This window comes from Ovis aries, chromosome 3 (genome assembly GCF_016772045.2).
Source record: "Ovis aries strain OAR_USU_Benz2616 breed Rambouillet chromosome 3, ARS-UI_Ramb_v3.0, whole genome shotgun sequence".
NCBI lineage: Eukaryota > Metazoa > Chordata > Mammalia > Artiodactyla > Bovidae > Ovis > Ovis aries.
In genome coordinates, this window is record NC_056056.1 from 2058168 (window position 1) to 2117844 (window position 59677).

The window sequence follows — 59677 nt, forward strand, 5'->3', positions numbered from 1 at the left end:
GCATTGCAGGCAGACTGTTTACCACTGAGCCACCTGGGAAGCCCAGTCCTGATCTTAGGGCACCATGAACTTCATTAACTTTCTTCACGACCATTTCTTCATTAACTATTCAGTATTTTACCACTAATGATGACATTAACTACAGGTTTTTTGTAGACACCTTTTATGAGGTTGAGAAAATTCCCTTCTCTTTCCGATGTGCTAAAAGTTTTTTTATGAATAGATGCTGAATTTAGCAAATGTGGTTTTTTGTATCTATGGAAGTGATATGGTTTTTCTTCTTTAATCTGTTGGTATGATGAATTATATTGATTAATGTTTTGAATGTGGAAACAGATTTGCATTCCCAGGACACGTGTCATTGGTCAGGGTGGATTTTCCCTTTGGGATACTGCTGGGTTTAATTTGCTAATATTTCACTAGAATTTTTATGTTCAAGCTCATGAGGGATATGGGCCTGTTTTATAGTTTTCTTGTAATGTTTTGTCAAGTTTTGGTATCAGGGTAGCGCTGACCTCATAGAAAGAGCGGATAATTGTTCCTTCCTCTTCTGTTTTCTGGAAGAGAAAATGTTATTGGTCTTATTTGTCTTAAGTGTTTGTTAGAATTCGCCAGAAAAGTCCTCTAACTCTAGAGGTTGTTGTTGTTGTCGGATGTTTTAACAGCTAACTCTTTAGTATATATGGGACTTTTATATATATATATATATATACGCTTTTATATATATATATACACGCTTCCCAGGTGGCATTAGTGGTAAAGAACCCGCCTGTCAATGCAGGAGACGTAGAGATGCTGGTTCAGTCCTTGGGTCGGGAAGATCCCCTGGGGGAGGAAATGACAACCCACTCCAGTGTTCTTGACTGAGGAATCCCTTGGGCAGAGGAGCCTAGCGGGCTACAGTCCATAGGGTTGCAAAGAGTCAGACATAACTGAAGTGCCTTAGCATGTACTCATATGTATGAGACTTTTTCTTGTGTGAGCTCTGATCGCTTATGTCTTTCCAGGAATGTGTCTACTCTGTCTGAGCTGCAGAATGCAGGGCATAAAATTGCTTGCAGCGTTCTTTGTTGCCCCTTTAACGTCTGTAGAGGCTGTAGTGAGGCCCCCTCTTCTGTTCCTGGTATTGGTCATCTGTGCCTTCTCTCTCTCTTTCTCTTGGTCAGTCTATCTGACTGGAGATTCGTCACTTACGCATAATCCTTTTTGTGGCGGCAACTTTGGTTTCATGAATTATTTCTCCCATTTCCTGTCTTCTGTCCTGTTGATTTCTTCTTCCTGATTTCTGCTCATTATTATTTACTTCCTTCTCTTTGCTTTGACTCTGCCTCTTCTTCTAGTTTCTTAGGGTGAAAGCTTAGATCACTGTTTTGTTTTTTTTTTTTTTTTCCAATGTAAGCATTTAGCTCTAAAATTTCCTTTAAGAAAGTTTGTTCTATCTAAATTTTCCTTAAGTAAACTCAAGCTGTAAACTTTTCCCTTAAATATAATTTTGCCCACATCACACAAAGCTGCTATGTTGGGTTTTCATTTTCATTTGATCCAAAATGATTGGTCCTTCCCCTCCGGACTGGCTGTGTGGCCCTGGGCAGATGGGATGACCAGGAGTTTGGGTGGGGGTGTGGGGGGCGACACCTAAGCATAGTAGCCCCGTCTAGGACTCTGGGATCCCACGTCCAGTGTCCAGGCTAAGACTCTATGCTGCCCCAGGCCCATCCCCAAAGTGCTGTTCACTGGGGAGAAAATGAGTCGGATTCCTTGGGCCATCTCGGACACCCGGCTTCTGCGCTTTCCTTCTCAGGTACCCCCATCCGTGCGCATTACGGCCACAGCCTTCTTGACGCGCTTGCAGCACGTGGCACCCAAGGGCCACTTGACCCGTGCCCCAGGGGGCTTCTCACCTCTGTGGCTTCTCCACCAGCTCGGGCAAACCCAATGCCAGCAGCCAATAAGCCCTCCCCTTACCCCAGGATGGTGGGCGGGCCATCCCTGAGTCTGCGGTGTTCCTTTCGGGTAGAGTAACTGCGGTTCCTGCTACTCCGCAGTCCCTGTGGTCCGCAGGCCAGCAGGGCCCTGGGCTAGAGCAGCAGCTGCAGGCGTACGGCTCCTGGAGACCTCCCGAGACCGTCTAGTTTGTTCCCCAACACGGCTCACAAGCACCCTGCCCACCAGCACCCTATTTCTTTCCTTCCAGTCTAGAGCCTGGGTGGGTGTTGAAGTTGGATTCAAAGGCATGGACGTTTTTGAGCAGAAAGGCCAAGCCCTGAATGGGCAGCTTCACCCTGCAGCCAGCTGGGGCCTGAGCACAGACGCAGACGCCCACCTGGGGGGCCAGCCCCTCCGGGGGGTGGGGTGGTCACACACCAGGCTCAGCTCCAGGGCCCCAGGGTTGCTCCTCGTGCAAGGCAGGTGTTAGCATACAGGGCTCTTGACCTCCTCTAACCTACAGAAGTTGACTAGAGGTCAGACAAGAAATTCAGGCGAGGCTTTCCTGGGGCCCCTGCTGCAACCGGGGTTGGGGTGGGGGGAAAGAACAAATGAGAGGAGGAGGAGGAGGGGGCTCCTGCGGGGTGAGGCTGAGGGTGGGCCCCGCGGTCGGCGGGAGGTGCCCTGGCTCTGCGGCTGTCATTGCCGGGGGCGGGCGCCGCTCCCTGCTTTGGCTCCTGGGTGTTCAGAAGTGGGCACCGGGCACGGGGTCTCTCTGTATTTGTCCTCTGCACTCTACTCCAGCTGTGCCTGCACGCAGTTATTTTTAGTTCCTTGTAGTTTCTTTGTATTTTGTTGCTGGAAGAGATGTTTTTCCCGGCGCAAGCACTGTAGCAAAGGGTCCCAGGGACCCTCAGAGGGAAGAGTGGGAGAGAGAAGCAGAGTGGGTGAGCACGCGGGGCCCGCCCCGGGCACGGGGCCGCGGGCAGACACTGCCTCTTGCACTGCAGCCCAGCCCAGCTCCCCGGGGGGACGTGGCTGAGGAGGCCCGGGCCCTTCATCCGCCAGCACGCAGAGCAGGCCTCCTGCACAGCAGCCCCTCCGCCCGCCGCCCCCTTCTCGCTGTGCCTGAGCAGCCCTCACGACGCTCCCTGCTTCTCCAAGATGCAGAGGCCGCAAGCAGCGTCCGTGTTCTCGAACCAAATTAGCCACACTTAACACAAGTGCCCGCCTACCGCTCGCCCGCCTGCCGACCCACGCACTGTGCCCGCGGCAGGCCTGACTCCCTCGCCTGCACCCCTGCAAGTTCACAAGCAGCGGTGGCCCTCGCCCCCACCCACACTCGAGACAACCAGGCCCGGCCCAGCTAAGCTGCCGTGTGACTCGGGGACAGCGTGCGTCCCCTCCTGGTCCGGCTCCTGCTCAGTGAAGCTGGGGTTTGGGGCAAACCAGACCTCTTGAGCACAGATGTGATGCAGCCCCCCTGCCCATCGTCTCCCCAGCCCCCCTCGCAGCGAGACCCCGGCCAGCCTGGCCAGCAGGTCCTCCGTCTGCAGAGCGGCTGTCCTCACCCCGATGGCACTGAGCTGGTGGCAGGAGTCTCGCTGCTTGAGGCCAAGCCATAGAGAGAGGGTGGATGTTTAAGGCAACAGGTTTGGGGGTTTGGGGACAAGACCTGCCCAAGCTCAATTACCCTCCCCATCCCGCTGGCTGTTTGTCCGGGAGCAAGTCCCTTGCCCTCTCTGAGCTTCGGCTTCCTCTTCTACCGCAGGGGCACATAACCCCACACCGCTGGGTATTGAAGAGTCTCTGCGTCTCACGGAGGCGGCACAGGGCCTGGCACCATCCAGGCTCCGGGCGTTTGTTGAATGACTGAATGAAGGGAAGGACTTGAGCGGGCTGACAGGGCTCTGCAAGCCCCGGGCAACGGGGCTGACGGCCGCGGTCACCAGGGCGCCTCCCGGGGAAGGGACCCGAGACCCAGAGCCCTGGCTCAGAGAGCACTGGACTGCGAGTCCAGAGCCCGAGTCTGGTCTCCTCCCACCCGTGACTCCAGCTCCTCTGAGCCTGCCCCTCACCTGTTCACCCCGATTCTCACTGGCGGTAAGGACAGCCGGGCGGGGACGGGGGCCAAGTTCTCAGCCAAGGGGGGCTAGTCCGGAGCGTCCCTGCCTTCCTACCTGGCACAGCGGAGATGACTCAGACAGGCTTTTCTAAAATCTGTTTGAAAAATTATTCTAGAAAACGTGTAAAGTCTCACAGAGCTTAGCATTTGTGCCCACTGGACAAAAGTCCATCCCTACAGGAACAAATAAACCTTTCTCTTCGTTGGATTTCCATTCCCCGGGCAGGAACTAGCGTCCGAGGGCCTCGAGGCAGGTTTAGAACTGGTGGCTCGCAGGGGGCTGGGAACAGGTACACCCTGGGTCACCTTGGGTCGTTCCCACCGTGGGATGCCAGGGACTTAGAGGTGCTGCTCTGGCAGGAAGCTCAGCGCTTCCAGGACCCAGAAAGCCCCGGGGACAGGCGCGGGCAGGCAGGGCCGGGGGGCAGGGTGGGCAGGGGAGCGCCAGCTCAGGAAGGAGCCAGATGGCGGCCCTGGGAGCCTTCCCTCTGCTCGCGGCAGCTCTTCACCGTTGTGAGCGTGTTCTTTGTCTGTTAAGCCAAGGGAGGACTTCCCTGGTAGCACAGTGGATTAGAAGCCTCCTGCCAATGCAGGGGACACAGGTTTGATCCCCGGTCCAGGAAGATTCCAAGAGAAGCCGCCACAATGAGAAGCCCACACACTGCAACTAGAGGGAATCCCACACAGCAGCAGAGACCCGGCACAACCAAAAACTTAGAGAAAAACGGAAAGCATCCTCTGCTCAGGCAGCTCCTCAGGGCCAAGGGGACGTAACAGGGACCCTCAGGTTCTTGGGCCACAGGCCCCCTGATTCCAGGAAGCCCCCAGAAGCCCCCGAAGAGCAACGGCGCATCACCCGAGGTTCCGGGCTCGCCTCCCGCTGGGGACTCTCAGGAGCCCGCTGACCGCGATTGTAACGGGAAAACCCAGCAGCCCAAGCCGCCCTGGGCCCTCAGGGGCCAGGCGCCGAGGACTCGAGTCCTCCTGGTCCCTGGCCCTTCTCCTCAGCTAAGAGCAGAGTGGGGGCGGGGGGCAAGGGAAAAGAGAGACAGGGAGACGGCCAGAAGTTTTCCCTCGGGAGGGTCGGCCCGCGGGGTGCACAATGAGAGACTCCACAAGGGGCAGAGGAGGCACTGGCCCCCTCCCGCCGTTCCCCGTGCGGGCTAGCCCCCTGCCTCTGGTTCCTGCAGCTCGCCCGCCTCCTACCTCCTGCTCCCCATGGTCCAGGCCATGGCACTCTTGGGTGGCGCCACTGTGGCCTCCAGTCCCGCATCCGCCGCGCCACTTGGGAAGTATGAGGTGCCCTAGGTCACATACAGCATATTATTGAAGCTAACGGCACCAGCTTTTATTTTTGTCCCTCATGCCGGTGCTGGAAACCTAAAATCACGTTTGCAGCTCTCATGCTGGGCCCCGAGGCGTCTCCACCGCAGGGACAAGGAGCCCAGAGGCTCGGAGCAGACTGGGGGGCCGGGCTGGAGCAAGAGGGCCTGCCCGGGGGCAGGGCACCAAACAGTGGGAAGCAGCTTCCCAGGCTCTGGGTCTTCAACCCCAGAGCCCGGGCCCCGTGCCTGGGCTCCCGCTCCCAGGCTCCCTGCTGCGACGGAGGCCTCCTGGCTCCTAAGGCTCAGGCTAAGCCTGGCCAGGCCTTAGGGCCCTGTGCCCCTGGGACCCAGCCCACGGTTCCAAAGGCCTGCTTTGCGGGGGTGCAGGAAGCAGGGAGGGCGCGGGAGCCTGGTGCCAGGGTCCAGGCCACCCCACCAGTGACCGCAAGGCCAGAGCGCCCCTTGGGGCTGCCACCTCCCTGCAGGGCAGACTGCCAGAAGCCAACAAACGGCACTTCCCGCCCGACCCACGACCCACAACCCACGACCCCGACCCACGACCCCAACGCAAGACCCCGACGCGCCTCCTGGCTTTTGCCCGCTCCTGAGCGCCCCTCCCCCTTCCCTCCCTCCCCCCCCCCTCCCCCTCCCCCCGCACCCCCTCCAACCTGCAGTAACAGCCACCCGCGAGGGCGCAGCGGCGGGGGCAGCCACAAATCCTCCACTCTACGCCCTCTCCTCTATTTACACCGGCACACAGTAGCAATTCAATCTGAAAAAGTGCCGTGTTTTCGGAGGCGTGCAGCCCGAGAAATTGATGTTTGTGTTAATCAATCTTGCAGGAGCCTGCGGGGCTCAGAGAGGTGCGACAGCAGAGAATTCTTCTATTGATTAATTGGCCTCCGAGCAGGGAGGGGAGGGGAGCAGGGGAATCGAGTACTCCAAGCACCTGAGAGCTTTGCAGACGGGCGGGGTCCTATCCTCCCCATCCCTGCCCAGCCCGAGGAGCATCTGGGGGGCCTGGGCTCAGGGCCCCTCTCACTGCCTCCAGCACCAGCTGGGGGCCAGGACACCTGACTCCCTGGAGGACTTTGGGGTGACCCCCTCTGAGGAGGCTGGACCAGAGCACACCTCTGCCACACACTGCCCCCTCCACTGCCCACCTGGGTGGGCCTGGCCCCCTGGAGGTCCAGGCCGCCACGCCAAAGGGTTGGCACGTGGTCCCATGGCCGGTGCCGACAGGGCCTCCGCCCAGCACCCTCACCAGAAAGCCTCTCGGCTGGCCTGGAGCTGCCTGTCTGCTGTCTGGGCTGGAAGGAATGAGGCGGGCACTCAGGTCTCAGAGCCAGTCCACGCCCATTTGAGATGGCTAGCCGTAAATCCGGAAGGCATACCTTCTGGGTCCAGCGATCCAAGGCCCAGGCCCTCTGATGTTCCAGAAGCATCAGCTGACCGCTGGGGCATGGGAGAACCAGGAAGCTGCAGGCGGGATGTGCAGGGGAATGACCGGACACTCTGCATCTGTAGGGCTGATGCAGACACCGAGTCTGCCTGCCTCTCAATGGTCGGGAGGGCCGCAGACCCATCTTACAGAAGAGAAGACTGAGGCTGGAGAAGGCGCGCCAGGACCGGAAACCGGTCTCAGGACCCCAGAGCCAGGGCTCTGTTCTGAGGCCGCTGGTCCCCAGGAGTCCAGGGCCATGATGTCCTCCTCATCACGCAGGGAAACCGTGGAGACACGCCAGGCAGGCCCACTCCCGGGCCTCCTGGGGAGGTCGGCCATCTGACCTTCCCGGGTGGCTGAAGGTTTGTTCGGGAGGCAGGGTATGTGTCCCTGCAGGCCCATCACGAGAGCATGACTTCATCCCCTCCTGCCCAGGCCGGGCCTCGTGGGCACCACTCACATGCAAACAGCAAGTGGAAAGCGCACTCGCCCTGCTCCTCTGTCGTCACGAGCACCTACTGCGCGCCAGCTGCTCTCTTCTCGCCTCTGCCGGGACCTTTGCGAACAAGGCCTCGCCTGGAGGCATCTGCCCCGTGTCTCCCGGAGGCAAAACCACAGCTGAGCAGCAAGAGGCTGTCTGCCTCCTGAACAGTCAGGACTCAGCTTCCCCATCTGTGAAGTGGGCGTGGAGAGAAACCCAGGCAGTGGCCACCACCCAGGGCACTGTGCTGGGAAGCCTGTCGGCCAGGAGAGGCTTTGTCTGGAGCAAATGCGACCTCTACCCTACTTGATGCCATGTGCTGGAAAGGGCTCAAGGACTCCTGTCCTCGCCTGCCTTTGGGGAGCCCCCGGGTGCTGGGGGAAGCCTGGATGCCTTAGGTGACCATGTGCTGCGCTCAGTCAACCCTCCCGGGCTGGCTGCCTCCCCCTCCAGGCGCTCTCCCATGACTCGGGAGGGCTCAGGGCTAGGGGAAGAGCCAGGCCATGCTCTGTGCTGAAAAGGAAGCGGATTTTTAAGGCTGGTCAAAGGGCTTTTTTTCAAAACTTGCTAATTGGGTAAGTCTTGCCCCATTTCCCTACACAGGCTCGCACGCACACACCCATTCACATATCTCTGATTTTCCCACAAACAAACAAAGTGTAATCTCTGTTACTGCACAGAATGTCCTGTTTAGGTTGACGTGAGCCAAGAGGGATGACCCCAGACTGTCCCACCACGAAATGCACTTCCAGGAAGAGCTTGATGACACGGGGGCGTCCTCCCACTCGCTGAAAGCCCCCAGTAACCCTATTGAGGAGAGAGCCACTTGAGTGGGTCCAGAAACATTAACGTTCAAATGCAAAGGACAAGTTATAGACAAACCCAAAGGACCAAAGGAAAACAAAATTGGAGAACTACTTGCGCATGTACAGCCGGAAAGGATTCTCTATTATTAGTACAGAAGAGGTCCTAGGGACGTCCCTGGTGGTCCAGCGGTTAAGACTCTGCGCTTCCAACGTAGAGGGCACAGGTTCAATCCCTGGTCAGGGAACTAAGATCCCACATGCCTCCCGGCACAGCCGAAAAATAAGTAAATACAAGAACAAAATGCACACTCCAGTTCATTTTAAAAAATTGAAAGAAAAAAAAAAAAGGGTCCTACAAGCACACAATGAAGACAGTTATCCCATCAGGGAAAAATGGGCAAAGGACCAGAATACCTATCCACCTACAGCCAACAAGCATTTCAAACTGTTTAAGGTCACCAAATGAAATGCTAAAAAAGACATCTCTTTACCCTTCCCAAATCAGCATGACTGTTTTGTTAACACCTAACAATAAGATGGGGGAAAAGGCACTCCGCTTTCCTATTTATTGTCCTGGAAGGAAACAGGGCAATTTTCACACACACACACCCCATCTCACTGACACACACACGCATCCACACACACCATCACACACACGCACACCGTCTCACACTCACATCGTCACACACGTGCTCACGGTCACGTGAGGGCACCTGCTAACTCACTTCTGGCTCGCTTCACTGGAGTGGGCTCTCAGGCAAAAACAGTCAAACCAAGGGCTGGGGCAGGGGTAGATGAATCGTGGTGTTTTTATATAATGCGACAGTGATGATGCTTTAGTCGCTCAGGCGTGTCCGTCTCTTTGCGACCCCGTGGACTGTAGCCCGCCAGGCTCCTCTGTCCATGGGGTTCTCCAGGCTGGAATACTGGAGTGGGTTGCCGTGCCCTCCAGCGATCTTCCCGACCCAGGGATCGATCCCACATCGCCTGCACTGGCAGGATTCTCTACCGCAAAGCCACCAGGGAAGCCCGTACAATGTGACACCTCACGGTTGTTCAAAGGCCTGCGGTAGAGCTCATCACGGACACGAGGAACACAAGACGGACCTCGTAGAGAGGCACGATCCGGACAGCAGTGCAGTGCGGATACGACACACACACACCCACACACCATACACACACACAAACCATACACACACACCACACACCACACACACCACACACCACACACACACACACCACACACACACACACACACACACACCACCCACACACACACCCACACACCACAAACACACACTAACTGCCCCCACACACACACAGGAAAGGCAGGTCCTAACGACACTTGAGCAGGATTCATCACACACACGCACACACGCACACGGGAAAGGCACAGACACCTGCCCCACAGGCCGTGTTCTCTGGGTGGCAAAATCGATTTTCTCTCCTCACTTTTCTGTTCTTTTGGTTCTGTCTCTTGCACACTGAACTTGAGTTTTTTCCCACAACCAAACTCCAAAGCTTGCCTCTCGTTAAAGCTCTCCGCGGAACCCAGGAAGGAGCCGCGGAAGGTCCCCGGGCCTGCAGCTGGCCGCTTGAACTCCAGCCGGCCGCTGGCCTCGGAGCACCTGGGACGGGGGTGACACCTGACCCACTGCTTGGGGTCTCTGAGGGCGAAACTGAGCATGGCTTGGTCTCCCGGAGCAGAGGCCGCGGCGCCGGCTCAGTTACAGGCGGCGGACTCTGAAACCTCACGGTGATCGAGCGGCTTCTCCACGCCTGAACAGGCCGCCAGCGAGGGCCTGGGGCTGGGCCGCACGCGCCACCCCGCCACGCGGCCGGCCCTGCGGGCAGCGGGGCAGGGCTTCCTGGGCGCGCGGGTCCGGGCCGAGGGCGGCAAGAGGACCCCGGCTACGCGGAACAGAGGGGCAGCGTGACCGGCAGAGCGGCGGGAGGACAGCTCGGCTGTGACCGAGCCGTGAAGCGGGGACGCCGCGGGGGGAGGCGGCCTGACGGGGCGGCCGTCAGCAGGCGGACCCCGCAGGAGCGACCCGGGCAGGGCGCGGGGCAGGGCCACCGGGTCCATCCAACCTTCACTCTGGACTGAGAAGCTGAGCGGGGGACGTGAGGGCCGGTGAGACGGACGGACTCAGGGCCACACGGCAGACATCAGACTCCCGGGGTGGGGGTCAGGGCCCGGGAGGCCCGCCCGGGGACAGCAGCTCCCGACTCCCCGATCCAGCCTCAGCCTCTGTCCGTCCGGCAAGCTCACCCCACCGCAGGGCCTTGGCACGTGCCGGCCGGGGCCTGGATTCGCTTTCTCCAGGGCCCTGATGTCTGGCTCCGCCCTCACTTCTAGATGGAAGCTGAACCCCGAGATGCCTTCCCTGACCTCCTGGCTGAAGTCGGCCCCCGACACCGCCTCTGACCCCGTGTTATGACAGGCCTCCTCCTTTGGGAGCACCCACCCGTGCCAGACATCCTCTCACCCCGAGAGCTGCCAGCTGAGGGCCCACTCGTGCCCCAGATCCCAAGGTGCACCCTCACTCCCACAGAAGTGCCTGCCACGCTCAGGATCACGCCTCCTGTGCACACATCCGGTGGGGTCACTCCCTCTTACAGAGGAGTACCCAGCCACGCTCAGTCCATGCTCTGCTGGCGGCTGCGGTCAGCCCAGGGCCGCGTGTTCGGGTCCCTCGGGCCCACTCTGGCCACCAGCCCGGAATGAAAGGAGAGAACTGGGCCCAGCATCCCAAGGTCACGGGCCAAGTGCGGAGGACGCTGCTCCCCAGTTGAGCACAGGCAACACCAAGGTTACTCCAGGCTAAATAAACAAGAGGACAGGGCGGGAGGGATGCGTGGACACAGCACGTCAGCCGGCTGACCAGCGGGCGCAGCAGCCGGGCCTGCAGGGACGTGGGCAGAGCCGTGGGGTTCGCCCTGGCCAAAGGGCTGCAGGCTGGGGGAGCTGCCCGCCTGCAAGGACAAGGCCCACGGTAACCCCCTCGGGGCCAAGGGGCCCTGGGGGAGGCCTGCCTGGCCCCGGTCCCTCCCGTCCTGTCCTCAGACCAGAAGACGGACCCTCCAGTGACGTCTGCCCTCTTCTCCAGGCGCGGCCTTTCGGAGGGGCTGCAGGGCCGTTCTGCCCCCCAGCTGGCCTGAGGGAGGTGGGGCTGGGGGGCCAGCTGCCCACACAGCCCCTCCAGCCTCCACGTGTCCTTCTGGGCCCTACGGAAAACACAAAATGAACCCAGATTCTGCAGAGCTTTGCGCCCCTGGAACCAGAAACAAAGCTGCATTCTTCTGGGAAACAGGCTCGTCTCAGAGTCTGAAAGGCCTATGACACCAACACCCAGCAGGAACCTTGCGGTTTCAAAGATGCAGGAGCCGCTTCCCCAAGGTCTAGAGGGGATAGAGGAGGGCCGAAGCCCAGGTCCAGACCCCTGCAGAGGAGCTGCTTCCCTGGAGGGTCCGGGCTCTGCTCAGCTCTACCCGGCCTCCAAGAGGGGCCCATTCACAGACGCGGAAACTGAGGCTGGAGAGGGCAGTGGTCTGACTGACGGCCCCACAGAGATGTGTCCCTGGAATCCTAGGGATATAGGCGATCTTATGGGGGAAAGGGTCTTGGCAGATGTAACTACGTTAAGGATCTCAAAATGAATTGTCGTGGATTTCCGGGGGGATGAGGGGAGGGAGGGGGGCTACAACCAGTGACCGGTATCCTTATGAGAGACAAGAGGAGGGGCCACGTGGAGACGGAGGAGGAGGTGCGGCCACAAGCCAAGGACACCTGCAGCCGCCAGATGCTGGAGGAGGTGGGAAGGACCCTGCCCAGGAGCCCCCGGAGGAGCGATGCCCCACGACACCTGGATCTCAGGCCTCAGGCCTCCAGGACCAGTAGTGGTGTTCAGGCCCCTGGTCTGTGCGGCCTTGTTACAGCAGCTGCTGGAGCCCAGGCAGGCAGCTTCGCTTGCCTCCAAGGACTAAATGGAGATTCAGGCCGGTGGGTGGGACCCCAGAGTCTGAGCTGAAGGCAGCCATGTGCCGCCCTGGACAGACAGTCCCAGAGAGAAGGACCGGGCCTGCCTGCCTTTACTTAGGTTCTGAACACCCTCCAGCATCTGACCCAGCTAAGCAGGAGGTACCCAGGGACCACCTCCCTGGCTTTGCAGTGAGCCCAGGGGCCCAGTGTGGCTCTTGTAGTCTCTGCGGGCAGCAGGCTGAGTGTGGAGCCTGCAGGGAACCAGGGACGTGACCGGGCCGAGGCTCAGAGAGGCCGGAAATAGCAGAGGCTGCTGGGGCAAGGGCGGGGTCGTTGGGTCAGGGCAGGAGGCTTCAGGGAGCCAGGCTGGGGCTAGCAGCATCGGGGTGCCCCCCCCCACCGCCCCCCACCCCAGCCCCCATGGGACCTTCTCAGTCACGCCTGCCTCCGGGGCTGAGCCCTCACTGTGCACACGAAGGCCAGACTGGGGCACGTGACCCCAAGGATGACACCCACCCCTGCTCTACCGTGACCCCCCCCCGGTGCTTGCTTCCTCATCCTCAAAGGGGAGGACACCCCAACCTCGGGGTTCTGGGGAGGCCCGAGATGGCGCAGAGCCGGCCCCGTGTGTGAACACTGCCATTTCCACCCCAGGCTGGGCGGAGATGCCGGAAGTGGGGCGAGGCGACGGCAGTGACCCTCCCCACCTCCGTCACCCGGGGCAGCCCCAGGGAGACACCTTGTGCTCATCACCCCCAGGGGACCCCCCCAGCCCCCTCTAAGCCAGGCACAGTGGTGGCCCAAGCCTGGGCCCCGCCATCCAGCGCGCGTACCCAGAGCCGCGAGCCCAAATTTTCAACGTACGCTCCTCTCCAGCGCAGCTTCTCCCACATCTGGGGCCAGCGGGCTCCACTGGGAGGAGCGGGCTCTGGGCCGGCCTTTCCCCTGGAGACACACAGGCAGGGCTCCCGCCAGCCTCCTTAAGTGCAGCACCAAGGATGGACGGATAGACAGGGCAGGGGCCGTGAGGGGACGGGCACTGAGGTGGAGAGGCCACTCCTTCCCGTGCAGGCCAGCCCCGCACCCCTCCTGATGACCGCGGTGACCCACGGGGCCATGCCCTGCACGCTGCCCACTAATGCCCTGAGAATCCAACCCAGCCCCCGGCCCCCCGCAATGCCTCTGCAGCTGCCCAGACTCCATCTCTGGGTCTTCCTGAACATCTCCTCCCTCCCGGTCCTGCCAGGCCCTACTCCTCCCCGCCCCAGGGCCTTTGCAGACCGTGTCTTCTTCCTAGAGCCCTCTCCTTTCCTGGGCAAACTCTGACCCCAACTCCAGGTCTTGTCCTGCCCTGCCCACTCCCTAGACAAGCTCCCTCAGCCCCTGAGGCTCTCCTGAACCTAACCCAGGAATCATTTCTCACTGCCGGCTCCCTGGCCCCCAACCAGGCCTGGAGCTCCAAGAGTGTAGGGCCACATGTCTTTGAGGAATGGCTTCTTGCGGGGCTGGGTCAGGGAAGACACACAGCAGATCTGCAGCAAGCACTGACCCCCTGAATGAAGGGTGAGGTCTTCCCCTGTGTTTCCACCTACAGCTGAGAAGAGAGGTTAGCGAGGGGATGGTCTCGCCCTGAACCGCCTACAGGACAGGGCTGGACGTTCCGAGGCAACGCCCCTGGGGTCCCAGCGCGACACCCGTCCTCGCTGGCCTGCCCAGGGATGAACCTGCGGGTAGGAGAGGCCGGTCCCCTCACGCCGCTGGAGCCCTTGACCTTTCTCCCCTACCAGGCAGTACTTCTCAAAGCACGTGTGTGTGCAGCTGTAGGCCCACGGGCGCTGCGGGCGCCGCACCAGGGCGTGGGGGTCTGGGAAGTGCCGGGTGGGTGAAAGTGTTAGTCGCTCAGTCGTGTCCAACTCTCTGCAACCCCATGACCTGCAGCCCACCAGGCTCCGCTGTCCATGGAGTTCTCCAGGCAAGAATACTGGAGTGGGTTGCCATGCCCTTCTCCAGGGAGACCCGGGTTCGACCCCTGGGTTGGGAAGATCCACTGCACTCCACTCCAGTACTGCTGCCTGGAAAATCCCATGGACAGAGGAGCCTGGTAGGCCACTGTCCATGGGGTCGCAAAGAGTCGGACACGGCTGAGCGACTTCACGTTCACGTTCTCCAGGGAAACCTCCCGAACCAGGGATTGAACCTGGGCCTGCTGCATTGCAGGCAGAGTCTCTCCTGGGTGGGTGAAGGGGCAGCAGAATTCTCTCCCGCAGGACTTAGAGCTTTTAGGCCTTCTGCCCACCAGCCCGGGGAGAGAACCGTAAGCAGAGCTTCACACGGGGGTTTCTGAACCCCCATTGAGGGCCACCTCGGTTCCCTGGCAGACGGCAGAGGCTAACCTGGGCTGTGCAGTTACCCAAGCGTGTTAGCGTCGTGCCCGGCTCTGCGACCCCCTGGCCTGTATGCAGTCCACCAGGCTCCGCTACCCATGGCATTCTCCAGGCAAGAATACTGCGGTGAGTAGGCACGCCCTTTTCCAGGGGATCTTCCCGACTCAGGGGCTGAACCCGGGTCTCCTGCACTGCCAGAGGACCCTCTACCATCTGGGTCACCAGGGAAGCCCAAAGCTGCCTTCAGACCCCGAATCTCAGCTTTCTCCTCTACCACCTGGGGAGAGCGAGGCCCAGGTCCCAGGGCAGAAATCCTCCGTGTAGCCCCTGGTCACAGCTGCACGAAGAGGCGAGGGCGACTCCGATGGGCCTAAGAAGGAGAGCAGCAGGGAGCAGGTGCCCACCCCCCACCCCATGCCTGGCTCAGCCTTGCTCTGTCTGGCAGCCATTTTTTAAAAACTAAATTCTTTCCAGTCTCACTTATAGGGTGAATTTCAGTGCCCCCACGCAAAGGGTGTGCAGATGTTTCATCATTTTGAGTCCCCCCAAATCCCTGCCAAACTGGACCCGCCAGGGCCAAGAACGAGGAGGGCTGTGTTCCCTCCCAGGCTCCGGGCCACACCCCTGCAGCCTTTGGGGAGGAGCCGGGTGCCGAGCAGGGTGCCCAGCCGGGGCCGCGGGGCCCGGGGGGCACAGAGGCAGCAGGGCGGTGCGTGGACCCGTGAGAAGACAAGGAGCAGCGCCCAACGCAGCGGGAACCGGACGAGGGTGCCCACACGGCCGCTCGCTGGACGGGCCGGCCGGGCAGCGACTCGCCTGAACGCTTGTCTCCCCTTCTGGAGCCCGAGGGCTCGGGCCCGGATGCAGAGGCCGCAAGACACACAGACACCCCCGTCACACCCTCCCCGTCCCCCCAGCCTAGGGCAGGACTCCTGGGAGGTGCGCACCGGCCCCGCTTCTGTCCCACAGGTGACTGAGGAGAAGCGAGGCACGACCCTCTGCCCGGCTGCTTCTGCGGCCTAAGAGCAGAGCTGGCAGCAGCCTGGGAAAGTTCTGGGCGGCCGTCAGCTGGCCCGCGGAGAGCAGATGACCTGTGTCCGGGTCCCGCCTGGCTCCCCCCTCGGGGCCTCAGGACGCTCGCAGGGAGCTGGTCCTGGGATATTTATATCTGGGAGGAAGGGCAGCCCCGTGCTTGGTCCACGAGGAACTTCCTGTCCATCGGGGCCACGGGGGCCAGGGCAGGACCAGAGCGCCCGAGAGGCCAGCCAGTCACGCACGAACAGCCTCGGGCCAAGCGCCAGCCCTGGGAACGCGCAGTCCCCTCCGCTCTCCGCACGTCCGGGGTCAGCGGTCACTTTATTAATAGCAGCCCCCGAGAAGAGGTCACCCCCACCCCAGGACCGGCATCACCCTTCCTGCGGGCTCAGCCGAGCGACCTGGGGGCATCCCCGGGAGGGACAGCCAGGGGACACAGCCACCCTGACTGCCGGAGCTCTGGACCCAGCAGAGAGAAAAGCAGGGTTCCTCCCTCCCGCCATCAACTACAAGACGGCAGCAATTTCGTAACAGCTCTTGGGGGGCAAAAAGAAACTGCACCACTGTGTTCTGTGGCAGAGCGACACGCCCCATCCTCAGAAACACAAAGCTGAGAGGGACAGGGTCTCAGAACCACACAGAACATCCTGTCTGAAAGCGTCTGTGCCATTAACACAGAGAAAGCCCTGGGAAGTCAGTCACCTGGACCTTCCCTCCACCCCTGCACAGTAAACCTCTAGATGAATCCTCTACTGCCAGGAAAAGTCGTGAGAAACTGAAATTCACACACACACACACACATACACACAAAATGACTGCTGGCCCTGCCCAGGGCACCCCTCAAGTCACCGAGAAGCCATTTCACGTGTAGCAATTAATAGGAAATATGGAATCAGCAAAAATGCACAAAAGTGTGCTGATCAGAACGGGTGGTTGGCAAAAGCAGGGTTACTTTGCTCCTGTGTGGTTTTAAACGCACCTGCAGTGAGGAGGCTTTCCGTGTATTATGAAAAAAGTGGACTTTTGACAGAATTAACTCCAGGAAAAGCATCCAGGCTACACCTGGGTGGAGACTTTGTGTGTCAGGAGCCCCACAGATCTGACGCCTCCCCCCACTGGCACGGCCACCACACCTGGGTGCCTCCTGCAGGCGCTCTGGAAACACCCTGGATCTCGGTTTGTCTATGGAAAAGGGGACAGTAACAGTCACCCTCTACTGAGCCCTCCCTGGGAACCAAGCTCTGAACTCCAGTCCCGTCAGGGAGGAAACTGAGGCTTGGCCGTTAGGTGACCTACCCAGGGCCTCAGAGAGCCAGACTGGACAAGCAAGCACGCTCCGCTTCTCAGGTTTACAGGAGGTGGGACGCAGGCCCTCCACGGTGGAGAGGAGCAACCCTGCCCCCTGGTGGAGGAGACAGCCCGTGCCCCCCTCCTCCTGGCCCTCTCTGCAGACAGCAAAGTGCAGGCAAGGGGCCGGAGCCCCACACCCAGGGACGACCCGCCAGCCACTCCAAGGCCAGCAGGATGGGAGCCAGCCAACAGCGGCCTCCACCGGCTGGGGCCTGCTGGGTCCCGAAGGCCCCTGCTCTGAGGGGTGGCAGTGAGCCGACCTGCGGAACCCCAGCGCTGCCTCTGAGATGCTCGTGACAGCCCCAGGAGGTTCCCAGGTCACCAAGGCCTTCCGTCCCAAAAAAGCAACGGGCCCTTGGCACCTGTCGCCATTGCTGGGCAAGTCACTGCTTCCCACTGCCCAACTGAGGACCTCCCAGGAAACTGGAAGGGCCGAGGGGGCCAGCTGGTCAGCAGACAGATGGAGGTCTGGGAGGTGGAGGGGAGAGGGGCAGAGGCTAGGCCGGCCCACGGCTGCCAGCCCAGCCCCAGGCAGCCCACCAATGTCTCCAAGACCAGTCCTGAGTCCAGCCTGAGTTCTCGTCCCACCAAGGCCCGGCCTCTGTGGGACGGGCCTGGGGGAGGGAAGAGCACCCCCACCTATAGCCCTGCCCCACCTGCAGAGGTCTGGAACCCTGAGCTGTGAGACAGGCGGAGCCGCCACACCGAGGGCTTCCCGGGAAAGGGAGACAGCTGCTTCAGGGGCTCAAGCTGGCCTCTGGCCTCCTCCAGCCACCTGGCTCCTGACTCTGACGTTCCCCAGCCCAAGTGCAGGTCTCACCAGAGGGCGGGAGAATTGAGGCTCTCCAGAGCCGCCTGGCCCGCAGGGAAGGCACTGCAGTCAGGGCAGCCGCAGGGCTGAGGCTCCCACCCAGCCCAAAGTGGTCCTCAGTCCCTGCGGTGGAGAGCTTCCGGGGACCGGAAGAGGACTCTTGGACTGGACCGGGGCGTGCCCAGCGTGGACACCAGCTGGTCCAGGTGGGCCCGAGGGCTACTGAGGCCCCGGCCTCCCCTCCTCTGTCCTTGGCCCTTCTCCCCCACTTTCTCCCCCACCCCGCCCCGGACCTTTCCTTCCGCGTCCTGTGCAGACTTGTAGAGCAGCCATGGATGACTCAACGCCCACCCCACCCCCCGCCCAAGCCCTCGTGCTCACAAACTCCACGGCCCCCCTGCAGGCTTGCCTTTCAGAGAGGGTGGTGTGTGCAGGCTCAGTTGCTTCAGTAATGTCCGACTCTGCAACCCTATGGACTGCAGCCTGCCAGGCGCCTCTGTCCATGGGATTCTCCAGGTAAAAATACTGGAGTAGGTTGCCATTCCCTTCTCCAGCGGATTTTCCCGACTCAGGGATCAAACCCCCATCTCTCGTGTCTTCTGAACTGGTAGGCAGGTTCTTTACCTCTAGCACCTCCTGGGAAGCCCTTGTTCAACACAGAAGTGCCCAAGCAAGCTCCTTCCTTGTTCCCACAGCGCATCCCAAGGACTAGTCACTAAAACACACCTTGGAAGGTGCTTCGTTCCTGGGCAGATGACGAGCCCCCTACCCTGTTCCTGCAGTTGCCAAATGTAGCAAGGAAAAACCCAGGGCAGTATCACAGAAGCAATGAATACACATGTCTTAAATAGCATTTGAGGCATCCTTACACTTTTAAGCACTCATCTTTTATCTGAGATTCCATTCCAACCGGAGTCTGGTATTTAATCTAGCAATTCCACCAGGACATTTGCAGAGAAAAGACTCATAGAGGCCCCAGGCTTCACCAGGGCTGGAGGGGACCCCACACTTCTCACCCTCCAGGTCTGGGTACCCTCCTCCCAAAAACAGGCAACAACAGGTGGAGGGGGTGGGGCTCACTCCGCAACTGCCTCTCCCGCAGCTTCTGAGAAACAGGCAGGACTGGGTGATCTCACCTTCTCTTACTTCTGGGACTTTTCTGGGCTTAGCCCCTGATTCCATGCGGGGGCCTTTAGGGATGACCGCTGGGGATGGTCTAGTGAGTTCATTCCCAGGGAACTCAGGTCCGGTGAGGGATGGGAGTCCTGGAGGCACCAGCAGGCCCGAGGAGAAACAGCCTCAGTAAATGCAGTCCGGGAACCCCGGTCTGCGCCAGTCCCGGGAGGAAGCTGCTGCCGCCAGGGTCCACTCCTCTTGGTCCTCTAGACCCTGTGAAGACCCTCTGGCCGCCTTCCCTCACAGGCAGCCTTCACCTTATTCTGAAAAGTCTTCCCCGGTCAGTGTCATCATCTCGAAGTCCTTTGCATGAGGTGGAGTGATCCACTCTCCACCCAAAGCAAAAGTAGGCTGTCAAGACAGGGGTGACTGGGGTGCCCGAAAGGCTTTGTGAATGCAGATTCCTAGGCCTGACCCTAAACCCTCAGAGCCAGGCTCTGCCCAGGAATCTGCACGCAGTCAGTTGCCCATGGGGACCGGGAACCTGGCAATGGGAAGAAGGTGACATCACTGGGGCTCTGGGCCACTTTGGATGGAGCCTCCCATGTGCCCAGACCCGAGGATCCCGGGAGGCCCAAGGTTGGGGGGTCGTGTGCAGAAGCCAAGACCGTCTGGCATCAACAGACTCCCCTAACCTCTCACCCTGCAGCCTGGCTGGAAGCCCTCTGCTGCCCACTGGAGGGCTGATGTCCACATTACACACCTTGGCCCGCGTCAGCTAGCACAGGCTGGTGCTGATGGCACCATCCTCGTGGGCGTGGGGAGCAAAGTGGGAGGTCAGTGGTGTGGGGCCACCAGGGCTTCAACACACACTGGGTGCTGAGTGAAGACAGCGGCTCCTCCAGTGGGCACTCACGCTGCCCTGAAATGCCCCTCAGGCAGGGGGCATCCAGGTTGGGCAGGGGCGGGACCCAGACGAGCCCAGAGCAGAGGAATAGAAGGCTTTCTAACCCAGCCAAGGTTTAGAGAAGCAGCCCAGGGCCCTTCAGGTAATAAGCGACAGCAGCGTGCTGGGTCTGGAAGGAAGATGCTAAGGCGCGGCAGGCTGCCTGTAAGAGCCGCGGAACATTGCTGAGCATGGCTGGCAGTGGTTTGACGGTGGGTACGAGTCACAGCCCCCGGGGTGTGGCACTAAGGGGGCCTGGCCGCTGGGACTGCGCAGGCAGGTGGACAAAGCAGTGACCCACACAGGGCTGATGCCTCTTGCAGCTGCCCACGGTCCTGGCCGGCTCGAGTGCCAGCCAGGCCTCAAGCTGCACCTGGGGAGTGCAGACATGGGGCAGCACATTCGCTCCCAGCTGGCCCAGTTCCCAGTGGCTGCCTGCCTGTCTCCTGGTCCCGGATAATCTGCAAACTGGGTACAGCTGTCCCCTGAGGACCCGGTGAGCTCTCCACCTGGAACTAACCGGGATCTTCCCAGGTGGCGCTAGTGGTAAAGAGACGGGGGTTGAATACGTGGGTCGGAGGATCCCCTGGAGGGCATGGCAACCCATTTCAGCATTCTTGCCTGGAGAATTCCAGGGACGGAGGAGCTCTAAGGGAACCGGCCAACCTGAAACTTCTCAAGGGGCGGCTGGCTGGCGGGACGCGGCTGGTGTCCTGCAGGCCGAATCCACCCCAGCCCGCTCGCCGTCCCCAGGCTGGACCCACCGGCCACAGCTCGGGTGCTGTCTCCGCGCACACACACGACATGACACTGCGCGCGTGTGGGCGCCGAGGCGCGGGCGTGTCTGCACGCACGTGCACCCGTGCACACGCACAAACACGTGATTTACCGGAGGCTTGACTCCAGCGCACACGCGGCCCCGCGCCCGCAGCCTCGGGCCGGGAGCCGCATCGCCCGCCGTCTGCACTCCGGGGACGGCCAGCACCCGAAGCTGCAGAACGGTATCTTAAAGCTACAGGCCAGGGGCGAACAGGAAGCGCAGAGACCGGCGCCGTGTGGACCCCAGCGAGCAGCCGGCAACAGACCGTCCGCCCAAAGGCTGCAGCGCGACCCCGAGCATGCGCGGAGGCCGAGGGCCGTACTCCGGGAGCATGCGCACAGGGCGCCCCGACACGCCCACACCCACAGTTCCAAGCGCGGGGCCGCGTCCGGAAGTTCGTGCGGCGGCCCTTCCTTCCTCGCCCTCTGATTCGCTACAAGCCACTTCCGTTTCCGCAGACGGTTTCGCGCCGTCTCCTGACGGAACGCGAGGCGTGTCGCGGTAGGAAGTGCGGTCCTGCCCTGTTTTGTTTCCGGGGGAATCTCTATTCTTTGCGGGACGCTGGGCTTCCGGGTATTCCTCTCAGCCTCTGATTGGCTAATTTTATGAATATATTACAACGTGAAGACTTTTTAACTTTTTCCCCCGTTTTCTGAAGCAGTCTTTTTTCTTCACGCTATAATAAGTAGCAGTTTAGGATGAGTTTTATCGTGCCTCCATGCTGGGTGCGGCCGCCTCCAGCGGTGCGAACTATTAGTCACCATAATCGAAAGGCGTCTTTGCTTTAGAGCTTTAAATATGCAGCGCGCAGAAGCGAGGCTGTGTTGTATGAAAGGAGAGAAGGTTAGCACTCCCCTTGACAAGGATGGAAGAGGCTCTCGGGCCTAACAACACGCATACGGTTAAGGCATTGCCACCTACTTCGTGGCATCTAACCACTGTTTTTTCTTTTTCTGCGGTTTGCGCGGCTCGTGGCTGTGCACGCAGGGGCGTGTGCGGCACGCGACGGCACCGCGACAGCGCAGGCAGGGCGTGTGACACGAGGCTGCGGTACACGTGCGCCGCGGGGACAGGCACCTACGCGACTCCACTCCCGCCGCTCTTGGAGCTGCTTGGCTTTTCTTCATAACACAAAGTGGCTCTCGCGTACCTGGCGCAGGCGTGTCGCACCTCCTCATCCCCACCCAGCCACAGAGTCGGGGGCACGGCCAGGGACGCGCCCCGGGCATCGGGACCCCCGGGTGGCTTCCGTTTCCCGTCGGAGCGGGGCGCAGGCGCAGGGGCGGGGAGGCGCGCGGGAGGCCCGGGCGGCCAGCGGGGCCTGCAGGCGGCTGTGCTCGGCCACTCGCGGCTTCTCTCTTTGCGGCTCCGCTCGTAAAGAATCCGCCCGCAGTGCGGGAGAGCTGGGTTCGATTCCTGGGTTGGAAGGTCCCCCGGAGAAGGGAACGGCTACCCAGAGCAGCATTCTGGCCTGGAGAACTCCATGGACTGTATAGTCCCTGCCCGCAGAGTCGGTCGCCACTTTCACTTCCACTTCGGCATCAGACATTCAAGGAACAAACAGTAGCTGAGCAGCCCCGCTCTGCGGGGAACGGTCCAGGCAGGAGAGGGCCCAGCCCCAGGAGCTCACATGCTAGACCATTCCAGAGTCTTAATGGACACTTCAGGGGGCGAGCATAGCACGCGGCAGTGGTCGGGAAGGTGGGGCCCAAGACACCCGGGATCAGGAGTGAAGGGAGGGAGTGAGGAGCCATGGGGACTCTGGGAGGACCGTCCAGACCAGGAGAGCGAGTGCAGAGGCTTCACCGCCCAGCCAGTGCGGCTGCAGGGTGGGGTCAGAGGGCAAGGGCTACTGGCCAGGGTACCAGGGAGCAGCAGAGGGTGTCCCACAGCTGAGGGTCAGGCCTGGCGGCTCGGAGGGCAGGGTGGAGAAGGCGGGGGGCTGGTCCAGGTCACGAGAAGTGGTCACTCGGGACACACGAGGTGAAGGTCGGGCGCAGGAGGAGCAGGTTTGGGGAGCTGGGGGGCTGCGACTCGGCCTGGACCCCAGGCAGCAGGTCTGGCCTGTGGACCGGACACTGCCACTCGTCAGCACGCTGGCCATGTTTAAAGCCACGAGGCCGGTCAGGCCGCTTAGGAGAGCATGGACAGAGGCAAGTAAGGCCCGAGGCCTGGCGGGGCCGTCCCCACGCTCTCCGGCAGTCAGTCTGCCCCCCACCAGCCCCTGCTCTCCGGCCCTCCCACCATCTCCCGAAGGCCTCGCCTCAACCCTCCCCGCTCCCCTGCACCCCAACCTTTTGATGAACAGGTCTCATGTCAGGAAAACACGTGACCTTAAAACAGGCCAAAGATGGCCAGGTGTCCAGTCCAGAGTGCCGTGCAGAGGTGCCCGCTGTGGTCTACAGACAGTTTCACAACCGCCATCGCGGGCTGTCCACAGACCCTTATCCTCAGAAACATCAAGCCGTGCCCCGCGGGGTGTCCAGCCCTGGGGTCCTGTGGAGTTTCACCAGGTCTGAACCCCCCTGCGAATCCATCTCCCGCTGCCTGTGTAGAAACCTCCTTTGAACCCGTCATCACATCTTACAGGTTTCCTCACTGACTCACGTAAAACCTCCGTGGAGTGTGCACTGGCTGAGTCGTCGTCTGCCTCCTGCCGTTCCTGACCCCAGCGCTCCACCCCTGCCCCATCCCACTCCAGTAACAGCTACATGTTAAGAAAGGTAAGTGCTTCTTTGGGAACAAAATTACAAGACAGGAAATTCTTTATTTTCAAAAAGAGAATGCATTTTTACATAAATCTACAACAGAGAATTCAAATGTAGAAAAAATAAACTATATTCAAGGACACGGCACTCTGCACACATGCCCCTGCCCCGGGGCGAGTCCGACACCAGAACCAACAAAACCCAAAGAACCTCAACCTTGGTCGAGGGAAAACCAAGGCTGCCACCGCCACGCAGCCTCAGCGTCTCCCACCCAGACACTCAGGCTCTGCAGGCTCGGGGGTCCCTGCGCTGGCGGTTCATTCCTACGGCAGCCGAGCCATCGGCATTTCTGCTTCTGAAGGGGAGGCTGGGGGAGAGTAGCGGGGTGGTCCCCTGGCGCCTGTGACTGTCCTCGGTGCCACAGCGGCCGCTGGGCGGCGGCCTCCTGCTTCCTCGTCTGCAGAGCTCCCTGGAGGCCGAGGACTGGCCTCGCCACTGGACCCAAGCAGGGGACACGCCTCCACCACAGAGGCCTCGGGATGCCAGGTGGACCCGCTGCAGGGAGGGGCCCCCGTGAACGGCAGCAGCTCCCTGACTGCGCTGCCCTGCAGTCAGCGCCCCCAACTCCCACGGGCCTGCTGGCAGGGAGAGGCCCCTGATCAGAGCCCAGGTGGGCAAGGCGGGTGGATGACACCATCTCCCTGTGAGAAGCCAGCTCCCGAGCCCACCCGTCCTGAGGCTGGTGGCGGGGGGACCAGACCAGGACTGCCCGCCCCTGCCCTCGCCAGCGTCTGCCATGGACCACGAGACATCGCAGGGGCCTGGGTGTCTCTGCAACGAGGAACCCCACCGCCTGCCCGCAGCCCCACACCTACGTGCCGGGAGCCGGCAGGGCACTGGCTAGTCCTCTGCGGTCCTGGGCTCCGCAGGATGGAGTGGACACGGCGTTCAGGGGATCTGCCAGAAATCCTTTCAACCTCCTGCCGACTGCGAGACTTCTCGTAAAAGAGCCATGCGGAGAAGAGCGCCGGGTGAGAGCTCGGCTGCCTTCAGCACGGCTCAGGGTGCTGCTTGTCGTGTGACCAGCCGTGGGACCAACGGAAGCACTGAGGGTGGTCCCCACGCCAGCGTCACGGGGGAACGACCCCAAAGCACAGGCTTTCCATGGACATCGCGCAGTGTGCGCTCTGTGCTCCCCAGACAGACTCAGGACGCGTGGTCGCGGGCAGGACGCTGTCACCAGAGCGTCACTGAACACACGAGAGACGGCCCTCTGAGACTGGCAGCCAGAGCCCATGCTGGTGACGGTCACAGCGCCGGCGCCGGGTGAAGAAACCGCAAAAATAGTACAGGATAGTGACCGGAAAAAGACACAACTCGTGATAAATTGAACTTCACCTTTTTGTAATAAAAAATTAAAAATTTCTGTGGACTCTCTGAACACAATATTTCTGTGGACTCTGAACACAATACAGCCTGGGAACTCTTCCCCGGACGGTGAGAAAGGAATTGGCAAAAACGTCACCAGCAACTTCCAGACCCTCAAGTGGGAGACACGCCCCAGCCAAGTCTCTCCAGGGGCAGCTCAGGCCCAAGCCCCGCGGCCCCGGGCCGGGCCGGGAGCCTCTCCGAGGGGGGGCCTCCGGCAGCGCCCGGCGCCCGGGTCTAACAGTCGCTCTTCCAGAGCTTGATGGTCTTGTCGTTCTCCAGGGCGGCCGAGGCGACGATGTTCTCCGTCGGGTGGCACGCCGTCGAGATGACGACGTCTGCGAACAGATGGTCGGCGTCAGTGCCCCCCGTGGGGCACACAGAGCCAGGGTTCAGGGCGGGGGCACAGCAGGGGGCCCCGCCCAGGCCCCGGCGAGGCCAGGGGTGCCCCATGGGCCAGAGGCATGCTGGGGCCGCCGTCAAGCTCGCAGCGCGGACGTCGCACCCCCCACACCCGCACCACAGCTGCCCCGCTCCCGGCATGGGCCCTGATGCCCTGTGGGGCCGGCTCTGTGAGTCCACCCGGGGCGGGCACAGCAGATCCCATCATGAGCTGCCCCCGGCATCAGGCAAGTCAGTGCGTTTATAGCTTCTCAGGAAATGGAACCCCAGCATTTTCCCTCTGGCTGGGGCGGCTTCAAGTGAGCCTCTGAGTGTCCTGCCCGCGCAGCAGAAGCCACAAGCTGACAGCGGAGACCAAAGGCGGTGGGCAGGGGCAGGCCCTGCTCCCAGGGGAACTGCGTTCTTAGGGAGAGGGTGTCGCCCCGGGCAGCTAAGGGCTCCACACTGCTGGCCCCTGAGCGCTGGGGAGAGGAGCATGGAGGGGGCGCCCAGGAGGAGCCCGGGTCAACAGCGCCACCTCCACATGGGGCCCCAGACATTCCCGGGAGGCCACGGACCACAGTGACTTCAGAGCTGGGCAGCTGGCTGCTGGGAATGAGCAGTTAAAGCTGGGGCCAGACTGTCCCGACAGCCCCACAAGGGGAGGCATCAGACTGTCCCCCGACAGCCTTGAATCAGGAGGCGCCGCCCTGGCGCTGGGCAGTGCCGGCGGCAGCTGACGCCCCGCTCACCTGTGTGGCCCTGAAGCTTCTGCACAATCTCCTTGGTCTGCAGGTTCCAGATGTAGACGAGGTTGTCCTCCGAGCCTGACACGATCCACTGCGTTCAGCAGGGGGCAGGGGCACGGGGAGAGAGCCGGGTCAGGGCGCCTGTGCGGCCTGACCACAGTCTGCGCCCACGGCCTCGGCAGGGCACGCAGCCCCCAAACTATCCCCGTCCAGACGCCGTCCCACCGCCTGGCCCTCGCCTCGGGGCGGCCTCTGGACGCTGGCTGTCAGTCACAGCCCAGCTGCTCACCACAAGGCTCCTGCCTGAGCCTGAGGGTCGGGAGGGTGCCAGTGGGGCCCAGGCAGAGGGGGCAGGGCGCCCCCAAACAAGCAGGCTGCAGAGGGGCCTTCACACTGGCAACGTCCAGAAAGCTCCCGCCTGCTCTGTGGGTGAGAGGACCGGGCCTGCCCGCAGGAGGGGCCGGGGAGCCGCAGGGCTGGAGACGACTCACCTTCCCCCCAGTGACGGAAAAGTTGGCGAAAATGCAGTACTTCTCGTTCTTGTGGCCCGTGTACGTCTTCAGGCACTGAAACGGCAGGGACGCCGCTCAGCCACGGCCGCCCCGCGCCCCGCGTGACCGCCCGGCCATGGCCGGACGGCTCTGTGAGCACCGTGAGCCCCGCCCCACAGCCCACCCAGGCCAAGCTCTAACCCGCATCGCAGGGACATCTGCACCAAACCAACTCCACAGTCACGCTCTGCGCCCCGAGGCCACAGCCCAGGACCCTCAGGAGCCCCGGAGACCCTCGCTGTGGTCACCCACCTTGCCTTTGCTGTAGTCCCAGAGCTTCAGCGTGCTGCAAGGCAGAGGGGCTGGGTCAGTGCACGGCGCCCAGGGGCAGGGGCCCCGCGAGGCAGCCGGGGGGTGAGGATGCCCAAGAGGAATATGGGAGCCCCAGGCACGCCGGTAAGGGGTCCTCAGGGCCCCTGTGAAGGGCGAGGGAAGCCTGTCCAGCACAGCCTTTCCTCCTCCCGGGGCGGACCCTGCGGGCAGCCCACCTGCACAGGAGGCTGAGCCCCAACAACCCCCAGGAGGGTGGCTGACGGCCAGTGATGCCCACCCACAGCTGCTCGGCGAACAGCAGCGTGCCCACCACCCCTCGGGCAGGAGGGTCCCCAGTGCCCCAGCTGCACAGACGGGCCCCCGGCGTAGCCCCGGCAGGGAGGGACGGTCTCGGGCTGGGGCCTGGCCGCACACCCACGCCGGGCAGGCACGGCAGCGCTTACTTGTCCAAGGTGGCGGCCAGGATGTACTTGCCATTCGGAGAGAACTTCACAAAGGACACGGGGGGGTTGTCGTCATCTGCGTGGAGCACAGACGTGGCTGCCGGGGGGCCCTGGCTGCCGGGGGGGCTCCCCCACCACCGCCCAGTGAGGTCACCACCACGTGTGCGCACACTGCCACCGCCCACCACTCGTGCCAGCATGAGAGCCGCTCCGCCCCGTGACCCCCCGGACAGGAGCGCTTCAGGAACAAAGGCCCTGGGGCCAGACGGCCTCAGGAGGCCGGGCCTTCAGGCGCCCCCGGGCCACTTCCCCTCAGGGCACAGAGAAGGCCTCGGGGTGGCCGTCTCACACGGGGCTTGCCCACACCCAGCTGCCCTGCGGACATAGCCGCCAGGATTCAGCGGGCCTGAAGGTCCTCCTGAAGGTCACAGTGGGTCAGCGCAGGTTCTCCCTGGAAACCACCTGGCTATGCCACGCCCACAGCCCCACTCCTGACTCGGGGGGCAGCACGCCCGGGGGCCCTAGGGACGCGGGGCGGAGCTGCTGGCTGGGCAGGGCCGGCCTGGGAGGCACGTGGCCCGGTGACCGAGCCGCCCCCGCCTGTGGAGGAGCCCCGAGTGCACCCTGGTGAGGGACCGCGTGGCCCTGGGTCCCGAGCACCGGGGGGGCCCGCGCGTTACCACCTCGGGGGGCCCAGGCCTGCGCCCCGCGCACAGGGGGCCGCTGCTCTCTCTGCCGGGCAGACACTGGAAAGGCACAGGGGGGCACGTGAGGGCCGCCCCGCAGCTGGGACAGGCTCGACCAAGGACGGCCTGAGGGCCTGACGCCCCGGAGCCGAGGTCGGGTGGGGCAGCTGCCTGTAACCTCGGGCCTCGGCTCCCGCCCAGCCGTGGGGCGGCCACAAGCTCAGCTAGAAGCCCTCACTCGGCCACGGGCACGAGGACACAGGTGGGGGCGCCCAGACCCAGGGATGGTGCCACGTCTCGGTCAGAGCGCGCAGAGTAAGAAAACCGCAGAGGCCACCGGGAACCCGCCCCACCCTCCTGCCCTAAGCCTGGCTGCGCAGACCGTGCCGCACAGGCAGGTTACGTCAGACGAGGAGGCTGTGTGGGCCTCAGGGACCAAGCCGATCTGACCAGCCTCCTGGGACCTGCAGGAGGAGGTGGGGATGCCCACAGAGGGCTAGCAGGGAGGCCACGGAGAGGGCCCAGGCGGAGCCAGCCCTGCCCACGCCCTGGCCGTGGACTCCAGCCTCCAGGCGCGGGCACAGGTTTCTACTGTTGAAGCCACCCACCCAGCCTGCACAGGCCTGTGGTGGTGGCCGGAGCAGACCCTCAGAGCCACGCCTGCCCCCACAACAGGCCAGGGCAGGAGGCAGGCCCGGCCCGTGGAGCCCGCCAACTCACCCGACACGGCAGAGGCCTTCCATCGGGACTCAGAGATCGGCCGCCCGACAGTAACCCCTCCCCGCCCCCGTCAGCCTCGCAGGCCCGAGGCCCTGGGGGCACCTCAGCCACCCTCTGGCCACACATACACCCTGCCCGGCGGCACCGCTGGCCACACAGAGCACGCTGCCTTTCCACGGCACCACCCCCACCCCCGGCACAGCCCCACACCGTCCGCAGAGACCCCAGAGCCTCCAGCCCTAGCAGACGGGGCTCGCGGAGGGCCCCAGCCAGGCTGGACGGCAACGCTGAGCGGGAAGGAGCCGGGGAGAAGGGATGGCCGGGGAGAAGGGATGGCCGGGGAGGAGGAGCCCCCGCGGGAGAAAGGGCGTCCCTGAAGGATGCGGCTGCAGGCCACCCCCACTCACCGATGAGCGTCTTTAGGCACTGGCCCGAGGCGGTGTCCCAGATCCGACTGCAAAGCAACAGGCACAGCGGTGACCTCGGGGCACAGGCCCGCCTCCCGTCCTGATGCCTCGCTCCCTCGCTCAGTCTCGCTCAGCGCCACGGGGAGACAGTGGAGGAGAGCACGGCTGGCCCGCTCCGCACCCACGGCCACCGGCCTGACCCGCCCGCCTGCAGGCTCTGCAGGCACCGGCACGCCAAGCACGCAGCCCCGGGGGCAGCACTTCTCACACAGACAGCGTCATCGCGGGCGCTCGTCTGGATGGCCTCTGGTTCAGGGACAAGAGAGCCTGTTCTAAGAGCCGACACTCCCTGGCTGGACGTGCGGGCGTCACGCCAAGCCAGCCGGGGTGCACGTGTGGTTTCCGCCAGCACGACACCCCAGCTCCTAGAGATCAGCCTCGGTCCACTCCTCACACCACGACTTTCTCTTCCTCTCACGTCAGCTGGAAATCCCAAGGTGCACTGGGTGATGAAGGAGACAGGGACGTGCGGACTGTCCACAGGCCACACACGGCTCCTCACACGCAGCCCACACACGGCTCCTCACACGTAGGCCACACACGGCTCCTCACACGTAGCACACACACGGCTCCTCACACGTAGCACACACACGGCTCCTCACACGTAGCACACACACGGCCACACACGGCTCCTCACACGTAGCACACACACGGCTCCTCACACGTAGGCCACACACACGGCCTGCGGCACGGTCGGCCCCGCCGCGCCCCGGGAGCCCTGCTGCAGAGCCGCCGCCGCCGGCTGAGTGCGCTCACACACAGCCGGGCCCGCACGGCCAGGCCCTCCGCGCAGCCCCAGCCGGTCCTGAGCCCCTGGCCTCCTGCAGCTCCACCTGCTCGCCCCGTCTCGGCCCCCGGCCGAGGCCCCGTCTCTGCCAGCCCACCTACCCACCTCTCCCAAGCCTGGACCGATGCGTGCTGTTTCCCAGGCCCGCGGCAGCGCACCCCGCGGCCCGGTGCTGCCGCGGTTTCTCACGCACGCCACTTCTGTCACTCCAGCTCCTCTTATCGGGGCTAAACGTGGACAAATTTCTTTCTCCCTCGTAGCTGGAGAGCCCCTGTGAGCCACGGGTCTGGCCAGTGACTGCTGTGACACCACTCTGCACCCCCAGACCGCACTCACACGTGATGAGTCAGCTTACAGCATCCTCCCTGCACCTCCCCGCACATCTCACAGCGTCCAGACAGCACGCCCGCCGCGAGTGTCGAGGCCACGGGCCTGGCCTCAGACAGCGAGCTCTGGAGACGATGCCCCACCTCCCCCCCCCGACACGGCCCCTGGGAAGGGACCTGGGCTCTCAGCACCTTCTCAGGACCCTGACGTCCCCAGCAGGGCACGCGACGATGCGCACGTCAGCACACCTTTCCTCCACCACCCCCCTCACCAGGGCCACGCGCTTAGGACGCCCAACCTCCAGGGCCCACAGGGAGCCACGACCGGGACAGCTGCACCTCCCCCACCCCACCTGCCCCGTGGGCCCGCCCAGGGAGCAGAGGCTTCCGCCAGATGCCCAGAGGCACAGACAGTGCAAGGAAAGGCCTTCAGATATTCGCTGGCTCAGGCAAGCCAGACCGTCACTTACCAGAGGCCATCATAGCTGCTGGAAACGATCAAGGATCCGTCTCGATTAAAGTGAACCTGAGGATGAAGGAGAGGGAGGAACAGAAGCTCACGCTGAGACCCTCAACACAGACTGGCCCACGGGGCCGGCTCCCGCATTCCAGCCCCACAGCAAAGACACACACGCGGGGCAGCGCTGAGCCCCCCAACTCCCCGAGACTCAAGAGACGCACGAGCAACGTGGAGCAGCGCTGAGCCCCCCGGCTCCCCGAGACTCAAGAGACGCACGAGCAACGCGGAGCAGCGCTGAGCCCCCCAACTCCCCGAGACTCAAGAGACGCACGAGCAACGTGGAGCAGCGCTGAGCCCCCCGGCTCCCCGCGACCCTGAGAGACGCACGAGCAACGTGGAGCAGCGCTGAGCCCCCCGGCTCCCCGCGACCCTGAGAGACGCACGAGCAACGTGGAGCAGCGCTGAGCCCCCGGCTCCCCGAGACCCTGAGACGCACGAGCAACGCGGAGCAGCGCTGAGCCCCCCGGCTCCCCGAGACTCAAGAGACGCACGAGCAACGTGGAGCAGCGCTGAGCCCCCCGGCTCCCCGAGACTCAAGAGACGCACGAGCAACGTGGAGCAGCGCTGAGCCCCCCGGCTCCCCGAGACCCTGAGAGACGCACGAGCAACGTGGAGCAGCGCTGAGCCCCCCGGCTCCCCGAGACTCTGAGAGATGCACGAGCGACACGGGGCAGCGCTGAGCCCCCCGGCTCCCCGAGACCCTGAGAGACGCACGAGCGACGTGGAGCAGCGCTGAGCCCCCCGGCTCCCCGCGACCCTGAGAGACGCACGAGCAACACGGGGCAGCGCTGAGCCCCCCGGCTCCCCGAGACCCTGAGAGACGCACGAGCGACGTGGAGCAGCGCTGAGCCCCCCGGCTCCCCGAGACTCTGAGAGACGCACGAGCAACGTGGAGCAGCGCTGAGCCCCCCGGCTCCCCGAGACTCTGAGGGACGCACGAGCGACACGGGGCAGCGCTGAGCCCCCCGGCTCCCCGCGACCCTGAGACGCACGAGCAACGTGGACGAGGTGGCCACTGCCGCCCGGGGCCTCAAGCAAGTTCGCTTCGTGACGGGAGACACACGAGCAAAACCAAGCCCGAAAACGTCTGGAGGCTTTCAATCACGGACCACAAAACACACGGGGGAAAGGGAACACACACGGCCAACCCAGGCCCCTGCTCCGCGGGGAGAGGCCCAGCTGGCGGGAGCCTGTCTGTGGACGCGGGCACGGCGGTGGTCTGAGCACGGCTTCCACCGAGAGAGGAGAGTCAGGAGAGACACCCACCTATTCAGACACTCCCGAGTGTCGCTCACGCGCGTACCCCTGCCCATTGAGCACCCCCAGAACCACGAGGCACCCACATCGCTGCTCCGAGTGCCCAGACTCCGACCCCCGGGATGCCCAAGCCAGCATGAGCTTTCCAGACAAGGCGGGAACATGACCCAGGCTACTCCAAACCATGCGGCTGGGGAGAGGCGCAGCCTGCAGGTGGGAGGCGGGCATGGGCTGTCTCCACACCAGGCTCTACCTGAATGCGCGACGGGCACGGACGAGACACCCCTGCTGAGCGACAGCCCCCTGACCAGCCCTGGCTCCCGACTGGCTGGTCTTTGGTTTGCCCTCTCTTTTTTCCGACTGACTCTCTGCTTGAACAGCAAGAGCAATCAACATCAGCAGTTCGAGTCCTGGGCAGGACGAGCCGCCTCACAGCAAACGACCCCGGGGGAACATCACGCGCGCCGCTGCGCACGGTGCCTGCCCTGTGCGAGGCCCCAGAGCCTGCGTCTCCCACGCTCCCAGCAGAGGCCGGCCCGGGGCCACAGCTGGGAGAGCCGCCGTCCACCCGGCCCAGGGCCCGGGACGGGGCCACGTGTGCCCCTTCCACGTCTCAGCCGCTGCGGCAGCAAGCAACAGGTGAAACGAGCCTGAGGTACTTCATTTCACCCCGTGTCCCCTGGAGGAGGGCAAGGCAGCCCACGCCAGCGTTCTCGCCTAGAGAACCCTGTGCACAGACGCGCCCGGGGCTACAGTCCGCGGGGGTACAGAGTCAGACACGATGGAAGCGCACACGGGCGCCCGCGCCTGAAACACCACCTCAACACATCGCCAGCACCAGAGATCGCCAGCGGGACACCTGGCTCTCCTCCTCGGTGCTCGGAGTCCTGGAAACCCGCGAGGCTCGCTTTCTCCCACTCCCTCACACCTGAGTCGGGACGCTGCCCGGGTGGCCGGGGGCCTCCGTGTGGACGACGTGGTCCCTGAGGAGCCGTGGTTGCTGGCCCCGCCCGGCGCCCCCGCGGCTACCTCTCCCTGCCCTCTGCCCCACGTGCTCCTCAGCCTCCCAAGGCAACTTTCTCACAAACTCGCAGCACCTGAGCTCATCACACTCAATGCTTTGAACCTGCAAACTGTGATCTGACGGAAGCCCCTCGCAGGTGATGCTGAGAGGGCCCAGAGCCCGCAGGGCGCCCCACCCTGATCCTGACACGTTCAGAGGGCACAGCCAGCAAACACGAGGCATCCCTCTGCACCAGCGCCGGGGGAGGGCAGGACAGCCACAATGAGCATCACACACCAAGCGGCACGCAGACCCAGGCTCTGCCAACACCCGCCCATGGGCGCCGTGGCACAACCGTGCCGCCCTGGGCTTCTCCCCTCTCCACGGAGTGAGAGCCGCCAGTCGGCGCCCACCGGGGGGACCAGCAGAAGGTGTCGGCCACCAGCAGGCACAGAGCTGGAAGGAGCCCCAGACCCTCACCCAAGCAGGCAGAGCTGCAGTAGGACACCCTGACCTACAGCCCCCCTCCCTCCAACAGCAGGGGTGCGCTGGAAAACATGGCTTTAAAACCATGGCGGGCACCGTCCTTGCAGCCCCAGGCATGGGCCGTGACACGGGGCCAGCGGGCCACGCCCGAGGCCAGCACCGTGCCAGGCGCTTCAAGCAGCCCATCCAGGTCAGTCACTCAGTCGTGTCCGACTCTGCAACCCCATGGACCGCAGCACGCCAGGCCTCCCTCTCCATCACCAACTCCTGGAGCTTGCTCGAACTCATGTCCATTGAGTCAGTGATGCCATCCAACCATCTCATCCTCTGTCGTCCCCTTTTCCTCCTGCCCTCAATCTTTCCCAGCATCAGGGTCTTTTCCAGTGAGTCAGCTCTTTGCATCAGGTGGCCAAAGTATTGGAGTTTCGGCCTCAGCATCAGTCCCTCCGATGAATATTCAGGGTCGATTTCCTTTAGGATGGACTGGATGGATCTCTTTGCAGTCCAAGGCACTCTCAAGAGTCTTCTCCAACACAATTTAAATGCATCAATTCTTCAGCGCTCAGCTTTCTTTTACAGTCCAGCTCTCACATCCATACACGACCACTGGAAAAACCACAGCCTTAACTAGACGGACCTTTGTTGGAAAAGTCATGTCTCCGCTCTTTAATATGCTATGGAAGTTGGTCACAGTTTTCCTTCCAAGGACCAAGCGTCTTTTAATTTCATGGCTGCAGTCACCATCTGCAGTGATTTTTGAGCCCTAAAAAATAAAGCCTGTCACTGTTTCCACTGTTTCCCCATCTGTTTGCCATGAAGTGATGGGAACTGGATACCATGATCTTAGTTTTCTGAATGTTGAGTTTTAAGCCAGCTTTTCCACTCTCCTCTTTCATCGAGAGGCTCTTTAGTTCTTCTTCGCTTTCTGCCATAAGGGTGGTGTCATCTGCATGTCTGAGGTTACTGATATTTCTCCCGGCAATCTTGATTCCAGCTTGCGCTTCCTCCAGCCCCGAGCTTCTCCTGATGCACTCTGCATGTTAAGTTAAATAAGCACGGTGACAATAACTAGCTCATTACACGTCCCCAAAAGGTCAAGGCCCTGAGCGCGGCATCAGTGGGACAAAGGCCTTCCATGGCTGAGAATGGTTAAAATCGCTCACCTACAGGACTTCAGGACCTGAAAAGGACCAACCGTTCGGTAACAAGACAGCCTGTTTACACGTGACTCCTACTTTTCAAAAGGTAAACTTGGCTAAAAAGCCACTTCTGGCTCTTTGTTGACAAAGAGACACTTTGCCTAATTCGTTCACGGGGCAGTTTATGGCACATGGGTAGTTTAACCCTTGCACACTCACCCCATGCACGGGGGCGCCCAGAACAGCCACTGTGAACCACGCAGGGAGGATACCTCCCCCTCGACACCCCACGACTGGCCGCCACGACCCCGGGACGCTCTGCCCACTACAGTCACCTCCACACCACACTCGCCACACCAGCGGTCAACACCTGCACCGCTCAGCCCTCGCAGAGCCGGCTCCCTGCCTGCCCCGTGAGACCCCATGCAGGGGCACCTCCCGCCCCCACCCCCTGGGCACAGGTCCCCAAGCACGGCCTCTGCCGTCGGGGCGGCGGCGGGACTCACGGCCGAGACGGGGTCTGAGTGGGCCGGCAAGGTCTTGAGGCACTTCCCTGTCTTCACGTCCCATATCCGCACGCTCTCGTCAAACTGAAGGCAAAGAGAGAGGTGACAGCGGTTCCGCGGGTGGAGCAGAGTGGGCAGCTGCCTGGCCCCGAGCCCCTCAGCGAGCAGCCCGGGAGCGCCCCCCGCCCCACCCAGGGCAGCCACACACTTACGGAGCCCGAGACGATGAGGTTGGACTGGGGGTTGAAGTTACAGCAAAAGACGTAATTGCTGTGTCCCTTCAGGGTTTTCAGACACTTTCCCTAAAATGACATCGTTCCTGGGGATTATGTCCCCAAATATCGGCGTCAGGGTGACCCTGCCCCACCCAACCCGCAACAGCAGAAAAGCGCCTGACGACACACAGCCGCTCACCAGCCGCACCGTGTCCGGAGCTTACCGAGCTCACGTCCCAGATCTTCAGGGTTTTGTCATCTGAGGCGGAAACAAGGAGGTTAGAATCTGACGACCAGGCGACGTCGGATATGCCCTGCGGGAGGAGACATACGGTCATCGCTTTGACAAAACGGGACTAGCCAGCCAAAGTCAGACCCCCAACGTTCAACTGAAGATAACCAGACGTCACGCCCTCAGCTCGGGAGGACTGCACAGATGGACGCACGAGCCTGGCCCAGAAGCCTGTTCCCTGAGGCTCTGCCAGGCCTGCAGTCGGGCACAAATGCACCCGAGGAGGTCAAAGCTGGGAGGCAAATCGCCACCTAAAACACTGGGAAGGAGGCCCGAGTGGGGGGCTCCGACCTTAACCCGGCAGGCCTGGGAGTTGGGGTCCCCACGCCCAGCAGCAGCTTCAGTCAGGGTGGGGCGGAGACCTACCAGCTTGTGACCAGAGATGGTTTTCTCAAATTTCCCATCGTACGCTCCCCAAATCTTAATGAGTTTATCTGCAGCTGGAAGAAAGCAACGGCAGGCAGTCAAGGCCTCCAGCCAACACCTGGGCTGCCCACAGCCGCACCCGAGAAGCCGCGGTCCCCAGCACCTGTCACCAGGCTCCCCCGCCTGGCCCGTCTCTGCAGAGTCTCGCCCAGCAGTCACAGGGCAGGGGCACCAGAGGCTCATCCCCAGCGCAGGGCAGGGGCACCTACACAAACTCGCCAGCCACTCCCCCCAGCAGGCCCCCCGACCGCTCGTCCCTGCAGAGTCTCAGCGCCAGGCACAGGGCAGAGTCTCGACCAGCAGCCACAGGCAGGGGCACCTACACGAGCTCGCCAGCCACTCCCCGTTGGGGCTGAACTTCACGGAGGACACAGCTTTCGTGTGGCCGGCCAGGGTGAACTTAAGAGCGTAGTTTGGCTTCACCGGCGTGGGCTGTTAAGGAGACAGTGCTGGTCAGCAAACAGTTACCCCACTGCCCACTGATCGCCAGTCTGGACGTGACGCCCAAGGTGTAAGGTCAAGCTCTGGACAGCGCCTCCGAGAGCCCTCATCCGCCTGAACACACGTGCCTGACCCTGAGCCTAGACTTCTGCACCAGCCCTGCTTCTCCCGTACTCTGCCATCCAGACTAGAAAACACGGGACCCCTCCCGGAAGCACCCGCCCCCCCACCGTGCAGCCGGGAGCCCCAGCAGCGCCAGCCCTGCTTCGGCAGTCCCCCACCCATGCCAAGGTCTGCCCCCCAAGCTCCCCTGAATCCTGCGCCCTTGGGCAGACCTGCCTGTTGCCTGCGGGCTACTCCACAGGGAAGGGTGGGACCAGAGTTGGAGAGCTTAACAAGAGACGTTGTCTGGGTCTCATAGAGACTCTTACAATCAAGACCAAGGGTTGACAAAGCCCCCTCCCTAGGTGACAGGTGGGGCATCCCCAACACGGCCCATAAAAGCACTGGCTGGGAATGCAGTTTGGAGTAAAAGCCGGCACTGTTTCAGTGGGAAGGGAGAACAGGCTTATGCACTTGAAATAACATTTCCAAGCGTCTCGCAGCCTCCGTGCCCTGGCCGTTCCCTGGGGCCCCCGGGGCCGCACCTTGCTCTGTGTGGCAGAGGATGACGGGGTGGGCTGTGCTCGGGCGGCCTCCGTCTCCGGCTTCTTCTCCTCGGTCGCCATGGCTCTGCAGCGCCCCGGGCGGAGAGGTCACAGCCCCGAGTGGAGGACGCGCCGTGGGCTGGCGTCTGCCGCTCCAAGCCTGCAGCGGGGGTCGGGCCGACATACATACCACGTTGCAAAGATGGGCGCCCTCCAGGGGCCCCCGGGTGGTGCCGTGGTTAAGAGTCTGCTTTTCCATGGCTGGGGCCGTGGGTTTAATCCCTGATCAGGGAACTAAGACCCCATATGCCGCATGGTCCAGCCAAAAATAAATAAACTTACAAATAAAATATATCAAAAAGTTAGCATCCAGGAAAGAGAACACACAGAGGACGGCCTTCCTGAGCCCTGCAGCGGGTGCTGGCCCAGGCTGGGGGCCGCTCCGCCCCCTCCTCCTAGTCCTTCACAGACGTTGCTGCTCTTGCCCCACCTTTCAGCGGCGATTCCTGCTTTGTTACCCACACGTCTGCAGAAACACAGCAAAGTCCAGGCAGACAGAAGGCAATTCTCTGAAAGATCCCCTGATGCACTCAAAGCAAATCAGGGCCTCCCTGGCGGCTCCGTGGTAAGGAACCCGTCTGCCAAAGCAGGAGTCACGGGTTCGATCCCTGGTCTGGGAAGATCCCACGTGCGTGGAACAACAAAGCCTGCGCACCACAACTGCTCAGCCTGCGCTCTCGAGCCGGGAACCGCAATGACGGAGCTCACGCGGGGCCGCTCCTGAAGCCAACTACTGAAGCGCCCCAGAGCCGTGCTCCGCAACAAGAGGGAGCTCATGCAGCAAGACTCGGCAGTGCCAAAAATTAAAAGATGTATTAATAAAAAAGTAAGCACGCATCCCTTGATCAGGAAACAAACATGCCAAGTGACAGGAGCTGAGCTGCAGGAATGCATCCAAGCCCCCAACAGCACTCCCAGCAATGCAACAGGGCCGAGAGCAGGAGCGCAGCCCCCGCGGCCCTCCTCCCGGGCTCAAGTCCGCCGAGAGCAGGCTGCAGACACATGGCCCCGTGAAGAATGCTAACAGCGAGAGGCTCACTGTCCCTGGTGAGGCGGCCACCAGGCAGCCGGAAAGCACAGCCCGGAGCCGGCCCTGCCGTGGAGTCCCTACCGCCCTTCCTAGAAGCCGGCGCCTGAAACACACCCAGACGCCTTGCCAGCCAGCTCGCTGCCGAAGATGGAGAGACTGTGGCGTACAAGCGGGAACCTGGGGAACACCCATGCCAAGAGCCTGGCTTCCCCTATCACAGGAGGACATGCCATTACTGGGATATGTGGCACAGAAGCCAGGTGACTCTGGAAACAAGGGAAGGCATTATTCCAGAGCAGAGCCACCGAGACATCCCCCAAGCATCGCGGACCATCCAAGTCCGGAAGCTGGCACCACTGTGGGCCAAGGCGTTTACACACTGAAGTTCTAGCTCAGCGCTGAAAACTGCAGTCACACCGAGGCGGAACGAGTGGAAGCCGTCCAAAAGCACGTGCCCGGTCTCTTCCTGGAGGAGAAACCATCAAGCAACGCAGCAGTGCAGAGCCGGCCGGCCACCTGCTGCGAGGACCACGGCCCAGGGATGGAGCGGGCTCGCCCAGAGCGGAGCGGGGGAGGCCAGGGGCTGGTCGGTAAACCTGCCCGGGGGTAAGGTGCGGGCACAAGGCTACTCGGTGAATACCGTTAGTGCAACCAGGCCCCGCCAATGGGCCCAAGTGCTGCCTTCCCCTGGGTGGGCGGCACACTGGGTGGGCAGAGGAGCCAGGGCTCAGAGCTGGAGGGTCTGTTTCACAGAAGCCGGCCCCTGAGGGAGCCAGACCACAGCTAGGGCTGACAGAGGGGAAGCCCGAGGCGTGTCCACGCGGAAAGCAAGTGGGAACAGAAGAGGCTCCGTTAGGGATGGGACGGCAGCTCTGAGGCCTGAGTAGCTCCTGTCAGCATAAAAGCCGAGACCTCCAGATGAGGCGCGACTCCCGCAAACCTGCTGCCCTCAGCTGAGGAGCAGGGATACATAGGAGGTCTCACAGAGAAGGTGCCGGACTCCTCCCAGCTCAGCCCCTGCCCAACCCTTCCTTCAGCAAATCATTAACTGCACAAAACATCAGCCCAACTCTTGCAAATACAATACTCTCAACATGTGGAGCCAGCCTCCAGAGCAATTACCAACAGACCCCTCTTGGCACCCAGGTGAGCCCGGCCACCCAAGGCTGAGCCAACCGACTTGGGGGGTGGGGTGTGCTCTTGGTCAACCGGTAAAAGGCAAAACGCTCGGGGCTCCACCCCAGAGACTGGGCCCTCGCCCATGGGAAGAGAGAGGGGCCTCGAGCCGCCGCAGAGTCTGGGACCCCCGCTCTCGGCACTCCACCCGGGTTCTCAGACGCGCCAGCTTACCTCTCTGCCTCCTAAGGAGCCTCGCCAAGCTCGGAGGCAGTGTCTCGCTCAGGACCTGCCAGCGTCGACAGGGAACCTGGGCGAGAAGAAACGGGGTGAGAGGGCTCCGGGGGGCACCTTCCACACCCCCGGAACGGCTCTCGCAGGCCAGGCTGCAAGGGGTCTGAGGTTCCACTGCGGGAGCGCGGTGCGCTGTCCGTGGCCGCGCGCAGCCCCGCGACCCCGCAGCCCCGGGCCTTCCGGCGAGAAGGGGGCCCGGCTGCCTCGGGCAGGGGGCGGGAGGGCGGCGGGCTGCGGTGGGGGCGGCTCCGCAGCTGCGGGCACCCAGGCGCGGGTTGGCCCAGTGGGTCGGGGTCTCTCCCTCTCTCTGGAAGCAGAGGGGGCGCCGCGCACGGCTGCGCTGGGGGGCCGCAGTCCCGGGGCCGGGGGTCGTCACCTGACCGCCGGGGGCGGGGAGGCCCCCCAGGCTCGGCGGTCCGGCCGGGCCCGTGCGCGCCGGGCTCGCGTCAGGGCCGAGGGCCGCCGGGCGCCCGGCGTCGGGCAGGCAGGAGGCGCGCGGCGCGGGCGCCCAGAGGCGAGGCGGCCGGCGCGGGGCGTCCGCGCTGCGAGGCCCGGCGGGGCTGCACCCGGGCCGGGCCCGGGCCGCCGGAACACGTGCGGCGGCGGGGGCCGCGGGGGGCGCCGGCGTCCGCCCCGGCCCCGCGCCCCCCGGGGCGTGCCCGCCGGCCCGGCGGCCCCCGCTTACCTGCCCGGGGCGGCGAGCGGACTGAGGCGGGCGCTCCGGGCGTCGCGTCGGCCGCCGCCTGGGCGGGAGCCGGGCCGAGCTTGACTAGGCGGCCGGGCGGCAGCGCGCGTGCGCGGGCGCGGGGGGGGCGGGCGCGGAGGCGGACGGGGCGGGGCAAGCGCACAAAGCCGGCCTCTCGGAGCGGAGCTACGGGAGGCGACGAGGAACAGAACGCCTCGGCCCGGCTCACCGCCTTAAAGGGACAGTGCGCCGCGCGCGCCCTCTGCTTTAAGGCGTTAACCCTAGTAGTGGCTCGTTGGAAAAGACCGCGATGCTGGGAGAGATGGAAGGCGGGAGGAGAAGGGGACGACAGAGGATGAGATGGTGGGATGGCATCACCGACTCGATGGACATGAGCAAGCTCTGGGAGATGGTGAGGGACAGGGAGGCCTGGCGTGCTGCAGTCCATGGGGTCGCAAAGAGTCGGAGACGACTGAGCGACTGAACTGAACTGGTAGTGAGGAGTTCAGGACCTTCTGCACCTTCTAAACACTGAAGTATGGTGATGCCTACAGGAAGTACTTGCGCGCCCCTTGGGTGTTCACATCCTGAGCGCGCCCTGCAGCAGCGCCCCAGGGAGGAGCCGAGCTCCCCGTCCCCGGGATTAGCGGGGCGCTGGAGGTGTCGCGTCTCTCCGCAGCCGCGCAAGCCGGGGAGTGGCGGCGGCCGCGTCCACAGCCCCCGGCGCGCCTAGGCGGTTCTCCGCGTGGCATCTCCATTAGTATCGGGACACCCCTGTGAGGGGCCCTGGCCTTCCAACTTGGAAGAGAGGAACCTTGAGCTCCGAAAGGTTCGGAACCTGGACTCGGAGCTGCGCCCACCGGCTCCCCCGCAGGATCTGCGGCGGAGTCGGCGGGGCCTTCCCGCCCCTGGGTCAAGAGTTGTCTCCTGAGCCCCCAGCGCGGAGATGCGAACTGTCGCTGCGTGCGGGCTACTCTGGGGTCTGCGGGGTGATGGCCCAGACAGGTATTATTATCTCCTCGGGTTACAGACGGGGAAGGGGAGGCCCGGAGCGGAGGGATCAGCGGCCCAGGAGAAGCCGGAGCCGGTGTTCTGGCCCCCAATCCTGTGCATTCTCACCCCCGCTGCCCTGCTCCTGATACCCTCCAGGTCTTAGAATCGCGGTGGTCTCCGGAGGCCTATTAGAATTTCGTGCAGCCTCTTGTTTCCCAACTAAAAATGGGAACTCCGAATATGACACAGGAACCCGTGCAAACAAAAGGACAGAGCATTTGAAACGGAAATGCCCAGGGAATATGAGTTGTCATAGATACAGGAGCCCAAACTGGCAGCTGGCTGGAGTCAGCCCTTGCCAAGGAGGATGCCAGGGCTGGTGAAGTCCCCGTCTGACCCTGCCTGGCAAGGAGGCTGTGGCTACCAAAGGTAACAAAACCAGCTCTGGACGAAGAAGGGCATCTGCTTCCACCGGCTGCCTGGGCTCAAAACGGAGCCCATTAGGAATACCCCTCTGTTCCCGCTCAGACAGCTCTCCTAGCCATCCACTTCCCTGCCTTCCTACTCCGCTGCTGCCTCCCAGCTGGCTTTTTCCAAACCTCTCTGAAACACCGTCTGAACTAAACTCTTGGGTCCAAATCGGGTCCAAATCCAGTCTCTGCTGGCGGGGTGACCAGACTGGTCTCCATCCTGTAGCCTAGAGCCACCCCCAAGCTGAGCACCCAGATTCCAGCCCCAAGCCGAAAGTACTGCTAGCTCTAGAACTGAGACGCAGACCAGGTTCCCCGGTAAATGGGGCTTGCACTCCTCCTCTCCCCACTGGCCCCCTACTGCCCCACCCCACCTCCCAGATAAAGCCCTCCAGTGAAAATGAAAAAATTAATCTTCTAGATCTCTCGAGTGTTTTTGCAGTCCATCCTGTGGTCATAGCTAAAATCCTGAAGCCAAACAGTGTATTGATAGCAGGTAAAGCAAGTTAACGGAGAAGGCAATGGCAACCCACTCCAGTACTCTTGCCTGGGAAATTCCATGGGGTCGCTAAGAGTAGGACACGACTGAGTGACTTCACGTTCAGTTTTCACTTTCACGCATTGGAGAAGGAGATGGCAATCCACTCCAGTGTTCTTGCCTGGAGAATCCCAGGGACAGAGGAGCCTGGTGGGCAGCCATCTATGGGGTCGCACAGAGTCGGACACGACTGAAGCGACTTAGCAGCAGCAGTGAAGCAGTTTAAACAAGGCAGGCGATCTGTTTATTGTCTCAAGTTTTAAATCCCTTGCTGCTTCTGCTCAGTCACTTCAATCGTGTCCAACTCTGTGCGACCCTACGGACAGCAGCCACCAGGCTCCTGTGTCCCTGGGGTTTTCCAGGCAAGAATACTGGAGTGGGTTGCCATTTCCTTCTCCAAAATCCTTTTCTACCCCTCCCCAGATATGGTCAGACTTAGGAAAATCACAAGTGGAAATGGAAGAGAGGGATAAAAGAGGAGAAAACATTTTGGAGCTTTGTTTCTTTTTTAGAACATTAACTGTGCTTTGGCCAGCAGGAACTAACTGGCCAATGAACTTGTTTCCATAAACATTTTTTATAAATACAGCATATCTCCGGGCTGTCCCCTCAGCCTGAAAACACGAGCATGTCCGGGCACCCTCTCCGCTCACCTGGGTCCCCCCACCAGGCTCTCCGGCTCCCCAGGGCACCCTTACCTTCCCCCACAGCCAAAGCCAGTCCACTGGGGCTTCCTCTCCCGACCCTCAAACCTAGTGAGTCTTCCTGGCTGTGTTTTCAACGCTCCTAGCTCCTTCCCAGTGGAAACACTGATCTTTCCTTGTAATGCCTAGTTCAGTGTTTCCTGGCTGAGCTGAGTCGGGTTCCCTATCACAGCACTCTGAGGAGGTAGCTGGGATAAGAGGAGGGGAAGCACCGGCCACTTTAGTAAGTTTGTTACATATGTTGCCTCTCTGCACGTTCCCAGCAAGCCAGAAGCAAGTTGCTTTACAGCTTTTCACAATGCAGAAACTGAGGTTGAGAATAAGCGCGGCTGAGAAACCGCCCAAGGACATAGACATTCGGCACAACCACGGAAGCCAGGACTGGGAAGGCAGAGGCTGCACTCCCAACCACCAGACCACAAAATGCTCACTTAGTGCTGCTTATCAGAGGGATGGAAGGATGAGTAGAAGGCGGGTAGTTGGGTGGGTGTGGCTGGTAGGATGGGTGCGGGTGGCTGGATGGATGGTGGGTGGTTGGGGGGATGGTGGGTGGTTGGATGGATGCGGATGGTTGGATGGATGCAGGTGGCTGGATGGATGGTGGATAGTTGGATGGGTGTGGGTGGTTGGTTGGATGTGGGTGGTTGGTTGGATGTGGGTGGTTGCATGGATGGTGGGTGGTTGCATGGGTGTGGGTGGTTGGTTGGATGTTGGTGGTTGGATGGATGGTGGGTGGCTGAATGGATGGTGGGTGGCTGGATGGATGGTGGGTGATTGGATGGATCCGGGTGGTTGGATGGATGGTAGGTAGTTGCATGAATGTGGGTGGTTGGATGGATGGTGTGTGGTTCCATGAATGTGGGTGGTTGGGTGGATGTGGGTGGTTGCATGGATGTGGGTGGCTGGATGGATGGTGGGTGGTTGGATGGATGGTAGGTTGTTGCATGGATGCTGGGTGGTTGCGTGGATGTGGGTAGTTGGATGGATGGTAGGTTGTTGCATGGATGCTGGGTGGTTGCGTGGATGTGGGTAGTTGGATGGATCCAGGTGGTTGGTTGGATGTGGGTGGTGGATGGATGTGGGTGGTTGGATGGATGGTGGGTGGTTGGATGGATCCGGTTGGTTGCATGGATGGTGGATGGTTGGATGGATGGTGGGTGGCTGGATGGATGGTGGGTGGTTGGATGGATGTGGGTGGTTGGATGGATGGTGAGTGGTTGGATGGATCCGGTTGGTTGGATGGATGTGGGTGGCTGGATGGATGTGGGTGGTTGGATGGATGGTGAGTGGTTGGATGGATCCGGTTGTTTGCATGGATGGTGGATGGTTGGATGGATGGTGGGTGGCTGCATGGATGGTGGGTGGTTGCATGGATGGTGGTTGGCTGCATGGTTGGTGGATGGTTGGATGGATGTGGGTGGTTGGATGGATGCTGGGTGGTTGCATGGATCCGGTTGTTTGCATGGATGGTGGATGGTTGGATGGATGGTGGGTGGCTGGATGGATGGTGGGTGGTTGCATGGATGTGGGTGGCTGGATGGATGTGGGTGGTTGGGTGGATGTGGGTGGCTGGATGGATGGGTGGTTGCGTGGACGGTGGGTGGTTGCATGGATCCGGTTGGTTGGATGGATGGTGGTGGTTGCATGGATGGTGGGCGGTTGGATGGATGCGGGTGGGCGGATGGGTGGTGGCTCCATGGGTGGGCGGATGGGTGCATAGACGGGTGGAGGATGGATGGGAAGCAGGAAAGAGGCTTTGCCAGTGGGAGCAGTCAGCAAGGGTCTGTGGAAGTGGCAGAGGTGAAATTAAGAAATCACCTCCTTGGAGGACTTGAAGCTTCGGAAAACCCATGTTTTGTTCCCTAGTGACACATCTTTCATCAGGCACAGAACTGATAGGAGTTGCTGGGAGGCAACAGAGGAACTGGGCACGGCAGCCACAGCGGGAGTGCTGGGTGCCCCCCGCAGCAGGCAGCAGGCTGGGTGGGGAGCACCGGCTCTTCACCAGCCAGGCTCAGAACCTTGGATTACATGGCAGGTGACGAGGGAGGGTGGTGGAAGATGTCCAGGGCCCAGGGCCGCCACGCGCAGCTCACCAGATTTTCCAGCTGGAAGCCAGCCTCTGCTGAGCCACCATCCCAGGGAGCTGCCGACGCTGCCTGGAGACCCCCAAGGCCCCTGCCGCCAAGGTCGGGGGGCTTGTGTTAAACCTCCTTTTCCTCTAGTAACTATGCCCGGGCAGCCGGTTTGGGAGACTCTGCCCTCCTTTTCCCTCCCTGGCCTCTGCTCTCCCTTCCCCCGCACCTCCCCCACGGTCCATCAGGACAGGTGGTGACCCCACGACCCCTGCGGCCTGGGGGGCCTGCAGCTCTCAACGCTGGTCTCAGAAGCCATCCCTCGTGCTCACTGTGCCCCTACTGCTTCCTCCCTGGGAGTTCTTCCTCAGTTCCCCAGCGCAGAAAGAACAGGGAAGACGGGAAGCTGCCAGCTCTTGACCTGGACTGTGGGGTTCCTCCTGATGTCTAACGTCAAGTTCCCTCCTTCCAAAGGCCTTTGCCCAGCTTGGACCCCGACTCCACATCCCGTCCCCACCCCCACCCCCAGCTAGGAAGCATCCCTTCATCACCTCCCCTCCAGGCGCCATCCTCCCGAAGGTCAGCCTTATATCTTGTCCACTCTGAGGAGACTGGCTGTCCAGTCTGCCTGGCACTGCCTGTGTGAGAACTGAGAGCCTTCATCACCAGCACCCCCTCCCTCCCAGGGAGCTGGGACTGTCACTTGAACCCCACCTCTGTCCCTCCTGTGAGCTCATAGGTGCAGGGAAGCCCAGCTGGGCTGAGACGCCTCCTGGGAGGGGGTACACTATGTGCTAGACCCTTCTAACGAATGCTTTCGCTTTCACTTCCTGTCGGATTTAAACCCACCCTAACTAGTTTGGCTCAGCTGGTCGAGAATCTGCCTGCAATGCAGGAGACCTGGGTTCGATTCCTGGGTTGGGAAGATCCCCTGGAGAAGGGAAAGGCCACCCACCCCAGTATTCTGGCCTGGAGAACTCGCAGAGAGTCAGACACCACTGAGTGGAGTAGCTAGTCTCAAAGTCCCCAGTACAAAGCCCTGGGCCCTGGGCCTCCACCTGGCTCCAGGCCGCGCTGTCTCTGGGCGGGCCCTCTGCAGGTGGAGCGGGGCGCTGCTGGCATCTGTCTGGCCTGGAGCCGGGCTGGGCGGGTCGCCGGCAGGAATCCCAGGAACGCAGCGCCTGTTTCCACAACCGGGCCCCACCTGTTCCAGTCCGCAAATGGTCTGCACACCCGCTGCCCTCGCCTCTTGGCCCGGGGAGCTCCCCCTGCGGAGAGAGGTTCCCAGCCAGTGAGAAAGAAGCGGCTCCTGTGACAGGAGAGATGGCAATCAGAGACCTAAAGAGCCGGGGGAGTTTTTTCAGAGGCTTTAGAGTATTTTTCCGGGTTGGCGACGGGAGGGGGGTGGGGGGGGGGGGGGGGGGGGGGGGCGGGTGTGGATTGTGCAACAGCGGCATACGGGGCTGTTTTTAAGGAATAGAAATCTGGCTGCTGGTTTCTCACCTGTTTCCCTTGTCATGTCAAACTATTTCCACTTGTCCGTGTTATAAAACCCACTGCAGCTGCCCTTCCCGAGCGCCTACTGTATGCCTGTCTGAGTCCTGGCCTGAGGATCATAAGAACAGTCCTCTTAAACCCCGAACGTGGTGGTAAACTGTTCTGATTTTCACAGATGAGGAAGACGGAGGTTCAGAGAGTCCCAAGGCCAAAGTGGACGGCAGAGCTGGGACTTGACCTGCCCTCGGCCTGGAGTCCACGGCGTGTCCCTCTTCCCCGCGCAGATTCGATCTCCCCATAGCTGGACCCACAGTCACCCTGCGGCCAGCCCCACTGCGAGGCTCCTGTCTCAGGCTTCTCCCGCGTCCCCCTACAAGGCGCCAGCGATCCAGTTCCCACAGCCGCCGTGAGCCCTTGGCTGCAAGCTTGGGTCGCGGCCAAGGTTCCATGTCTGCAGATTGCTTCTGTGGGCTAAGATCCAGGAGCCCAGTTGGGTCGCAAGATGGGAACCTTCTCGGTGGGACATGTAACCCAGGAGAAGGGTGCCCTTCATGTGGGTGAGTGAGAGTGCCAACCCGAGGTGTCTCTACCCGGGGTCTCGCCCGGGGTCTCGCCCGGGGGCTGGAGGGGACCCAGGGCTGCAGCAGGGCACGCGGAAGCCAGGCAGACCCAGCACCCGCCTCGCTGGGTTTCCCACGGCTCGCTGAGAATTCCCTGACGAGGAGCAACCGGCCTAAAATAGAAAAGCTGACACTGGGGAAACGCCAGGGGCCAAAGTCTGTGCCCAGGCGGTCTTGCTGCAGCCGCTCTTCCAGGGAGCCTGTCCGCTTGCCTCCATCCCCAGGGTCTTTAAATCCCCCCGCAAACAGCTAAGGGCCTGGCATTTGCAGGGATCAGGGGCGTGGACCGGACCGGCCAGCCTCTGCGTTTCCTCACGCCTGTCTTCTTCTGTGAGCCTGGCCTCAGGGATGAAACCCGAGGCAGAGAGGGCTGCCTGGCCACGCCCAGACCCTTTGCAAGAGCTTCCAGCCCCCAGTGGACAGGACAGGCGTTCCCCAGCTGTGGGCTTGCTCTGGGAAGTTGGAGCGGGCTGGAAATTGGGGCCGTCTGGTTCTGTCTCGGGCAGAGGAAGTGGGGTGTGGATGTTCTGGCTAGTTCTAATCCCAGACGGTAACTTATGTAGAAGCTGTCTGGGGACCAAGCAGGAGGGACTGTGACGGTAGGGCTGCCGTTTAAATGAGAGAAGCAGCGATGCCGACAGCCCCAGTGAAGAATGGACCTCGGTGCCCTGTGAGTGCACAGACCCCTTCCGGGAATCATTCTCTCCGAAACAGCTGCAGGAGTCAGCTGCCAGAGGATGTTCAGGACAACATTTTTTTTTTTCTATTTTGGCTGTATGGCTTTCGAGGTCTTAGTTCTCTGACCAGGGATCCTGCCTGAGCCCCCGGAAGTAGAAGTGCAGAGTCCTTCCACTGGACCGCCAAGGAAGCCCCACAGCAATGCTATTTACAAAGATGAAATACTTGGAGACGACGTAAACACCCAGCTCTGAAGGAAGAGGCAAAGCAGTCACCTCATGGTTCACTTGCTAAACTGTGTCCGACTCTTTGTGACCCCATGGACTGCAGCACGCCAGGCCTCCCTGTCGTTCCCCATGCCCTGGAGTTTGCTCAAAGTCATGTCCATCGAGTCAGTGATACCATCCAACCATCTCATCCTCTGTCGTCCCCTTCTCCTCCTGCCCTCAATCTTTTCCAGCATCAGGGTCTTTTCCAATAAGTGGGCTCTTCGCATCAGGTGGCCAAAGTATTGGAGCTTCAGCTTCAGCATGAGTCCTTCCGATGAACATTCAGGGCTGATTTTCTTTTAGGATGGACTGGTTTGATCTCCCTGCTGTCCAAGGGACTCTCATGAGTCTTCTCCAGAGTACACTGCTTCCTGGAACATTCTGTAGACTCCAAAGGACTGAGGTAGCCGGGGCATCGTGCCTGGGGGACAGCCACGCACACGCAGAGAGACAACACAAAGCTGTGCGAGGAGAAACGGGGTGGGGGGGGGGGGCGGCCGGCTCCGCGGACTCTCGCCTGCGACAGGCACCCAGGCGAGGGGGCGAGGCAGCATCCTTCACTTTCCCTTTCATGCCCCTGAGATTCTCCCAGGTGATGTCCTTTGTGATTAAACAGAGGAATAATGGTTCTCATTCATTTCCACAGTAGGAGACTGACGCACAGTTCAGCTGCTGCTGCTGCTAAGTCGCTTCAGTCGTGCCCGACTCTGTGCGACCCCATAGACGGCAGCCCACCAGACTCCCCCGTCCCTGGGATTCTCCAGGCAAGAACACTGGAGTGGGCTGCCATTTCCTTCTCCAATGCATGAAAGTGAAAAGTGAAAGTGAAGTCGCTCAGTCATGTCCAACCCTCAGCGACCCCATGGACTGCAACCCACCAGGCTCCTCCTTCCATGGGATTTTCCAGGCAAGAGTACTGGAGTGGGGTGCCATCGCCTTCTCTGACAGTTCAGCTAGGCCACTGCGAACATCTCTCCCTCCATGCAGCCCATTCCCTGGCCCCCTCTCACCCACCAGCACCCCTGAAACGGACCCATGTATCCTGTGCTGCCAGGAGCCTTGGACGTGAAGCTGGCCCCATAGGGCCCCGGCTCTGAGGAGCTCTCCAGGCCAGACCCACAGGTCACTGGTCCCAGAACGTGGTTCCGGATTCTAGAATAGGCTTCTCGTGGGTTGGTGGAAAGTCAAGGAGGCCTTTCCAGATGGTGTAGGACCAGAGATACCCAAGGGCAGGGGCTGCCCTCCAACCAGGACGCAGGCTTGGGAGCCAGGGGGCAACGGGCAGGGTGTGGCGAACAGGCCACATAAACAAAGGCCGGTGTCGTGGAGGCGCAAATGGCCGACGCTGGAGCAGTGAGTAGGGCCCAGCCGCAAGCTCTGGAGAGCTGGGGCCTAGGAGGCAGAAGGGGACAAGCTCAGAGCCTCCTGCAGCTCAAGGCAGGGAGGCCAGCCTGCAGCCCTCACACCTGGGGTCACTCCAGGTCCGCAGAAGATCCAGAGGACAAAAGGATGACAGAAACCACGCCTCCGGGGGCAGCAGCGGGGATGGGGCTGAGAGCAGGGCTCCAGGCTCAGGCCGTGGCCCCAGAGGCTGGCTGGGTTGCCCAGAGTAGCCCGGACAACCACCCTGTGGGCTCTGCCTCCTCTCCTGAATATGGGGCTGGACTCACCTCGCAGGGCTGCCACGTGAACAGAGCCTCTATAAGCTTGAGGCGGCTGCCTGGCCCCCAGCGGGGCAGGGAGCAGCGTGGCAGGGAGAAGGAGGCGGGCCTGGGCCGCGCCTGCTAGTTCGGTGGTGCTGGACTCTCTTAGCTTTTGCTCACCTGGAAAGCTTGATTTCTCCATCAAATCTGAACGAGAGTATCGCTAGGCAGAGTGTTCTTGGTTCTTCCTTTATCGCTTTAAGTGCATTGCCCCATTCCTTCGTATGCTATTTGTCACTCTTCCCTTGCTGGGAATAAATACTTTATTTTTGCCTTTAGTTTCTGTCGGTTGGATTACTATGCATCTCGGCGTGTTCCTCCTTGGGTTTATCCTGCCTGGGACTCTCTGTGCTTCCTGGACTTGTTTGACTGTTTCCTTTCACATGTTAGGGAAGTCTTTAGCTATTAGCTCTTCAAATATTTTCTCGAATCCTTTCTCTCTCTCTTCTCCTCCTGGGACCCGTCTAATGCGAATGTTGGTGTGTTTAATGTTGTCCAGCTCAATGGACCTGAGTTTGAGCAAGCTCTGAGAGATGGTGAGGGGCCGGGAAGCGTAATGTCCTTCGCTCTGTGGGGTCGCAAAGAGTCAGACACACACAGCAACAGCGAGTCTGCATTTCTTTTCTTTTCTTTCTTTGCATGTGCTGTTTGTAACGTGATTTCGACTTTTCTGTACTCCGGGTCACTTATTCATATCCTGCTATTGATTCCGTCTACTGTATTGTTCTGGAGAAGAAAATGGCAACCCACGCCAGCGTTCTTGCCTTGAGACTCCCATGGACATTTTCACTTTATTTAGTTGCTTTTCTCAAATTTTATCTTGTCCCTTCATCTGTGACATAATCCTCTGCCTTTTCCTTTAGGTTAACTTTCTGCGATGTGGCTTTTGTGCCAGATCCTAGCTCTTCTTGCTGCTTCTGACTGTCCTCTGGTGGATGAGGCTAAGAGGCTTGTGGAAGCTTCCTGATGGGAGGGACTGGCAGTCGGGAAAACTGGGTCTTGCTCTGGTGGGCAGGGCGGCACTCAGTAAGAGTGGAATCCGATTGTCTGCCGCTGGGTGGGGCTCACTCCCTCCCTGTTAGTGGTCCAGCCTGAGGCGACCCAGCCCTGGAGTCTGCAGGCTGTATAGTAGGGTTCGTGACAACCTCCAAGAGGGTTTGTGCCAAGGAGAACCTCCCAGGACTGCTTCTGCCCGTGTCCCATCCCTGCAGTGAGCTCCTGCCTGCCCACACCTCCACAGGAGACTCTCCAGCCCCGGCAGGTGGAGCTGGTTCAGTCTCCCAGGGGCCGCTGCTCCTCCCCTCTGGGTCCTGGCGTATGCAAGGTTCTGTTTTTGACCTCTAAGAGTGGAGTCTGTTTCCCTCCGTCCTGTGGAAGCCCTGTAATCAAATCCCACTGGCCTTCAAAGTCAGATTTCCTGAGGATTCCTAGTCTCTTTGCCAGGTCCCCAGGCTGGAAAGCTCGATGTGGGGCTCAGAACCTTCACAACAGTGGGGGAACTTCTTTGGTATTATTGTTCTCCAGTTTGTGAGTCCCCTACTTGGTGGAAAGGGGCTTCCCTTGTGGCTCAGCTGGTAAAGAATCTGCCTGCGGTGCGGGAGACCTGAGTTTGATCCCTGGGGTGGGAAGATCCCCTGGAGAAGGGAACGGCTGCCCATTCCAGTATTCTGGCCTGGAGAATTCCCATGGACTGTACAGTCCATGGGGTCGCAAAGAGTCGGACATGACCGACGACTTTCACTTTCCCTGGTGGGTCAGGGATTTGATTTTATCATGATTGTGTCCCCCATACCGCCTTGTTGCAGCTTCTCTGCTTTGGGGTTTGGGGCATCTTTTTTAGCGGGTTCAGGCAATCTCTTGTCGATGGTTGTTCAACAGCTAGTTGTGATTTAGGCGCTCTCGCAGGAGGAGATGAGCCCATGTCCTTCCACTCTGCCTGGTTTTTGCCTCTTTCCATGCTTTTTTGAAAAGCATCTTAGGAGTTTTCAGTGTTCCATGTTAATTTATCACCTGGATTTTCTGCCTATGTGTTTTGTGTGTATAGGTTTTAGTGGATTCTCCAGTGGTTAAAGTAAGTGTATTTCTAAACTTATTCCGCAGTCTGCTTCTTATTACTACTGTGTCGTTTCCAGTAGAAGGTGGACGCCCTTCCGGCATGCTGGTCCCCACCCCCACTCGCCACTGCACGGCGGTCGCCACGTGTTAGACCCAAGCACCCTGGAAACGCCCATGAGGAGGTGTAATGGTTTCTCCTTCAATGATCGCCTCTGCTTCTTAAAACTTAAAAGAACAAAACCAGCCTATTTTCCTGGGCATTTGCAATTCCCAACTCGCACGCTCCATCCCTGGCATTTCAAGTTTCCCTCTTGCTTCAATTCCCTCCTTCTGAGACTGTTTCTTAAAAGCGTGTCTGCTGGTCATAAATTCTTTCAGTTATCCTTCGTATGTGAAGGTCTCTATCCTTGAAGGATCTTTTGTGCTGGAGTCTCTTCTTTCGAAAAGTGTTATCCCACTTCCTTCCGGCCTCCATACTTTTGAATGAGAAATCTGCTGTCATTCAATTTCGTTTCAATATTTTTTAATAAGCATTATCTCTATCCAACTACTCTGAAGAGTTTCTTTCTTTGTCTTCAATACTTGGCAGTTTGACTATGACATGTCCTGATGTGGGTTTATTTTTGTTTAATCTATTTTTGGTTCACTCAGCTTCTTGAACCTCCAGGTAGGCTTGTATCTTTTTCTGGATTTGGGGTTTATCCCCCATTTTTTTTTCTTTGAGCACTTTTTTTTACCTCACCCTCTCTCTACCCCTACACCAAGCCTCCAGTGTCATGAACGTTAGACCTTTTGTTAAAGTCTCATGGGTCCCTAAGGCACGCTCTCTCTTTCTTCTTTCCCCGCCTATTTTCTCTCTGCAGTTCAGCATGGACGATTCCTATTGTTCTCTTTTTCTTTTCTCCCCTCTCGCATCTTCTCTGATGTTGAGTCCATGCACTGAGCTTTAATTTTCAGCTATTTTGTTTTTCAATCCTGAAATTCCCATCTGGTTCTTCTTTACGTGTTCTCTTTCTTTTCTGAGACGTTTTCTTTGCTGTTTTAGGGCTGTTCACAATTATTCAATACAGCCTTTTTATGTTAGTGGATTTAAAATACTTTTCAAATAGCTTTAAGATCTCTGTCATTTCGACGTTGACATCTGTTGATTGTGTTTTTCATTTAGTTTTCGATCTCTCTGGCTCTAGATATGACCAGTGATTTTTTTAACTGAAGCTGGACATTTTAGGTATTATGCTGTGAAGTTTGGGATCTTTCTTGAGCCTATTTCCACTAGCTTCCTCTGACACTGGTCCAGCAAGGGAATGAGGTAAGGGGCACTGTCTCCTTGTGGCTGCCAAGTGGGGCTAGAAGTCCAGCCCTCACCTGAAGGCAGTGGTCTTTGTTAATGCCAGGGATGGCAGGGGTTGCAGCCCCCTGGTGGGCCTCAGCCGACCCCTCCCCAGATGGAAGGGGTAGGAATGCCTCATCACTGCCCCCAGTGTGGCCTCCAAGGACATCACGGCCACTGAATGTTCCCACCCAGCAGAGGTGAAGCTCCCAGCTCCTTAACTGTCCTTCTCTGACACCACACCAGCAGTGTACGTTGCTGGCTTCTCAGCTATAGGGGCGAAAAGGGAGCCCCAGGGAACTCACCCCGTGGCATTCCGTCTTCCCAGAAGCAAAAGCCGTCTAGATTCAGTGGGAACCAACAAGCAGGCCTCTCAAAGTGCGGCTCGCTCACCTCGGACTAGGAGACAGTTGCCCGAGTCTGCTTTAGAAGAGAAGCATAGAGATGGGCTCAGGACCTACCAGCAGCCCCGTGCCTGCCTGTTGCAGCCAATCAGTGTTGGATGGTGGATGAAGGGATGGATGAGTGAAAGTGAAAAGTCACTGAGTCGTGTCCCACTCTTTGCGACCCCATGGACTGTAGCCTGTCGGGCTCCTCTGTCCATGGACTTCTCCAGGCCACAGTGCTGGAGTGGGTAACCGTTCCCTTCTCCAGGGGATCTTCCCAACCCAGGGAGTGAACCCAGGTCTCCTGCATTGCGGGCGGACTCTTTACCAGCTGAGCCGCCAGGGAAGCCAAACGGACCTTCAGGCTGAGGACTTGGAACTGTGTGAGCCTCAGCTCTCATGTCCAGTCCGGGAAGCCAGCCCACTCTGGCCTCGCACACCACCAGCAGCGGTGATGATGCCGGTGCTGCTGAGAAGTGCTGAGAGATCCCAACGGAGACAGCAGTGAAAATAATTGAGAGAGTGGAGTGAGGGGTCGAGAAGAGGGGAGACGTCACCTGTGCTTAGAACACGGATCGTGCAACCACTGGCATGATTCTAAAGAGCAAGGGCCGGATCGTGGAGCGTACGAAGTCTGCTGTACTGATGACGTCGACAGCAGGACTGAAGAGGCGCGGAAAAGTGATGGAGGAGATGGAGAAAGTTCTCAGTGGGCGGAGGCCAGATTCGCATCAGCATCAAGCCCTGCTCAGCTTAATGCTGATTCAGGAGAAAGTGGAAAGCCTTCACGAAGAAGAGGCACGGTGAGGAACGAGGGGCTGGATCCAGCCGTGGCTGCTCAGGGCTAGAGCCAGCCTTCACGATGTAAACCCAAGTGAGTGCGTTTACAGTCGCTGCCTGGGAATTTCCTGGAATGCTTTGAGAAATTACTGGGAAAGCTCATATGGACTGGAGCAGCTTTTCACTGCGGATGGGCCAGGACTGCACAGAAGACCACGCCAGACCAAAGGCAAACCAGTGAGGAGGAAGTGCTGACGCCAGGCTCTAGGGGAGGAAGTCTAAGGACAGACTAACTCCGTTGTTTGGAGGCAATGCTTCCAGTGATACGAACCTGAAGCCTCTCTCCGTTTATCATTCAGAGAACCCAAGAGCCCTTAGAAACACAGCCAAGGGCTCTCCTCCTGCTGTGTAGAAGAGTAACCCCAAAGCCCGAGTTACACAGGCCATTTTCCAGGGCTGATTTTTCCACCACTTGGAGAAATATTGTTTGGAGAAGGACGGCCCTTTCAACATTCATTTGCTGCTTGACAATGCTCCAGGCCACATCCCACTCATGCACGCCTTTTATCTCAGCCTCAAAGTAGTGCCATCTGCCACCAAAGACTGCGTGGCTCATCCAAATAATGAACCAGGCAGTTACAGTGACACTCCAGCTATTCACATCGCACTTTTTGTCAGGCAGTAAAGTAAGTAAAGTCGCTCACTTGTGCCCGACTCTTTGTGACCCTGTGGACTGCAGCCCACCAGGCTCCTCAGTCCATGGGATTCTCCAGGCAAGAATACTGGAGTGGGTTGCCATTTCCTTCTCCAGGGGATCTTCCTGACCCAGGGATCGAACCTGGGTCTCCTGCGTTTGGAGGCAGACGCTTTAACCTCTGAGCCACCAGGGAGGCAGGTGGCTGATCAGGAAAGACTTGCGACAATTTTGGAAGGACTGTAACACCTGCCAGGCCTTCCCCGGTGGCTCGGTGGTAAGGACTCTGCCTGCCAATGCAGGAGACACGGGTCTGGTCCCTGGGTCGGCAAGATTCCCTGAAGAGGGAACCGGCAGCCCACTTCAGTATTCTTGCCTGGAAAATCCCACGGACAGAGGGCCTGCCGGGCCTATAGTCCAGAGCTGGAGCAACTTGAGCGAATCGATAAATAAGTGATATAGCATTGGACTGTGACGCAGAGTATAAGATAGACATGCATGAGTCCGTACTGATAGAAAGGACCGACTGGATGAACGGGGGAGGGGAGACAGCGACCCAAATTGTCTGTGCAGCTCCTACCCTTCCAGTGCGGACGTCTAGCCCTCTGCCCCTGGGGTGGAAAGTGCTTTGTGATGTACTTAGAAAAGACATGGCCTCAGGCCGCGATGGACAGCATGGAACAGGACGGATGGGAAGAGACGGCTCTCCACCCTGCAGGCTCTTTTCAAAACCCATAATCCCAGACTCGTCACGAGAAAACAGCAGCCCACCCCAGACTGTCTGCAAAACACCTTGCCAGCTGGAGCCTCTCCAAACTGCTGGTCACGAGAAACAGGTGGAGGCTGGAAACCGCCCCCCCGCCCCCGCCACAGGTGGGAGGAGGCTGACGGCCTCCAGGTGTTCTGAACGAGGATGAGGCCAGCCTATGCCAAGGGTGCCCCCCTGGCTTGTGTGTGTGGGGGGGGTACTTCAAGCTTTGTAAGGCAGGAGGAGGGGTATCTAGGAGAAGGGTCTACACTCTCTGCACCATCAGAACGTCTCTGTAAATCTGACACCATCCTGAAACGTAAGTAAGCTTATTTTTAAAGAGAACGGGAGTGTGACCTCTGTTTGGCCAGCGGAATCACCGCGGAGCGGAGGCGCTGGACACCACTGGCAGGCGGCAGCCCTGCTTCAGCTCTCAGTCTGTGCCCAGGTGGCATGGCCGTCCTGCCGCCCGGCGGGGCTGGGCTTCTCTCTGCCAGGCTCTGGGGTCACCGCAACCATTCACCGCCCACCCTCCCTGCCCCGCTCTCTGTCCCGCTTATTGACCTGGGGTCCCCACACCCTCACAGCCCCTGTGGACGCCTGGTGTTGCGTTCGGACCTTGGGCAGGGCTGCCAGCCTGGTTCTGACACCTGCCGATGCATGCGCAGCACTAGCCTCGGCAGCTCCTCTGTGCAGTGGGTCAGCAGCGGCACCGGGGCCAGGGCGGCCACGCAGGTTCCGGGGCTGGAGCCGGCAGGTGCTGTCCCGACCGGGCAGTCTGGCCCCGCGTGGAGTGCAGGTCAGAGGGAGCACCCCGGCTCCCGGAAGGAGAGGCAGGTGTGAGGGCCTCCCTTCATCTTCTGTCCCCCACACTCACTTTCCACTCTGTCCCGAAGCTTTTAGGAAGACGACACCACCCCTCCCGCTGTTTCAGAGAAGGTTCCACTGGGCAGCTGTGCCTGTGCCCCGCAAAGGCAGAGACGCGTGGCGCGGGAGGGGAGAGTGTAGAGAGACCAACAGCTGTTCATCGTGCTGCTCAAGAAAAAGCACGAGCAAGTGTCTTTCAAAGAGAAACCCGCACCCTGGAATTCACTGCAGCAGTGTGAGCAACAGCCGAGACACAGGAGCAAGCTCAACACTCGTCCACAGACGACGGACGAAGACGGGTAAGGAGTCCCCGAGCAGCCCAGTGTCCAGGGGTCCAGGGTTTCACGGCCACGGCCTGGGTTCAGTCCCTGGTTGGGGGCCTGAGATCCCACAAGCCACATGGCAGAGAGGAAGATAAAGAGATGTAGTACATATATATGACGGACTGTTACTCAGCCATAAAAACAGATGGAAATGACGCTGTTTGCAGCAACGTGGACGGACCTGGGGATCGTCAGACCAAGTGGAGGCAGTCAGACAGAGGCAGACGTTTCAATGTGATCTCACTGGTATGTGAAATCTAAAATACCACACAAATGAGCTCAATCGATGAGACAGAAAGAGACTCACGGACACCGCAAGCAGACTGGCTGCCAGGGGCAGGGGAGTGGGGAGGGTGGGCTGGGAACCCGGGGTCAGAGGGCGCAGACGACTCCTTATAGAGAGGGAAGCCCCCAGGTCCTGCTGCGCAGCACAGGGGATTGTATACAGCACCCTGTGCTGAACCACAGTGGAAAAGAGTGTGGAAAAAGGTGTGCACACACACACACGCACGCACACACGCACACACGTGGACACACATGCAAACACACACTCGCACACACACACACACACGCACACGCACACACACACATGCACGCACACACACGCACACACACGCAAACACACGGGCACACGCACACACACGCCGCTGAGTCAGTTTGTTGTAAATTGTTCAGCTCAGTTCAGTCGCTCAGTCAGGTCCGACTCTTTGCGACCCCATGAACCGCAGCACACCAGGCCTCCCTGTCCATCACCAACTCCCGGAGTTCACTCAGACTCATGTCTGTTGAGTTGGTGATGCCATCGAGCCATCTCACCCTCTGTCATCTCCTTCTCCTCCCACCGTTAATCTTTCCCAGCATCAGGGTCTTTTCAAATGAGTCAGCTCTTCGCATCAGGTGGCCAAAGTGTTGGAGTTTCAGCTTCAACATCAGTCCTTCCGATGAACACCCAGGACTGGTCTCCTTTAGGATGGACTGGTATAAATTGTTAACACAATGTAAACTGTTGTAACACAACATTGCAAATCAACTCTACCTCAATAAAATAAATTTGAAAAAAAAAGAAAAGGCCTGATTGGCTACTTGGGCCAGGCTTACAACATCAACTGGGAGAGTTTTAAGTCTCTTTCTACAATGAACAGCTTTTACAATTGAAGCAGCCACACATCGAGGGGCCACCTCAGTGATTTCATTTGCTTCTGGGGTCTCCCCATGGCTGTTTGGCAAGGGTTGTGCACCGAGCCCTGCCCGGCACCCACGCCCGGAGGCTGAGAACTCGCCCGCGCCAAGCCCTGGGGATGTGCAGGTGGACCGGAACAGCCTCGGTGCCACAGCCCTTGGGAGCAACCCAGGGCCCAGGAAAGGGCTGTGCCCCACAGTGGGGGCCGAGTCCTGCAGTGGGCGGGCACAGCTGTGTGCAAGAAACACCGGGAGTGAGGCAGGTCGGGCAGACTTCCTGAGGAGGGGCCCCTCCGAGCCTGGAGGTTGGCAGCAGGAGCCGGGGAAAGCGAGTCAGGGGAGAGGACGAGCGTTCCCAGCAGAGCGAACAGCTCGTGCAAAGGCCCTGCGGCGGGCTTGGCCCGCCCGAGGGGCTGGGAGGCAGCCAGTGTGCCCGGACGAGGTGGGCTGGAGCGAGGCACTGCAGGGCTTCGAGGAGCTGGCAGCGGCAGTGAGGTGGTCCTCCAGGGGCTCAGTGGAAGCCAGAGGCTGCTGCAATTACACCAGAAAAAGGAGGGACCAGACATCCTGGATAAGGGAATGGTGACCCACTCCAGTATCTCGCCTGGAAAATCCCATGGACAGAGGAGCCTGGTGGGCTACAGTCCATGGGGCCAAAAAGAGTTGGACATGACTGAGAGGCTACAGAACAAGACATCCCAGAGTGAAAGCTAGGAGGCAGACTCCACGGGACTCGGAGGCCGACCGATGTCGGGGGCAGGAATCGAGGGTGGCACCACTCCCTGTTGGGCTGTTTGGGGGAGAGTGGTGTCCCATGAGCCTGCCCTTCACCCGCCACCTCCCAGATCCCGCTGCTCAGTCCTAAGCTCGCCCCGCGGGGCCGGGGCCGGGGGCGCCCTGGCCAGGCCCTGCACCTCTATGCACAGGCACCTCTCTTTACCCTGGCCCCCCGTGATGTCAGCTCTACTCCCACCCCGGCCTCCCACACAAAGAAACCGCGACTCAGGGGGCAGCTGGGATTCAAACTCAGATCTGGGCGGCTCTAAAACTCATGCCTGCTCTCCAGGGTTGCACGTGATACTGATCGAGAGCCGATGTCCAGGGAACACCACTCCGAACCCCCTTCCCTGCCCCAACCTCCTGCCCAGGCAGTATGCGGGGTGTGCACGCACGCACTGGAGAATCACTTCTCTTCTTGTGTAAGGGGATGGTCTGCGAGCTACCCAACTTGTTGCTGTTATTTTGGTGGTTACATTTTGGCATTTTGAAGACCGACTTTCTTGAAGGTGAAAGTGGCTCTCTTCCATCCTCCCAAATGTGGAGAGAACTCAGAACGCTTTGGTCTCATCCCCTCACCGCCCCCAAACCCCTCTCCTTAGATGACTCAGGATCACATCAGCTTCCAGGGAGAGAGGCCCAAACACCACACCTTAGACAAAACTGGGCTTTCCTTCTCTGCTGTGGACACAGAGTCTGGGGAATGCGGTCAGGGCTGAGTGGATGGGGGCGCTCCTGCAGACGGCAGGATAAGGGCACTGTGTGCCCCTGCGCAGGGGGAGCACGGCACTCGAGGTCACCCGC

General features: G+C 60.6%; 2 protein-coding genes, 2 long non-coding RNA genes and 2 other non-coding genes across 7 annotated transcripts; 5 read left to right on the forward strand and 1 right to left on the reverse strand.

Annotated features, from left to right (window-relative positions):
- The first annotated feature begins 8279 nt into the window (after positions 1-8279).
- Positions 8280-8352, forward strand: TRNAG-UCC (transfer RNA glycine (anticodon UCC)). The gene has a single exon. It is a non-coding gene; the product is annotated as a tRNA-Gly (tRNA).
- A 13020-nt stretch (positions 8353-21372) lies between these two features.
- Positions 21373-21498, forward strand: LOC114114271 (U6atac minor spliceosomal RNA). The gene has a single exon (XR_003589099.1). It is a non-coding gene; the product is annotated as a U6atac minor spliceosomal RNA (small nuclear RNA).
- A 347-nt stretch (positions 21499-21845) lies between these two features.
- On the forward strand, positions 21846-24686 carry LOC121819257 (uncharacterized). Its single transcript, XR_006059529.2, has 2 exons — positions 21846-22252; positions 23141-24686. It is a non-coding gene; the product is annotated as an uncharacterized LOC121819257 (long non-coding RNA).
- WDR5 (WD repeat domain 5) lies at positions 24647-40269 on the reverse strand. Of its 2 annotated transcripts, XM_027966142.2 has the most exons (15): positions 40188-40269; positions 39443-39518; positions 37003-37162; positions 36238-36346; positions 35855-35928; positions 35421-35510; positions 35194-35283; positions 34982-35065; positions 30541-30596; positions 28898-28944; positions 27085-27160; positions 26621-26654; positions 26309-26383; positions 25821-25908; positions 24647-25025 (listed from the first exon to the last, which is right to left on the reverse strand). In XM_027966142.2, the coding sequence occupies exons 3-15, from the start codon at positions 37081-37083 to the stop codon at positions 24925-24927; spliced, it is 1005 nt and encodes a 334-aa protein (XP_027821943.1). In that variant the 5' UTR covers positions 37084-37162; positions 39443-39518; positions 40188-40269; the 3' UTR covers positions 24647-24924. The 2 variants fall into 2 exon arrangements, with proteins under 2 accessions (XP_027821943.1, XP_042103918.1); XM_042247984.2 differs by lacking the exons at positions 34982-35065; positions 35194-35283; positions 35421-35510; ... (3 more) ...; positions 39443-39518; positions 40188-40269 and adding an exon at positions 32776-34942.
- Positions 40270-40877: 608 nt separating this feature from the next.
- Positions 40878-50012, forward strand: LOC132659543 (uncharacterized). The gene is made up of 2 exons (XR_009600075.1): positions 40878-41192; positions 46640-50012. It is a non-coding gene; the product is annotated as an uncharacterized LOC132659543 (long non-coding RNA).
- Positions 50013-54096: 4084 nt separating this feature from the next.
- Positions 54097-57245, forward strand: LOC132659428 (uncharacterized). The gene is made up of 3 exons (XM_060412503.1): positions 54097-54308; positions 56052-56893; positions 57085-57245. Exons 1-3 carry the CDS (start codon positions 54097-54099, stop codon positions 57153-57155), a joined length of 1125 nt encoding a protein of 374 aa, XP_060268486.1. The 3' UTR covers positions 57156-57245.
- Positions 57246-59677: the final 2432 nt, after the last annotated feature.

What these genes read in the sequence shown, in the direction of transcription:
- WDR5 (XM_042247984.2), bottom strand. Translation starts at nt 33,522, where the DNA reads ATGGGCTGCTTGAAGCGCCTGGCACGGTGCTGGCCTCGGGCGTGGCCC. An exon ending in GGGACTACAGCAAAGGCAAG is followed by an intron (nt 26,384 to 26,620) that starts GTGGGTGACCAC and finishes CTGCCGTTTCAG; the next exon opens with TGCCTGAAGACGTACACGGG. An exon ending in TTTCCGTCACTGGGGGGAAG is followed by an intron (nt 25,909 to 26,308) that starts GTGAGTCGTCTC and finishes TGCTGAACGCAG; the next exon opens with TGGATCGTGTCAGGCTCGGA.
- LOC132659428 (XM_060412503.1), top strand. Translation starts at nt 54,097, where the DNA reads ATGATTCTAAAGAGCAAGGGCCGGATCGTGGAGCGTACGAAGTCTGCT. An exon ending in CTTCACGAAGAAGAGGCACG is followed by an intron (nt 54,309 to 56,051) that starts GTGAGGAACGAG and finishes CTGAAACGTAAG; the next exon opens with TAAGCTTATTTTTAAAGAGA. An exon ending in CAGACGACGGACGAAGACGG is followed by an intron (nt 56,894 to 57,084) that starts GTAAGGAGTCCC and finishes CGCTGTTTGCAG; the next exon opens with CAACGTGGACGGACCTGGGG.